This window comes from Dermacentor andersoni, chromosome 7, assembly GCF_023375885.2.
Source record: "Dermacentor andersoni chromosome 7, qqDerAnde1_hic_scaffold, whole genome shotgun sequence".
In the NCBI taxonomy this organism is placed as follows: Eukaryota; Metazoa; Arthropoda; class Arachnida; order Ixodida; family Ixodidae; genus Dermacentor; species Dermacentor andersoni.
Genome location: NC_092820.1, coordinates 61,379,766 through 61,439,209, shown reverse-complemented (window position 1 = coordinate 61,439,209; position 59,444 = coordinate 61,379,766). Strand labels below are relative to the sequence as shown.

Sequence of the window (59,444 nt, the reverse complement as noted above, 5' to 3'; positions counted from 1 at the left end):
AAATGCAAGACAACATTGATGATTTAGAAAACCGCTCTACACGGTCTAATGTTCTTTTTTATGGAATCCATGATACAGACGATGAAACTTGGACGACTTCGGAGGAGCTCGTGAACGAATTTTGTTCCAGCAAACTTGGTGTTGTCACAACTTCAATTGTGAGAGCGCATCGTTTGGGCCGTTTTTCTAGAAGTAAGGCGAGACCAATCATTGCTCAATTTTACAATGATAAAGAAGTTTAATCTGTGCTAAGCAACGGATCGAAGCTGAAGGACACTGCCTTAAGCATTGCTCGTGATTATTCTGAGGCTGTCCGACAAAAGCGCCGTCATCTCTGGCAGTATGGGAAGTCTGTAAAAAAAGGTGACCGCATTCGTCTCGCATTCAACAAGCTTCACAATAATAACGGTACTTATGTATGGGACACTGAGGCTGCTCGCGTAGTATGTGTTTCTCGGCATCCCACGCAAGAATGATGTTCGTCTGTCACTCCGTCAAATCAGACCCCAGCTTTCCATTTTCCTCAAAGATCGCCATGTAATGCTTCCAAAACCATTTCTTTCCTTTGCACTAACATCAGAAGTGTTGTATCGAAGAATGTTGATATCTCTTCCCTAATCGATTCATGCTCGGCATCACTTGTAGCGCTAACGGAAACATGGCTGACTGAACTTATTCCTGATAAGTCAATTTTTGTCAGCCAGACACGTCTTAACATCTTTCGATGCGACAGACCGTACCATAAAGGAGGTGGCGTACTCTTGGGGATAAGGGATGATTTGCTAACCGTGCCTATGATGATTAGTTCTTTTCTTGAATGTGTATGGGTTTCTTTTAAGTATTGTTCAACTGACGTAATTATTGGTGCTATTTACCGTCCTATTATTATGAATGATCGGTTTTCGTCTGAATTTCATCGAATTCTGTGTGAAATATGTACGCATTTCCCTAACTGTACTTTACTCATATTTGGAGACTTCAACTTCCCTAGTATAAACTTGTTCTCACAATCCGTCACAGCGAGTGAAACCGAAGCTAACATGTTTCTCAAGTCATGTGTTGATTTTTTACTAGCACAACTTATTACCAATCCCACGCGTCGCACATCGTGTACCGACAGCATTATAGATTTAATATTAACGAATAATCCCGATATTTGTTCAGACATTATTCATCTAGATGGCGTTTCGGATCATGAAGTAATAACAGGACGCATTACCAGTTCCTTTCACGAAAAGAAAACTACTATTAAACAAATAAGATGTTACAGCAGAGCTAACTATGAAAACATAAATTCCGAATTACATTACTTCACCACCCAGTTCATGAATCAATATTTATTGCGCACTTTTGAGCAGAATTGGCATTTATTCAAGAGTACTTTTAATAAACTTGTTGATGATTTCGTTCCACTTATGACCATCCGATGAAACAGAGTGCACCGTGGTTTAATCAGAAGTTACGACGTATGAATAACAAGAAAAGGCGATTTTACCGGCAGGCACTAAATATGGTTTTCTAAGCGCGTAGGACAAGTATAAGAAATGCGTCAAGGACTACCAGTCACTCCTAAATTCCACTCGACGCCAGTTTTTCAATCGCGACCTATCATCTCTGCTAACCAACGACCCTCGTAACTTCTGGCGCATCATAAATCCTAGCTTTCATCCTGACATTTTGCTTACCGACTATAACGGCGTCATAATTAAGGAGTCTGAATGTGCTCAGGTTTTTAATGACACCTTTTCATTAGTATTCACCAAAGAAGACATTAGCTCATCCACTGACTTAAATACAATCCATGACATTTGCATGCCTGAAATTATGATTAATGAAACAGGTGTCTTAGCTTTATGAAACAATCTTAAAATTACTAGTAGTTCGGATCACCTCCGCTTTAACAATACGATACTTAAGAGTACACCTCAAGGCATTTGCGCTGTGTTGTCCTGTTTGTTTTCGCAATCATTATCAGATGGAGCAATTCCTAATGACTGGCGGATAGCCAAAGTAATACCTATATTTAAATCAGTTGAGCGTTCCTCTCCATTGAACTATCGACCAATCTCGTTAACCAGCACCATTTTCAAACTTCTTGAGCATATCATTCACAGCCAAGTCATTAACTACCTCGAAGGTCATGACATTATTTTCAATTATCAGCACGGTTTTCGCAAGGTATTTTCATGTGACACTCAACTAGCTGGCTTCATTAACGACTTACAATTATCACTTGACGCGGGTTTTCAGGTCGACGCAGTGTTTCTACATTTCTCAAAGCCTTTTGATCAGGTTCCTCATCACAGACTTCTACTGAAACTAGCACAGCGTAACATCCACCCTATCGTGCTCGCTTGGATTAAGGACTTTCTGTCATCTAGAACACACTTCACCTCGATTAATAATTCTAACTCCTCCTCTACTAATGTGACATCTGGTGTACCACAAGGAAGTGTGCTCCGACCTTTGCTTTTTTTAATATACATTAATGATTTACCTGCCTGTGTAACATCTAGAATTCGACTTTTCGCTGATGACTGCGTAGTGTACCGTAACATTACTAGTGACAGTGACCGCCAATCCCTACAATCTGATCCCAACGCAGTAAGCTTATGGTGCTCATTTTGGTTAATATTATTAAACGTTTCTAAAACAAAACAGATATCTTTCACTCGTCGCACAGATCGCATTCCAACCACTTATATTTCTAACAACAATACTGTAGAACTAACGACAACATACAAGTACATTAATGTGCACCTTCAGTTTGACCTATCATGGCATCACCATATCAATATCAACCTAGCGTCTGCTAACCGCTCACTTGGTCTTCTCAATCGCAACCTCAGACACGCCCCTATGCACGTTAAAAAACTGGCTTATATAACTCCAATACGCCCTAAAATCGAATATGCTGCGGCCATCTGGGACCCTGAGCAAGCCTACGTTATCAATAACATCGGATCCTTGCAGAAACGCGCTGTTCGCTTCATATTTTCAGACTACTCACCCTTCACAAGTGTTACAGCATTAAAAAAACGTGCCGAACTGCAAGATTTCTCATATCACCGCAAACTTGCTCGTTTAACACTTTTCCATAAACTTCATCGCCGCCCCTCGTTTCGAAGTGATTTGTTTCAGTCACCTCATGCCATCTTTCCGCGCCGTGATCATTCTTTCAAAATTAAACGTGGGAAGTGTCATTCCTCGTCTTGCGCCAATTCATTCATTCCCCGTACTATCGCCGAATGGAATAAATTACCATCAGCCATCGCCACAGAAACGGACATCATAAAATTCCAAGAGTTTCTTCGCTGTGACGGAAATTTGAAAAATTTGTTGTTTTTGTTTGTGTTAATTTTTCCTTTTTTGTGTTACGCCTTATGTTTTATTGCTCTTATTACTGAAATGTATCGCGTTTATTAAAAGCTGTATCGCCCCCCCCCCCATATAATACCCTCTCCTGGTGGGCCCTTAGGAATAACGTGAATAAATAAATAAATAAACATACTCGAAGGAGCGCCACATGACGGCAAACGATATGCCAGGGGGTTCATTCAGCTGCAGCTAACCACTTTTATAAAATCCTTAGTTCAAGTTACATGAAACACCCTGTATATGCAAGTCTATGAGCAAAACGAGAACAAGGTGAAAGCAGGAGCCGACGTTTCGACAAGTGGACTTGTCTTCTTCAAGGCGATATATGCTTTCCTCGTCACAGTATTTATAGGTGGGGTTCTTCTAAAGGGGAGAGTGCGCCAGGCGGGTGGGTGCAGCAACGAGCGAAAGTGTGTGAGCGGCGAGCGTGTGGAATTGAGAATAATGGAGTGTTGTGCACAAGGCCAGGGACACGGCCGTCTTTCAATCACGTGTCAACGCCCGTGTGTCTGCCGGCGTGTCAACGGCGTGCGCAGCAGCCCTCTATTACCTGTTTCGCTGGCGGTCCTGGGCTATCTTGTCTCTGAAAGAGATAATAGAAGGAGCGGCAGAAACGCGTGCTCGTTAGAAAAAATAGTAAAGGAATTGAAAATACTGAAATGGAATCAATAAATAACTAAAAGCTAAACAAAACGGAAAGACGAAGTAGAAAAAGAATACGCTAAGAAACCAAACTAAGTGTTCTTGCCTATAAGTTGAAATTTATCATAGCGAATAGATTCTAAAGCTCCCTTTGAAACGTTTATGCCTATTGGTTGCATTGTCTTGAACTTATGGATAAGGTATGATCCTCTGTATTTTCTTTCTCGTTCAGAACGGAAATTTGACTGTGAGATGTAGAGTTTATGTTCATCAAAGTTAAGACCTGGTTGGTTAAAATGCTCGGTGACGGCTTTGGGAAGCTTTTTAGTTGTGTCCGCGCGATGTCCGTTGAATCTGACGTTCACTGATTGTCCCGTTTCACCGATATATATTGTTTCCTGCAGAAGGAACATTCAAGCATATAAATCACATCCGAACTTGTACAACTGAAACTAGATTTGAGTTCTTGTGTATAACTACTTCCGGTGATTTTCATTTTAATGTCACTTTGGAGGTGCCTGCAGGTTTTGCACCTGGGGCGGAAACATGCTCTTATTACGGGGGAATGATGCTGGCTGACTTTTTGCGTGCTCTAACATATCTTTAAAGTTCCTGTTGCGGCGATCGGTGACCCTTGGTACACCAGGGAATGCTTTTCTAACACGCTCGTTACTTGATAATATTGGGTGGAAATTTCGTAGGATGGTCTTTATGTTTGGGAGTGCATTAGAATACTTTGTTATAAAGGCTGGCGGTCTGTCAGCTTCTGGTGTAGGCCGTTTCTTGGCTAATTCCGACTGTCTTTCCAATCTTGCGGTTCAATCATCGTCTTGAATTTCCATCTCCCTCCTTCCCAGTGTTTTCCCTATATATGCAAGAAATAATTTGATTATGATAGCTTGAAACTGCCAGATCTCAGTAATGAATAAATGATACTTTCAATTTAACGCGATGCTGAAATGAAAGAGCAGGTTTTCTTTCTGATGGAGACGTCGAAATCAGATACAATGAAATAAGAATCCCAAAGTACAGTAGCCAGCATTGTGCTCATTTGCCTGAGTAATATTGTGTACAGCCAATGCTATGCGTACATTAAGGGTAAGGGAGATTGAGCACACCAATACTTGTCACTGTAACTTGCGTATGCAACTTGCAAAACATACTGCCTAAGCTGATGTGTTTTCTTCAGACTATCATTACCTACTTTTTGTGGTTAACCTGTAAAAATGGCAGGGCATAACAGACAAGACAATACCAGGTAATCTTACCTTGGGGTGTCTAGGCTAGAAGAAACCTTTTGCAGAAAAAGTTGAGAACTACCAACTGTAGCACTCATTTTACGGCAGTGCTATGTTATAAAAGGCAATGTGGTTAATCAAGCTAACGACTACCTAGCTATGGCAATACACAGCCGTAATCCGTGTTAGCTTTGCGGAATAATCATTGTTTGGTTAAAATAATTCATTAATTCCTCAAACGCCCCTCTCGATGTATTACAGCTGTTACATAAGGCTTGGGCTTCTGTTCGATACAGAAAAACTTTTTCTAGAGTGGCCTTGAAATGGTACGCAGTTTAATCGTTGAGATCATTCCAGTGCCTGGCCGTCTGAATAAAGAAGGACTCCAGGTACACAGAAATACGTGCGTGCGCCAGATACACGGTCTTCCTATCATGGATGCGAAATGGCTGTTGCAGGAACAATTGCAGAGTTAACGGAGGCAGATTTGGAAATACAAAAAAAAAACGTGGAAATTTCCTGTCTTATCTCTAAGTCATGAAAATTGGTCCAAGGGCACGCTACTGTAGCATAAATACTCGTTAAATATAATTATAGCTGTCGAGCTTGCAATAAATTCGAGAGCCCCAGACTGGACAGAAATATTTTATTTCCGGTCGTAGTTTTGTCGAATACGCCAGTGACGTTAAAGGAAGTGGTGCGAACACAAAGAAACGACGTGAGTATTCAAGAACGCAGTTAGCTGCCTTGATTATTGTAGTGCGAACGCACCACTAGCCTACCAGGCCTGGATTTTGCCTCTGTCTCAATTAATCCTTCTTGTGCAGGCCCACGCAGTATGGAAATGATGTGTAACCGACGGTGGAATCGAACCACGACCGTCGAGCACAGCAGCACGGTGCTCTAACCATACATACTTCCCTCGTTCCAAAGCCAGATAGACTGGATTGGACAAGCGGCTGTGAGAGTGATATCACGTACCATGCCAGATTGATGGACTCCAACGGACGATGTGTGTGTGCTGTGCTATGTGCTCTCTCTCCCTCTCCCCCTTCCCCATCTTTAATCTCCCCCATCCCTCTCCCATGTGTAGGGTAGCAAACCGGTTAAGCTAAACTGGTTAACCTCCCTACCTTTCCTTCTCCACTTTTTCCTTCCTTCCTTCCTTCCGCACATGCGACCCATGCCACTTCCTCGTTTTATATCGTTGTGACAACTAGCGCGTGACGTCATGAAACTCAACCGTGCTCTCTATAAATGGAGTAATGGAGTAGTCACTACTCCATTACGCTTCGTCTTGCGCACAACGACGCGCGCAGCCGTATGTGTGGAAATAGTATCAAGATAAACAGGAAAAAAAAAGTCGTCGGTTCCTACGCACTGAGGGAATCAATGTAAGCGAAGCTTTGCATGCTGTTTGCTTTGAGTGTTGCTAATTAGCGGTGAGGTTGGCGGCGAGTGCGCAATTTATTCAGTGTTTAGTCCAATACGAGAGTGGCGAGTTGATGTAAACGTTACCTTGCGTGCAGCACTGCCCGTTTGCGTAGTTCACAGGACAAACAGGGAGACATGTTTGCTTGAGACGTTGTCCTGAATCATTGTTCATAAAGTCTGAGAGGGTTCGAGCGATATGGTTGCCTCACATGGTACATCGCATCGTGGCAGAAGTGTTAAACTGCCATTGAATTAGGCCGCTGTACGTAATTGAAATATTATAAAATTGTATGTATACATCGTATACATACATTCGCGGTCTGCACCACGTTTCGCTGCGTAGCGAAGACGCTTCTGTTCCGCGCGACGCTTCTTTCGGGCTTGCGTGCACTCGACGCTGAGGGCACGCTTTCGAGCCATTTTTCTGGCGCGTGTTCAGCGCTCCTTCTGCATACGTGGCAAGCACGCTGCCGACACACCAGCTCTAAGCGCTCTCTATAGGCTGTGGACGATAGTAATGTTTACACCATTAGAGCCCACCTCACGACCTGCTCAGCCCAGCACCTGCATTCTTGACGCATAGGAAAGCAAGCACAGCACGTGCCATACGCACAAACTGCGCACCCCGGCCCGCTGCGGCGCCGGTCGGGTTGGATGGTTGGATGGATACTATGAGCGTCCCGTTTGGAACGGGGTGGTGGGTGGCGCCACGAAGTTCTTGTAAAATTCTCCAATGCGCCACCTATGTTAAAAAAGGAAAGCAAAAGGAAAAACAACAACTACGAAGAATTCCCATCACCAAACTTTCTGGGCCCCTTTGTTTTCGTACGCCTCCTTTCTTCGTCGTTTCCCTATTACACCAGTCTTCCAGTCGCCTCTTACTAATCTCTATTGTGGACATGTTTGCTTTCCCCATTGCCCTCTCTGAACCCAAGGGCTTGAAGGAGGCCAGAGATGCCTAAATCGAGCACTGGACACATATCTTTATATTCTAATAGAACATGCTCCATCGTTTCCCTAGCGTTACCACAGCAAGCACATGATTCTTCCTTGTTGTATCTCGCTTTATAAGTGCGTGTTCTAAGGCGCCCTGATCTCGCTTCGAAAAGTAATGTTTCACGTTGAGTAATCATAAATTGTTTCTTTCCTGATTTCATTTTTTCCTCTTAAAGTTACTCATGGCAGGTTTCTTTTGCATTGCCGCCGCCCATGAGATTATTGCAACCTCTCTGACTTTCCGCTTGACGTTCTTTGTTGCCATGTTGCTCACCACACAGGCTGCATACTTACTGGTAAACGTCCTCGTTCTTTTCCTGCACTGCGAATCAATGTTTTATGCGAAGCATATTACTAGAGCTCAACCCAGCTCCTCAGGCGCGGCGGTGTCGCCTTCAATACCACGTGACACCGTGACGTCACGACAGAGGAGAAACGGGGCTCCAACTGGCGCCGTCGCTCGCGGCGTCGCCTTCAAGGCTGACCACGTGACACCGTGACGTCACGGCAGAGGAGAAACGGGGCTCCAACTCGCGCCGTCGCTCGCGGCGTCGTGGCGGTATATAAGTAGCTGCGCTTGTTTCTAGGTGGCTTTGGCTCAACTCTTGCAAGATGGGCTGGGTGGGAATCGAACCAGGGTCTCCGGAGTGTGAGACGGAGACGCTAGCACTGAGCCACGAGTACGATGCTTCAAAGCGGTGCAAAAGCGCCTCTAGTGAATGCGGTGTTGCCTTAGAAACGAGCTGTTTCTAAGGCTCAGGCGTGCGTCGCTTGCTCAGGCGCACATTTCGTTGCCGCGCCGAACGCTGCGTTGCTCGACGCTCACCGCGTCCAATGAGGGGCGCGTAGTCGCTGCGCCGTAGCCCATTTTCTTACACCCCTTGGCGGGTCGACGGGAACGCTGTCGCGTTCCACTCTTGAAGGCGAAGCAGAGTAACGCATGAGTTGTTTCTTCGTCTAGCCGAACCAAATATAGCCAAGCAACAGCAGTTCACCAGGCTAAACAGTGGTTGAACAAGTAAAATAAAGGCTAGTATGCTTCGCATCCTGGGCTTAACCTTAGCTAAGCCACAGCCATTTTTTTCCTTTACAAATGTGCGAACACTCTCCCATCCCATTTACTTTTGCCATCTTCGTCAGCCGTTCTTCATAATGAATTTTACTGTGAGCTTCCCTCACTTCAAAACATGCCCAGCCCATATCACCTTGCACAGCTTCATTTGTAGTCTCTACGTGAGCGCCCAGTGCGAGGCGTCCCACTGACCTTTCGATGTCATCGAGTCCTGATTCTACCCCTGACTTCAAGCAAACAACCGCATTTCCAGATGTAAGCTCTGTAACCACACAGGGTGTCCCACATAACTTGAAGCGAGAATTTAACAATTAAAGCGGCGTCAGAAGCGAATTGAACCGAACGCACACTCTTCCAAATGTCCTATAGTAACTCAAAGTATTTTTTTTTGTTTTCCCCATAACTTACATGCTGATGCATCAGCAAGATCATGCAATGAAAAATAATGTAACTGAATTAGGTACTGTTATGATCGAACTGTCAAGTGTGAGAAACATTCAGGCGTACGTTACTATGACGAGATGATTTACCTCTTTCCAGAAAAGGTGTGTTAGGATAAGCCTGCACATCGGCCTGTTAAATGCGAGAAATGTTCGGGCGTGCGTTCCCATGACGGTATAATTGCCCTCTTCCCCGAAAAAGTGCCACCCCTTTGCACCCTGAGCATACACGAAGGGAAGGACGAAAAGAAGAAAACCCTGCTCGCCGACGGCAGAACCTGACGAAGGCACTGATATTTCCACAGACTCCCCAAGTTTCCCAAGACGACATCGTCGACCACAAGACCGCAAGGGGTTGTGTAAAGTCGTCCTGGCCTCCGTGTTAATCAGAACCGCTCCAGACTCAGATAGAGTCACAACCACGTACAGATAAAGAGAATACAGTCTTTTCTATTTTTTTTCATCATCACGATTCCCGCCTTTGTCGTCGTTTCCTTATACTTGCGATGAAGACCCACTTCACCCGGTCGAGATTGCATCAATAATAAATGGTTGATAGAAGTTAAAACGAGCACTAAGGCGAGCAAGTTGTGCAGTTTTACAGGGTACTTGTCGACCAGTACTGATTTTTTTCCCCATATAGCATCACGGTGTGCACTGATTCTCTACTTCGAAAGCTAAAACGTTAAAGCGTTTCGTTCTTCTTCCGTTTCCATTACGAAGGCGCACCCCGATATTTCTTGAGGGCACAAATAATTCGTAACGACCCGCCTCTCTTCAGCGGCCATGTTTCTCACTATTTTCATGCAGAACGAAATGTACAAAGGCTAACGAGATGAAAGAGATGTAATAAGACAAGAAAAACCGAGTCAAAGAAATTCCGCATTTCATGATATGATGGAAGGTAGCGAAAACGAAAATGAAGGAAAAAGAATGCGCGCAGTCACATAGTTTCTTTTCTTATTCTTCAATTTTGTGCTCTACTTTCCATCATGTTTAGACGCCAAGAAGCCCCAGAAAAGCATGTTGGTTTACATTTCAGTTCCGTTTATTCAATACCGATGCACTTTCGATGCTGGGTATGTGTTTGTGGTGGTCGCAATTTGCCACTTTTGCACGGAGGGGAACATTTGTTTCACATCCTGAGATGTGCGGTTACAAGTACGAGCAGTACCTAAAACGTAATGTCGTCAATAGCCGACGCAGCATAAGAACGCGCAAGGCGCGGCGATATACGTTTCTCGAGATCAGAACATGACGACTGTATACTTGAGGTCACCTGAGGAAATCTTTGGAAGACCTGCAGGCTCCTTCACATATTAAAACAATTTCATTGTTTACTGCAAGTTGCATGTTTGTCGCGCTCAAACGCGAGAAATTGAGATAATTTAAAGAGTTTAAAAAATAGTTAAAATTGGTTGCGGTTGCAAATTTCAGTCGCAATAGCACCATGATAATTTCGAACAAAATAAGGGCAACACTTGATTTCAGTCAACCAAGAGAAAAGGCTGGCTTCAGGAAGGGATATTTTGCAATGGATCACGTTCATGTCATTAATCAGGTAATCGAGAAATATGCAGAGTACAATCAACCCCTCTATGTGGCTTGCATAGTTTATCAAAAGACATTTGATGCAGTAGAGATTTCAGCAGTCATACAGGCATTACGTAATTAATGGGTACAGGAAGGGTACGGTAGTATCTTGAGAAATATCTACAAAGATTCCACAGCTATCTTGGTTCTCTCCAAGAAAAGTAGAAAGTTACTTGTCAAGAAAGGGGTCAGGCAAGGAGAAACAATCTCTCCGATGCCATTCACAGCAGGTTTGGAAGAAGTATTAAAGCTATTAAACTGGAAAGGCTTAGGAGTGAGAATAAATGGCAAATTTCTCAGCACACTTCGGTTTCCAGATGGCATTGTCCTGGTCAGCAACGCTGTGGATGAATTACAAGAAATGACTGGGAACCTTAACAGAGAAAGCGCACAAGTGCGGTTGAAGATTAATATGCAGAAGGCAAAGATAATAATCAAGAGCCTAGCAAGGGAACAAGAGTTCAGCATAGCCAGTCAGCCTCTAGAGTCTTTGAAGGAGTACATTTACCTAGGTCAATTAATCACAGGGAACCCTGACAATGGGAATAAATTTCACAGGAGAATAAAAATGGGTTCGAGCGCATACGCCAGACATTGTGAACTCCTGACTACAAGCTTACCATTATCAATGAAAAGGAAGGTATACAATCAGTACATCTTACCGGTGCTGACATATGGGGCACGAACTTGGAGACTTACAAAGAAGCTTGAGAACATGTTAAGGACCGCGCAAAGGGCGATGTAACGAATAATGCTAGGCATAACGTTACGAGACAGGAAGAAAGCGGTGTGGATCAGAAAGCAAACTGGCATAGCCGATATACTAATTGACAGGAAGAAAAAAAATGAGCTGTGCAGGCCCTGTAATGCGCATGGTGAATAACCGGTGGACCATTAGAGTTACAGAATGGGTGCAATAGAATGGAAGCGCAGTCGAGCACGGCAGGAAACTAGGTGGGGTTATGAAAATAGGTACATTGCAGGCGCAAGTTGTAATCGGTTGGTGCAGGACAGGGGTAATTGGAGATTGCAGGGAGAGGCCTTCGTCGTCCAGTGGACATAGACAGGATGATGGTGATGATGATACGAAGTAATGATAGTAGTTTTATCAGACGTATAAAGCTGTAAACAGGTGTGATAACGAAATTAACAAGCACGGTGCCACCCACGCGCACATGCAAACATGAACACATCTCATTCGATGACCGCCGGAACTCGCTGTCAAAACGCTGGAGTGAGGGAGTGCGGCAGCATCAGCGAGCCAACTGACCGTGCTACCTCTCGCACCAACTCGAGCTAAGCCGCGAAAAGACAGCACACAGCGGACTCTGTCCCCATCGCACATGGCTTTCAAGACGCAGCGGCCCGCAATCGAACACGCCCCCTTCCCTCCCCTTACCCCGCAGCCTCGCGCACGACGGAAGACGGCGCGCTTCTTCCCCGCTTTCCTCCCTTACGTGCGTAAGATTGAGCGGCGAGCGGCGCTCGCCCTCGCGCGCTTTCAATCGCACATACAGCATACGATGCGCGGCAACAATTTTATCGCCCTTGGGCTTGCGGAAGCCCACAGTGACCCCATCTGTGAAGGTAGAAATGCGCTTGAGGTGTCCATGTAATTGCTATCGTAATAAACGAGCGTGCTTTACAGAGACGCCTTATTCATCGACAGGCGAAGCAAATAGTTACCCGAAGGAATCTTACAAAAGATTACAGCACCACGCTGGAATTGGTTGCCGTGCGCAAAGCCTATAGGTGAGCGAGGCTGTCGGTCGTTCGGCGCCATCGGTATTGTGTAGTTCATCGGTGGTTATCATCGTTTGAAATGCCACATAGTTTATTGCTATAGTGGTTTGTTTCAGTGTACGTAATGTCGGTCTTACTTTGCTGCCTGCTGTTCTCGCCAAAAGCACAGTCCCCATCGTCCTCATAGAGAGGTAAAAAGAGAAATAAGGCGAGCAGTTTAACCGACAAATGGGTTAATGCTATACAGCAGGCTCTGCCTGCAGGGCTGTTATACGCTACGTGTACTAACCAATTCGCCGTCGCTCAAACTGTGACCCCTTTTCGAGCTTTCGAAGATTGGACTTCTTTTCGAGCTGCGTGTGTCATGCAGGAAGTAGCTAGCTAAAAAAGAAACAAAAAGCAATTGCAGAACTTTTAACTATCGGAATTTTCTTTCTTTTTTTCGGTGTCTTCTAAACTGATTTTTTTGTCATTACAGTTTGCCATGACTGAGACGGATCTTCGATAAGCACTTTTCTGAACGCTTTAAAACGCATGAAGTGGCCGCGTCGTTCAAAGAAGGAGAAAATATTGTACTTTGGTATGTTTAATGAGCTCATGGATAACTAGCGATAGCTGATAGAAGAACTGCGCATCGTCGAATGTTTTGGGGATTCATAATCAGGGGTACTCCAACAAAGCGTTACAAATTAGTACGTGCGGTACATGTTTTTATTGAGGTGAAAATAAATAGAAGAGTTATCGTTATTTGCTAGCGATGACTGCCCCTTTTCACTTATCTAACAATATAGGATCAATAATACAGAAAATATATCAATTTTTGCATTAGGTAATTTACTCTAAAAAAAGGACATGTATCGACATTATAATAGAAAGTTTCTATCGAAAAGCTTTCGTTGAAACGAAGTCCGTGAATGTCTCCGTAAAACAAGTTTGTTTTAGACGTCCGAATTATATACAATTGCGCATGGTACGGTGGAGTCAGTGTTCGCCACAAATATCAGTGTTTGCAAAGAAGCGTTGAAGTGCCTTTATTGCTTTTTGATGCATCAACTTTTGGTGGTCATCGGCCTAACACTCTGGCCAGTGAAAAGTCCGATGGGAATCGAGTAAACGGAGTTCTTCCAGGCGCGATTTCTGTTTAGTGCTCTTGGGACATTTGCGGAGTAAGTGCCATGCTCGTCATCATGGCCTCCCGAACATGTTGGAGAGGACACGTGCCTAATTCGAAATAAAAGTACTTTGTGTCAGGAGTACCAATGCGCAGACAATGAAAGACGGTGTCGAAGTATCGTGGAAACTAAAGGTCTACCTAATATTCAATATGTGGGTCAACCACATGTAGAATTTATTCCTATGGCCACTCTGTCAACCAAGTCGACAAACACACACACTCTTGAGGATTCGTAATATTCGTCGTTCTTAAGACTCGGTCACGGATATAAAGCATTTTTTATTCTGTGTGTGTGTTTCTATTATTATCCCATATTTGCAATATTCCCATGAAAATTTAAGGCACTGAAATCGCTAAATTTCGGATACGTGTACACTGCTGATATCATTTAGATACATGTGTTATTCGAAAGAAGGCCCTGCGGCATAGAAGTTTATATATATATATATATATATATATATATATATATATATATATATATATATATATATATATATATATATATATTGTCCTGTTCGATGAACTGTCACAAGGACTTATGGTGCGGACCATAGATCTACAGACGGTTGTCAGGTGGGCGGCTTAGGTGTAGCCTACCATTTGACAGCTAGTGGCGCCTTGATGAGTGCAGTCGGGGACAATTCCACAGCAGGTGCTGTAATTTAGAAACCTTTCTAAATATTTGCAAACGCATGCTACGAAGCCTTACAACACCGTTACATTGTGGAAGGCTTTTATCAAGATCGTTGGGGGCCACCATCAATATCCTCCCGAAACGTCACCATCGGTGAAGCCTGTATCCAGCTACCACTGCTTTCCTTGTCACGTGGTGTGACGAGGGTAACTACTTGTTCTCAAACAAGCTAGTCATGCTGAACACACTGTCCACTTTTGCTTGAAGTGATCGAAAAGCCGAAAACGCGCACTGGGGGGTATAGGCCGACAATCAGGCTCTGGGAAAGGGCGTATCCAAAAGATAAACGTGTCCGCTTAGCTTACAGGCGAAAATAATCAATTATGGTGAAAAACGAAAAAGCAAAACGTCCGGAGATTAAGAGAAGGGACTAGATGAACCAGACGAGCGGCGTCCCATCCACTGCACGCCTCAGTATGCTGTCTAGAAGGTTATGTAATCCGGCAGATGGTGACGGCCTGCCCTTTGTCACGATAGCACTGGCAGATCGTTATGCTAGCGTTTCCCGGTTTCTGTGGTTCCATTCACCTTTAGACAAAATAAGCTCGTTTTGTCATTATCTGAAATATGAGCAGGAGATGTCACGCGTGCGACATTTATACCCAAAGAATATCTAACTCACTAAACTCAATATGTAGCACGATACTCGTTTATAAAGTGCTAACGGCTTGCGTTTCTGAAGAACGGAAGGCTGCAGGGGTAATTGCAATTACCAAGTTGAGCAACACCCTTAAGGCGTTTAACTTTCGCCCATCATCACTAAAGAGCACTGTAGGAAAATAACCCGAAGACGTTACGCTTCCTTCGGAAGGAATGCATCCTGCCACTATTTTCGCACGGTTTTCGTAACGACCTCTCGAAAATTAGGACACTTACACTTTTTCTTTTTTCTCGTGCAGCTTGCGCTGCGGCGCATAATTGCATATTTACATCAAATAAATAATATATAATTGGCAGTCGACCATCAGTTGCGTAGATTCCTTATTATACCTGACTTTCAGTAAGTGAGTGATCTGCTGTTATGTAAAGAAGCTCATAAGAAAGCTCTAAGTGGAAGTATGCAAAGGACTACTTACCGCCGTGATAAGCGCCTACCTCAGCAACCGGAGGCCAAAAAGTGCCACAATTTAGAAACTTGTTGCACAAGACGCCCTCTCACCCTGACCAGACTCATTATGTATTTTAATGATTTATTTATAGGCCCCAGTACGAGTGATAAGGCTTCGCTTTTTAAAATCTGTATCAACAAAGAAAAAAGAAAGCCTATATCGTGATATTTTCCGGACCATCGGGCGCTTTGCGTGCTGCTGGCTTTGACTATATGCCTGTCTACCCGAAGTTGAGCGCAGGAAGCTGCCTAAGAATGCGGCTGGTGTCACCAAGCACTGAGCTCGTGGCCTCGTGCTGAGCAGCTGTACGCCGTGTCATAAATTTTGATCACATCGTCTGGGGCCTATACATATAGTCAGTTGTTTATCGGTAAAACAAAAAATAGGCTACCGTATGTTCTATAGAAGCCAGAGATTGAACCTGGAACGTTGTGGAGCTTTTGCCGAGCGGATGCTGACCAAATACAAAAAATATACAAGAAAACTTTGAGATCTGTGACTTCACAATGTCATACCGGCACCGCGAGTTCCGGCGCGAAACAATTAAAAAAAAATGAATCTCTGACATTCATTTCCGCTTCTAATATTCAACCTATTATCGCAATATTGACAAAAATAGACTCTTGAAAGAATCTTTTATCAGTTTAAACCAACTTAGAAATTATCTTTAGTGTCCCTTTAAGCACCGATCAGGCAAGACGCCGTAATGTGTGTGTTATGATTCTGACCACTCGGGGTTCCTCTACACGCAACCGATGCCCGGTAAGCGAGCGTTCGTTCATTCCGCGCCGTTGGAATGCTACTTCCTGGGCCGAGAATGCAACTCGCGCACTCGTTGCTTAGCAACGGAACGCCATAGACAGCCACTGATCCGCGTGGACGGGTTGTCCAGGGAGCGACCGTTTCTGAATGGAGTTTCAACGCCGATTTCAACGCGAAAGTCGAGGGCAGACACCTGCAGGCTATTAATGACTTCTTTCCTTGCTCTAGCGCTACTCAGAGCACAAAAAAAGGACAGCTTACAGGATGAGCGCTGTACTTTTCCTTCATACTCGAACTGAGTTGGGCTAAAGCAAGACAAGGATATGATGCGTCAACTCGCGCATTCAGCAATACTATTAATGACAGCTGACTGCGTATAAAGAGAACAGTCGGTTTAAAAAAAAAGGCTGTTGTGAAGGCGAGGTACTGAGCGAAGTGCCCCTGTAGACTCAGACAAGACACGCGTATAGCTGAGCTCACTTCTGTTGTGCGACTGGTAGGCTTATCTCGATATACGAGACATTTCCGAGAGGGTCACGTCGTTTGGCCAGGCTGTATTTCGTTACAGTTATTCCCGGAATCGGATAGTCGCGTGAATAAACAAACCGAAGGCCAGCCGCGGTGCCCTCCAGGCTGTGGCTTCTCCGGTTACTCGCAATGGTGTCCGCTGTGACGCGTAAGGGCTATGCGGGCGTGGGGGGGGATTTCTCCGCAGCCTCAGACTATCACGCGCACAACCATGGCAGCCCCTTGAGCACAGATATATCTGTACACTTTCCCATTCTTCATCGAGATCACAGCACTACTGAATCAACGAAGGTAGCGATGATCCTTCTTGGCGACAGCGTTCGCAGGGTGACGCAGCTGCAGGCTGCTGACAGACTTTACCGCGTTTAATCAGAGCCGTGGTCAGTATAACTACATTTTTAATAAAAGACTGATAGCAACAGCAACAGTTTATCTCGAATATTTAGCGCGTGAGTGAGCGACTACTGGTACTAGAGGACTCCGAGCAGTAACTTATGATGTCGAATATAAACAATACAGAGGTCCTCATAAAGCTAGGAGTTCGAAGTCATTAACAGTGGCCGCGCAAGGGATGTCTCGAAACGCTGGCTCTAGCTTGAGACATCCCCTTGTTCGAACGCTGTGGATCAGATTGGTGCGTGCATCTTTGTTGCCTTAGAAATTATATTGAACTCGGTAAGATTTTTTTTCTCTTTACCAAAAATACATTTCTGGCTTAGATTTTGCAATGTGGTTTTACTTGTACCGTATAACGCTCGGCATTCTATTTTGGTTAACGTGAGCGTGAAAATTGTGTGTTCAAAACCATGCAAATTCAATGTGCGCCGTTAGGACAGCGTGGGAACCTTGATCATTGGCCCTGCTGGCTGCAGCCACGTGTCAGTGAGCATCGTGAATTATGTGGTACCCGATTAACCTTCCTTTCAACTAAAATATCCATATTTATTCATATAGGGCTTGCGGTTGCGCAATTGAAGCTGAAACGTACTGGAATAACGTCTATTCCATTTCAAACCAGTCACTGCGGGCACTTTACACGTAGTGACCACGAAATTCTTCAACAGGGTGTTCTGCATAATGGTTTGCCGCAGCTGGCGGGTTGGTTCATCGGGTTTAACGTCAGAAAGCGACATGAGGTCTACGGCAGATGCTGCAGTGGAAGGGTGGAGGGTACCGGTTAATTTTGACTACGTACCTAGGGGTCTCTGACGTTACACGAGCGCTCTGTCTGTCGCCATCGAAGTATGGCTTCGTGGCCGGGACATAGAACCACGTGACTTGTTTTCGTCAGCACACTGCCGTTGCCGCTGAGCCACTATGGCGGATAGTCCCTCAGTGCTTAAGGAAGCCCGCTCTTGAAAACGCAATAAATAGATTGCCACCGCATTTTACCATAATGTAATGAACTAAAATCTGGAAAGTACTCCTAGCCTCCAAATACTCATTAAGTGCTCACACCTTGAGCATTGACGGGCCTCATTTTCTGAATCACAAGTCTTCTGGGGTAAATAATGTTAGCCTATCATAAAAATAATGGATCTACTTATTAACAAATTTCATCACTGATTACGGCGCAGTTTGCCATGCTCGCGGGCAAGGAACACTGTGTCGTAAAAAGTTTTTTTACCTTGTCTAATAAATACAAGAGTAAAGATAAAAAAACGGCTCATGGCAACCCTGAGTCAAGCACATAATAAATTTTTGAGGTGACACCTGAAGCACTTAAATGATCCCTGGAACTAACGTACTGCATTGTTTCTTTCAAGCTCTACTTAACGTTTCTTCCTGAAACGCCCTCTAAACGCACTCGATGAAAAGATTTGGGTTTGTCGATGTAATTCAGATTTTGATCAAAATTGTGCATATTTTAAGTGTGGGAAGATGTTTTGTGTCGGAAGATATATATTTATATATACGGATATTCTAAATGGTTTCATTTACTTAATATACTCATAGTTGCTATTGCGGGTGAACCACGAGTTAGTGCACGCAAATTAATCCTGTATGAAGTGTGTATCTATTATACTATTATACGTCCGGTAGAAGTTATTAGTGTATTGTATTGTATTTCATGGCACAATGTGGGTTATACCCAATTATTTGGAATTTAGGTTGCATTATAAGGGCCAGGAGCCTCTGACATGCTTATATATTGTAGCTTTTGCGCCTTCTTCTGTTATTTACGAAGCACTATCGGAAGTCTAACTAAGAATTATGCCAAGGCTTTTTGCTCCAAGCAAGGGCCGTATCCACGGAGGCCAGCGGTGTCGACTTCAGAGATCAGCGGGGAAAGCGAGAAGCTTATCAAGCCTGTCAGAACTGCTGAATGCCATACGACAGAAAAATGAAAAACGCAAGATGACAAGAAGGAAAGATAATGAGGAAATGTAAGAGGGATTGCACAGAAGTTGATAGCTAACAGTTGAAAAGAATATATTTGGGAGCCTTGACACGGCCTAAGGGAAAGTTTTAGTTTCAGGCTCGAATATCTTTATTGCACCCGTAATGTCCGTTGTGATGCAAGTATGGCGAGATGCCCACCATGATGAGCACCCCACGCCAGCGGTGCAAGCTCGCACCCTATCATATACCCTATATCTTTCCTGCCGGCAGAAAAGAGAAAGGGAGAGACTTGAAACAAATGGCAAGGGCTAGCCCTATTTAGGCGAGGTGTAGGGAGCGTTGAGCAGTCTTTGTTTCGGAAACGCCTTGAGACTAAGCCAACATGAAGGTAGTTCTGTTCTTCGCCATACTTTGCGTCGTCGCCTACGCCGATCACGAAGAAGGCCACAACGAAGAGCAGCACGAAGGCCACCATGGGAGCCACACTGAGGGCCAAGGGGACCCAGCGCATCATCATGCACCCCACCATGGGCACCATCATGGGCACCATGCATCTGTCTGTAGTGAGTCTCGTCGTGGTTTTGCTAGTGCACTTCAGTTGCCAAACTGAAAGGCCAAGTCTATCCCTCGAATAATGTAAAATAGCTGCGGTGTTAGTTTAGTCCGTCAGTCGTCATTGTGGAAAACAAAAGGAAAACCCAGCCTCCTGGCTTCTTTAACGAAATGCACAATGCACACAATAAGTGCACTTGCACTGCTATGCAGTAGTGCACTGCGCATACAATCTAAACAAAAAATGACACATTCTTAGAGAGTACCTCAAGAAGATTGCGCAGGTGGAAGTATCAATAATGTCAGGGAATGTTTTCATTAGGTATTCTTCTTGTTTTCTTTTAATACCTTTTCGAGCGTCGTCATTTTATGCATGTGATATTAGGATGTATTATTTGATTTGCTTCATATCACCAGCAAAGACCTCTTTGATTTCATCTCAATGCAGTTTTCATCTTAGACACACAGAAGTTCCCGAGATTATGTACACAAGCTTTGCGGATAACTCTAAATCTCGTTCACCAAAATAAAGTATCACTCTCAAGTAGTTCCCTGATCTTGATCTCCCCCATTTCAATGTTATATAATCATAAGAATAAAATCTTCTGGAGTTTTCAAATTACATTTCTCCGCTTCAAGGACTCCATCGCGGAAGATCATTCTTTTGCCCGAGAAACCAGTTACTGTATCTGTGATCACTGTGAGAAAGGTAAACGCTACAATAAAGTTATGTCTAGGAGATACAGCATTATGGAAGCTTTTAGAGCGCGAGTTAGCAAGGTAGTACTATTTATTTATTTATTTATTTATTTATTTATTTCATTAATAATTTATTATTATTCTTTATTGCCTACGTTCTTAATTACACTAACTACGAACGTAAACCTGCAACCATGATTAAACGAACAAAATTCTGCACGATAACTGTAGTGTCTCGGCCAGAACTATAGGAAGAAGGAATCCTACATCACCGACAGGAGCTAACGTCAGAGAAGAACGCTGTGCAAGCACTACTGCACTTCTTGCGATCTACCGGCCTTTGTTAACCTCTCTAACTGGAACTCCCTTCGTGTGTGTGTCTCTGTGTGTGAATTTTTTTTAACTCTTTCATCTCTGTTTTCTTTCTAACCCCATTTCCCAGCTCCTGTGTAAGGTAGCAAACCGGGTACTAACGTCTGGTTAACCTCCCTGCCTTTCCTCTTCATCTCTCTCTCTCTTCAGACCTGCCAGAGGACTCGATTGCTGCTGTGGCGGATTGCGTGCAACAAAACGTCACCCAGGAGGTACGCTTCCCAGTTTTCTCTTCTTCATATTCCTAGTCGGCCGTTGGCTAGTATGAAGTTGTTAAAGACAAGCCACACACCATCTGCACGCTATTCTAAAATACTCATTTGTACTCACTACGCTTTCAGCGGATTTTCGCTTTCGCTTTACGCCAGAAGACTATACTAGCCTGCGTGCAATTGCGTCACACAGGCGCCCAAGCTACGGTACTATCGTCAATGCGCACGTGCGACGAGCCATCGGACTCCTGTTCTTACAATGACGCCATAAGCTGCTGTGAGCGAGGTGCGCTGTTGCAGAAGATCAGGAGCGAATTCAGAACGCTTTTTCTTCTTAAATACTGCTCGTCATTCAACTTGTCTTCACTAATAGCATGTTCGCTGTCGGGATTGTCCAGTGCCTAGTTTCAAAGAGCCTTCTAGAGCACGCACCACTTTCTGAACACATGCCCATATTTTATATATTTATTTCATTGCGATAGCAGTTCTATGAACACTTCAGACGCATTTTTGCCGCCGGTGCGATATTCCCCATAAAGCCGAAGGGCGATAACACCGTCGCCGCGCATCGTATGCTGTATGTACGAGTAAAAGCATGCGAGTGAAGCCGACGATCGCAGCTCAATCTGGCACGCACGAAGAAGGCGGAGAGCAGATGCGCCGTCTTGCGTCGCGCGATAAGCCGGGGTGTGGGGGGGGGGGGGGGCGGTGACGTTTGCTCAGGCGTCAACTGCGCATTTCGCGATCGGGCGCGAAGAGAACTGACAACCGCGTCTCAATCTCGCGCGCCATATATGGATGAAAGCGGGGAGGCAGCGCGGGAGGGAGGGGCACAGCTGGACTCCGCGAACAAGTGCGTACTTTGCACAGCCGCGCACGGTCGCACGTGCCGTATCTTGAAAAGGATCTGCACACGGCTCGTACCGTTGTGCGCGCTGTGTTCTCCCCGCTCTTGCGTTGAAGTGACAGACGGAACGAACGTAACACGAAGATCACTTCGCTCGCTGCAGCTGCCACGCTTGCTCACACCAACGTTTTGACAACGAGTGTCCACGGTCATCGTGTGTATATGTATATGTTTGCGTGCGGAAGCTGACACCATGCTTGTTATGCAGTTAGTAAGCGAATGTTTCCAAGTTCATACGGCCGATAAACTACTATCCTTACTTCGTATAGTTGTCTACTAATTTGCAATCGCAATCGATGCTTCGCCTTTCGGGCGAAACTGGGACTTTATTTATTTATTTGTTTAGTTGAAAAAAATACTGCAGGCCGCTTCTGCGTGCCCAAGCCGCAGGGGGAATAATGTATCCAGACAAACAATATTTATTGCATGTCGCCAGTAAATATACAACACTTCCCTAGTAATACAACATGTAATAATAATGTAGGGAAAAGAATAATAGTAGATATGTATGCTGGTGAACTGAGAAAGGCGCGGGAATAACCAGTGGCCGCTTGGACTGAACATAGTACGCGTCAAGAACGGGTCGAAGAGAGAACGTCAGTGGACACAACATTCCCTGTTTGACCTCTCTAATCATTTCAAACCTCCACTTACCTCTGTACTTCTGTTTTGTCTACAAAAAAAAAAATTCCTGTTATGGTGATACATTCTGTTATGAAAATACGCCATTTGGTAAATTATTCCCATCGATTTTCGTTGAGAAAAATAAAGGGGTACTTGCAATTATTTGTGCGTGGGAATACAAGAGTTAAACTGAGCGAAAGATAATAGCGGGTGTTTCTAGTTGACAACGCTTGCACAGAAGATGCGGGAGTGAGCGGATGACGCCATGGTTGGTAAAGTGATTTCAGCTTCTTCGTAGAGTTACATTATTATTACAATATTATTACAATATTATTAGTATTCGTGAGGTTGCTACGGTATGAGTTCACTGCTGAATATAAAGCGATCTGATAGTCTTTCAATATATTGAAGGTTCTTGACGTCCTCCTTTGTGTAGGGGTCCAATGTATTGCATGCATATTCCAGTCGTGACTTGATAAGGTGCTTTAAGGCAGTAACTTAACATTAGCAAATGAATACAGTTTGTATTCTGAAGCACAATTCGCGCTTCAGGAGACAAAGCTTGCGACACGCGGACAACAAGCACGAGCAATATGCACGGGCCAGGTTAGTCGACTTCTGATTATGAAATAAACTGTATACTAAGTACCGTCAGAGACTGCAGCGTCGCGAATGTGGAATTTGGCACGCAGAGCGACATTTCTTGTTAGTAATACACTGAAATTTATTTTTAACTTTTTATTCTCAAAGTTTCATTCCACAAGGGTTACAACAGTTAGATATAGCGCGCAGAATGGTCGATACATGTGATAGCGGAGGCGCGGCATTGTGTATGTCGATTTCAAGGGTAAAAAGAACAGAAAATCAAAAGAATTGGTATAAAATACGAGCCCTAAGTTTCGAGTGGAGAAGACAGTACTACCGCTACCAAGCAAGCACAAAGAAGCCAAACTCCTGCATCACCCTCCTGGTGCCTAGAGCACCTGTACCCATCCCTTCCCATCCGCTTCCAGTGGCGAATGAATAGTAGAGAGCGGAAGTATCCCTCTAAAAATAAACACGCTTTCAAACAAACAGTACGGCCCCTGGGCTTGAGTCAACTAGTGCGGAATGAAACATAATGCAGCTGCTTCTTCAACACACTTAGTACAGTACGCAAATTGAAATTATTGAGGTGATTAGTATGTGTGTGCAATACTATGCAGGTCCTGCAAAAGCTGAACCAAGTGAGCGCGAGTGTTGAGTGCGACACCATCCTCTGTGGAATCAAGAAGATTTGTGAGAGAGACGGTACCCTGGTACGTTTTTTTATTTGCTCTCTATTATCGTTCTGTACATGTTGTTCTTTGTAGATACAAAACATGGTCTGGCGAGAAAATTGTTAGACTGTCGGAAGAAGCATACCTGTAAGGAACTACCTACAGCACAGGTAGTGATATATATTTTTGGGCTTATGGTTATTTTAACACCTAACGTAAAGGACAGGAAAATATGTCCGCCTTTAAGTGAGCTGTGGCAATCACAAAAATCGTACCCTATATAAAAATGTGGCGGTAAACGCGAGCCTTTTGCGTCAAAAGGCACAACGTACCCTTGAAGTACGATGTCCCAGTGGACGTCTATACTATCACGTGAGGCTGACGTATTACCATTTACGGAACACGGATTACCAAGGACGTAGACATGAGCAGCAGCGGTGCCGGCGTCATCTGACGACATGGAGTTCAACCAGAGCACATTGAATATTGACTGCTGTATCTTAAATGCACTGGCCACGGCGTCAGGCGTGTCTAAATTAGTCGAAAATAATACAAAAAGTTTTTTTTATTTCAAGATACAGTCGAAAGCGGCTATTTTTCATAGATATAACAAAAGAAAGGTGATGGTGGCCTACAAGTACGACCACGGTTACTCCTTTCTTCATGAACAAATAGTGTCGTATCCACAGTTACCCATAGTCTTATACACTTACGCACATAGCTTGAGTAGCAGAATGAGGTTGAAGCACTTATTATACACAAATGGACGTTACAACAATAACAAAAAAGCATACGTATTTTCAGGGAAGCTTTCAAAGCAACAGTGCGAAATAGGGGGGGGGGACACCGATCATGTTCGCCCCCCCCGCCCCGAAGAACAAATTTCTGCCTACGCCAATCGACACTTCTTTACCACAAAAGCAGATAGTATACCAATATGAACGAAACCATTTTTTTACTTAGTAGGCATTCTTAGAAGAGGGTCATATGGCAATACTAACAGCTGCCTACAATGCCACTGGCCTCAAGAATTTTTTCATAGCTGTTTAATGCAACATGTAGATTAATTGAAGCATGTGCGTAAGTCTTCAAACAAACCCGTGGCATTGAAAAAAAAAGAACGTTGCATAATTTTTATCATTCAACCTGAGAGGGGGGAAAATAGATTAAAGGAGGACAGGTCAATTCAAATTAGCCTACTCATGCATGTTCCAGAAACAGCTAAAGGTCTACCAGAATAAAAAAAAAATCTGGTTTGGTACCCTGCACAGATGATCGGGGAAGAGAGACAGAAAGATCAGCGTAAATAAAGTCGAACGTGCTCAAAAACACGCGCACGGCCTCGTTGGTACCAAAAGAAAATAAAATGAAATGGCAACCAGCGGGGCCAAAAGAGGTCATCTTGCACTAAGCGTCCCGAAGACGTCCAGTCCTGAGCAATTACAAGATGGCACTAATGGTATTTTAACTGCCATCTAGTTCGACCCCCGTATAGTTTACTTTATTTTCACCCTCATGCCTAACTGGTGTAACAGTATGAGTTTTAAAAGATCATGAAATTCATTGCGCCCACTAAACTATCCGATCACGCCTGTGCGATTGAACGATGGAGTCAGGATGAATCGTGCTTCGATTAAGCGAGCTAGCTAAGGTCCTTCCAGAGAAAGTGAAATCTCCTTCGATATCACTTGAAGTCGTCGGCAGTGCCAGCCGTAGCTCCATCCGTGTGACAATTTCACCTTTTGTATATCTTGACATTGTATTTTTTGGTGCTTGCTTGTTACATGAAACTGCTACAAAATTTACGGAAATTGATTGTTTACTTCATTGTTCAGTATAAAAGACCCACAAACCGACTGCGTGCCCAACCAACATGTGGTGTACGCATCTCACTATCATCAACCTCGCTCCATTTTCTCCCAATCGGGAGCTAAGGCTCCCTGGGAGCCGTAGAGTTAGGGGGGAAAGAGCTATGCTTTCAGCAATGTTCACCAAAAGTACGTAGCACCGAAAGTCGGTAGAAATAAATGTAGGGTCGGCTTTGTTTTGTCTCCACAGATTGCTTAGACAGGTAAGTGATATGCAAGCGGTACATTTTTTATTAAGGGCTGTGCAGCTTCACAACACTGCGACAAAGATCTGTATATTCGTATTACCCCTGTATTGCTTTCGGAACTCTGGCGTTCCTCTGTTCCGCCAGTACATCGAAGCCCACGCTTTCGATGCGCTGAAATGTTGCCGCTCGACTGAGTACGAGCTGCGCGGCGCGCGAAGTGGAACAACCAATAAAAGCGGAGTTCGTTTATTTGAAACAAATTCAGGTCGTCAGAGGCGTGGACACTTAACAGCTAAATCCCATGCACTCGTTGCTACCAGGGTATCGCGCCAGTGCGAGACAGTGAGAGCCGGTACCAGTAACAACGAAATGTCACGTGTCTTTTGGACACCACCTATCACAGCTCGCAGCGTACATCTCATACATATCTGTTGCAAAAAAAAAAAAAAATCAGCGTCGCATGATGCCGCGGTTTGCGAGGAACAAACATTTTTGGAGCCAACCAGAATACTATAGCTACTACGTTGTCGCTGTCTTGGAAGCTGAGTCATCACCAGGACACATACTAAGCTAGCAGGAAATAACAACGGCGTACTCACTCTGCGTTGAAGAATTCCTTGAATAAGATCTCACTTCGTAACCACGGCCTAACAGCCTAGTGTAGATCCTTGATTGCATGCGAGCTTAAGCTTGGAAGTGTGTCTCATTGCTGCATAATCCGGAAGTTTTCTTAGGGTTTTGGTTGCCACCAATAATTACTAAAGTACCTCTTTTCAATGAAAATCAAAAGGAGCTGAACCTTTTTTCTTCACATTTTGCAGGAAAACAACCGAACCGACGTTTTCACGGTGAGTTTCTTTAACCTCAATAAACAATAACGTATTTTTTGCGTGAATGATACCTCGCACGTTTACATGTTCACTTTCACCTTTAAACAAGTGGCTGTGTATTAGGGGTTGTAAAAGTAATATTCGAATAAGATTATGTTTCGCTTCAAATGACATAAGCCAACCCGATGTGATATTAAAGGGTCCCTGGAAAACTTTTTTAGCATACTAAAAGACGCTGCAGATCGGTTAATGAGGCTCCTGTGAACATGTGAGCCAAGTATTGTGGCACTGCACGCAGCAGGTAATTTAAAATCTCGTGTCAAAAGCAGCCAGCAATCGCTTGCTCTCGCATTCCGCAATTCCGTCAGGCCGCGTTATCGAAAGAAACAGGTGCACCAACGCTATTGGCTGATCTTGTGATCGCGAGAGCATTCTTATTAGTATGTAACTGCTAATTTTGAGCTAAGTAACTAAAAAAAATATGTGTGTCTGGGATCTCAAGAAAAAAAAGAAAAAAAGAACAGACGATCATTTCATCTTTGCACTGCACGTAGCTGCGTCAGCTGGATGTGGCCTCCTAGATGGCAGGAACGTGTTGCGTTGCGCAATCTACTGCGGCTGCCTTTCGCCGCCGCGACACTCAACTTTTGGCCAGGGCTTCGCCCTCTTGGCTAATCCGCTGTGTAGCTTCAAGCGCGCTAGCGGAGACCAAAATAGAGAGAAAGCCACGTATGTGTGCGATAGCTCCACTTTAGTTGAAGGATTCGAAAAATTTTTGTGGCGTGAGATTCATGAGACAACGTTTTTCTAACAGTGAGGTCATCTTATGATTAGCTAAAGTGTTGCGGGGCGCCCTTCGAAGAAATTTAGGTGATGCGGCCTGCCGTGATGAAATACGCGGCTGCTTCATTAAATTTTGCTAAACGCTGGACTGTCGTTATCAGAACACCTGCTTTAAGATTTCCGATTTGCTATAAAAGCATATCTTTTCTTTCTTCTGAAACATTGAAAGGGCTGCAAGACGTGCAGGGTGGTTTATGTCGCGAGTGACAAATTTAATCGTGATTAAATTCCAGTTCAAAGTAGTAAAAGCTGCATGAAGGTCGTAATTCGGCATTGATTCCCAAATGTTGTAACAAATAATTTTCTGCTTTTTGCTGCTTTCAGCCTGAGCAGAACCAGGAGCTCCGTGTAGCCTTCTATGGCTGTCGGCCCCAGCCAGTGGTCACCAGTGAAGCACCCCAGCAGGTCAGCGAAGTCACACCTGAAGCCTAAATTCTGTAAATAACGTTGAACGAGCACGCGTTTATTTAAAGCTCAAATAAATACGAGAACGCGCATCCCATGCGTTTCGTAAGATGCTTGTGTTCTTCTGTTCCGGACGCACCATCATGGACATAAGGAACCGGAAGGTTTCACGTTGAAGTTCGGCCTCCTGCTTATAAAATTTGTCAAGGGATCAAATACATAAATAATAACTGTACTGTCATTGCCAAAGATGCTGCAAACGAATTCTTAAACGCTATCCACTGCCAAGGCAAGTCAAATATGTATTTTTTTTATAGAAGAATATACTCGTATGTCCGAAACATTGTACCCGAAATAACTGATATCAATGCTTCCATGTTTTTGTCTATTTAATAAGTAAAGAAAATAACACACGAACTTTAGAACCATATCAGTTAGAAAACAGCAAAGCAGTGCATGCAGCTGATATGAGAAACGTAAAGGCCCTGAAATGAACAAGTAGAGGAGAAATATTTTAATGAACCTCTGTCATTCGAGAACTTTGTTTACATTTTTGTACATATGCGACCGCCAGGGAAAAATCTCAATGACGCTGGCCTTTGTTCCAGCGAATTACGCAGGAGCAGCTGTCACCGGTCGTGTAATTGCACCGAAATTATGGCCGCAACAGAGAGCACGTATAAAAAAATGGAGGACGCTTAAGCTTCGCCTTCAAGAGTGGAACGCGATAGCGTTATCGCACCCCGTTCGCACCGCCCACTCATTCGCTCGGCATGCTCTTCAGTCACACAAAGACGAAACGTGCGCCTGAGCAAGCGGAACGAGCCAAAGAACTCGGTGTCTCGGAGTAAGAAACGATCTACGCGAGCCAAATGTCGTGATCGGCACGGGCAGCCGGGTCGCGACGCGCCATGAAGGCGGACGCGATCATGGGGCTGACGCCTCTATGGGATCGTCCTCTGTCTCGCTTGGGAGCACCACGCAGACGCATGACTCCTCGCCAGCAGCACGGCACACATCGCAGGGGACGCTTTCCCACTAGACGCGCTATGGCGCAGCGATCACGTCAGAGGCGTCTTGCATCGGACGCTGAACCTAGGAATCGCGCTGTGAGTGGAAAGGGGAGCCGCGTCGCCTAAGCACGAGGGTTCGAGTGACGCACGCTGGAAGTTGAAAGGAGAGAGAGCGAGAAAACTTATTAAACGCAAGGGTATTGGGGCATCCTCGCACCGGTCCCCGCACGGCCCCAATGTGCTCAAACAAGACGAAGGGGAGAAGCGGGCGAGTGGCGCGCCAGCTGGCGGGGCATCGCCGTACATTGCGAGGAGAGGGTCTTCTGAGTTTGCCGCAAGATGGCTCTGCGTGCGCGCCAAGCACCGAAGAAATTTACGCGGTCAAAAGCCTTACTGAAATCCAAATATGGTCCGAGTGTCAGTATTTTCTCTGTTCTCTAAAATAATTTCTTTTTGCAGCAAAAGGGCACTCTGTATAGAACGATCATTCTTAAACCCAAATTGATGACTTGTTATAAGGTTAGGTTTGCTCCAGAAACTATCAATTCGTGCATTAATCACATTTTCAAGCCCCTTCGAGAAAGCAAGTAATATTTAGACTGGACGATAGTTAGAAAGTGTTTTTATCCCCACATTTATGGATTACGATTACCTTAGCTACCTGCATGTTATTTGGAAAAATGCCAGTAGAAATTGCGATGTTAAAGATATGTGAAATGACAGGTACAATCACATTTAACACATATTTAATGGGCTTAATTTTTAAGTCATCAGCATCTCGACTATGGCTATTTTTAAGGCCTTCGAAAACCCTTATAACTTCTGCGATCGACGCACGCTGTAGGAAGAGAGAATGCGAAGTTCTAGGGATACACGCAGCAGATACAAAAGTCTTCGCTGTGTTATCTATATGTGCAAAAAATTCATTAAAGCGGTTCGCAAGTTCCTCTCCTTTAAATATGGTATTATCAGCGACAAGGTGACCAATACAGTTAGACATAGGATTTTGGTTTAAGATTGTATTTAATTTCCTCCAATGAACATCACTGTTATGCAGGCAATCATTATCAAAAATACGTCTGTAGTATACTTCCTTCGACTTCCTAATTTCCTTGCTAAGCTGATTTCTAAATGACTTAAATTCTATAAACTTACTACGGTCACGAGACTGAAGAAACGCCTGAAACATATTATTTTTGATTTTAATCATTTTCAGAAGGTGTCGAGTAACCCAAGGTTTCCTTGAGTTTTTACTCTTACGAAAAACTTTCATTGGAAAAGAGGCATAATAGCACTGTTTGAAAAGATCTAGGAATTTATCGTAGGACGCATTTGCATCTGTAATCACCAGTACTTTGCTCCAGTCAACATGCCTGACGTTCTCTAGGACATTTTCGAACGTGAATGTTGAAATATCACGATACTCTATTTCTGCAGCTTCTCCTTTCTCGATTGGCTGCAGTCTCTCCATCATTAATACAATGGGTAAATGATCACTCAAATCAGAGCTTAGGACTTTCGAGATAGATTTTTCGGCTCCTGAGTTGGTGATAAATATGTCTAGTAGAGATGTTCATGAAGTCGTAATTCGTGTTGGAGATGCTATTTCATTCCGAAAACCATTATATTGTAAAATGAGTAGTAAATCTATAGCAGGTCCGGAGTGACTTAAGATATCAATATTGAAATCCCCACCCAGTGTTAGGGTGTACCCATTTTCATTTGCATGTGAGAACAAATTGCTAAGGAAAATAAGAAATGCTGGAATACTGCCATTTGGTGGTTTATACATAACGCCAAACATGTTTTTACCGTTTCTAATGCACAAAATTTCATAGTCTAAAGTAGTAGTAGTAAAATCATTCAATAGTTGTGAACCTGGAAGATTTATCTGCAATGACTCGCCACCACCACGTCTGTCCCGCCGATTCAAATAGAAATGGCTATAACCCGGGAGAACCAAATGCTCAGAATCCTCGCTGTACCATGTCTCGGTAAACATCAGCACATCAAAATGAGTACCACAGGAATCCAAGAGAAAAAGCAGGTCATCACGTTTTGGCAAGACAGACCTTGCATTTAAATGGAAAATTGTCAACCATGTTCTTGCCTTCTTGATTCTTATGCTATGCACAAGTTCTTCTGGGGAAATGCTGTTTTCAGCCATGACCCGCTAGAGTGCTGACGTCTGCATATCTGGGCCTAAAAGCCTCACTCAAGTGTCGGTGCTAATAATCTTCTCATTGTCGCTCTCACGCTGAATCGGCAGTACGGGAGATGTGTCGGTGCGACGCGCGAAAATGGACCCATTTTTTGTCCACACGTACTCCCATACGCACGCTCGCTTTCGCGCGATGCTCGCTCCGAGCAGCTTTTTCATAAATGTACAAAGATGCTCATTTATGAAGATGGGCGAGTCCTCTCGCGCACCCTGCGCTTCTTGGGAAGTCAAGCCCAGAGTCGCATTGGTTAGTCTTTTCTTTCGTGCTTTTTCTAGCACCTGGTCACGCTTATCGCGTCTTTGAAACTGCACGATTAGGTTTGTTTGTTTGTCGTATTTTGTGGGTACTCTGTGGCACACATCGATGTTAGTATGAGATGTGGGCACACCTACAGCATCGCTTATGTTTTTCAGCATGTCAGGAAGGCTTTCGTGTGGTTCATGCAGAACCCCTTTGATTTCCAGGTTTTTGTTTCGCGAGTATTGTTCCGCTTTTGCAAGATTCGTCCGACATTCAAGCAGGCCCTGTCCAAGAAAGTTGAGTTTTTGCCGAAGCGTTTCATTTTCTTTTTTCAAGGAGCTGTTTTCAGCAACTGTAGCTGCTACCTGACGGTTGGCGTCTTCAAAGCTGATAAATTCCATGCTTTGTTTCATTTATGCCAACTCAGCACATACACTGCGTTCCTCCGTACGCATGCTCCTATCGATTGTTTCCTTAAATGACTTCAATTCGGATTTAAGCTCATCCTTGAGATTCTGAAAAAGCTTCACGAGCTCTTTCGTCATACTAAATCAGAGGGGCAAATCCAGAAGCAAAACAACAACGATCAAGCAGTCTTATTTCTTTTTTTTTTTTTTGGCAGCAGTGACAGTGGAATAGCACGAAAGAGAATAGCACAACTGAATATGAAGACAACAAAGTTCTAACCTGCAATGTGCGGAAGATGTGGTTAGGTACAGCAGGTATCGCCGTCACCACTACCAATGCCGCTTCCAGGAAATGCGTTGAATTTATATGTGCAGGAGTGAACACGTGGTTGAGCCAACACGTGATCGGTCTTGATGACTAGGATAGTGTATAATCGGCGGCAGCGCTGGAGGCGGCATTCGAATTTTACCATATATCTTCTCACAGGCTTTTTCCGAAGTTTTTTGTCTCGCAACGTCTTCCTGAATTCTGTGTCAAAAGGGGCTCTGCAATATTTTTTTTTGAAACCTATATCCAGTTGGTGCACTGAGTAGAATGCAGTGGAACGAACTCTCGGCTCTGGTGCAGATTGTGGGGCCATTAAGACACAGCTGGGGTCGCCGACATTTGACTGCTGATCATTGCACAATTGCTTTTTCACTTCGGCTCACTTTGCACGCGTTGAGAAGAATGCTTTCAGCTCTTGAAACGGGGATGTTTTCATAAGGTTCATGATTCTTGAGCTACCATAAGGACACAGTGAGAGGACACGAACGCAAAGCAAGAAAATTGTCTTGGTTTTGTTTCTTTGTGTTTGTGTCTCTCATTGTGTACTATTTGTTTTACTTCTAGGTGTCGATGCGAATGTTCCTGAGTGCTTGCGTTAACCCAAGTATCATAGAATGCCTTCTCGTCAACGCTTATCACGCTGGGATATATCCTACGCCGTTTTCTTGAACATGAGGGAAGTAAAGCAGGTTTCAACGTAGCACGGTCGCCGGGCTACCGAGCTACAGAGATTCACTATAGAAGTTGACTCACCATCCACGCAGAGCCCAAGCCGGCCGCATCCGGCGCGCCGCGAATGGCTGTTAGGCCGAGACAACACTTGCAATGAGGTTCTCTGTGTGACAAGAAACTATTGCGCCCATATGGGCCACTGCATAGTATGGCGTGGTGCGTTGGAGTGGGACGTGCCGTTGCGAACACGCCCTACAGCCTGTTTAAGATTGCGGCTAGTATCATCTCCAATCAATCGCTTTGCCGTAAGCCATTTTATGCTTATATCTGCTCTCGATTACGGAAGAGCCAGCATTTTTTTCGAAGATCTTTGATCGTCTCTGTCCTTAGGCGTTAATTGAAAAACTAGAAAGAGACGGCATTCACGGCATCCCACTTTCACTGTGCGTAAAATGTGTAAAAATTAACGATTCCTTCTCTTCTCTCTAGGGAATAATCAATGGGGATCCACAAGCCGTTGATCATTAACTTACCTCTAAATGACATTGTGAAAATAAGTGATAAACTTAAATACATAATGTACGCAGATAACCCTAGTATTATCTTTAGCAGTGACGATAAGGATGCCTCAACTACATTAGTAATCACTACATTAGAGAGCCTAAATGCATGGAGTGACTGAAATCCTGTAGTCATTAATGTAACAGTAAGAAAGCGTATACTTGGTCATTTGCGGAAACAGATTATTTCTCCGGAGGACAGGGGCCCTATAGCGTAAAACTATTCCAATCTGTTTTTGTTGCAATTTCCTAACGTCAAGTTTACGTTGCCACCGACGCAACCATCGGGCGGTAACCCGCAGCGTTGTTTGAAAAGCCCAATCAAACGAGCTCCTTGTTTATAGGAGGTCGTTTTTTTTTCTTTAAAAGCGAATAGCATCGTCTATATTCAGCGGATTTTCTTATACAATTGGCTGAAAAGAGGCGAGGAGCACGCTGAAGTGGGCAGGATTTCGATAGGGACGAGCCAGCCTAGTGAAAGTCAATAACCGGATAAGGAGGGTGGTTCCGGCGTCTGTGATTTACCCGCTTCCCCTTACTTAGCTTGCGGTGGCTGATGGAAAATCGCGGCGGCGAGGAACGGAGCGTTAAAACTACCGCTTGAACGGATCCTCAGCAAAGAAGAGTTGGCAAAGTGACGTCGTATACGTGCCGAAAGGGCTCGATAACGTTATACGGCCACGAAACAAATGTTTATTATACGAAAATATATACATGCTGCCCGGCCACTCCAAGTAGCTAGTGCCAGAGCAATCGGTGGGCAGCCATTTTCTATTCCTTTCGGAACGGGCCAGCCTCTGGCTATTCAGAAAAATATTCCGTTTTTTTCGGCATATTAATGCGTATTCAATGCGTACACGTCACTTTGACGAGGTGACTTTTCGCGGTTTTGTTACGTGGCGTTACCAACAGGTGAAGTGGGCACAGCCCGAAAACATTTGATCAATGGCATAGTACTATGACCAAAAAGGCGCCTCATAGAAATAATTACTTTTAAAGCGAAAGCTTTACTGGCCACGAACTTGCGATTTCGCCGTGGCCGTGCTCCAAAGAGGCACATGACGTCACACCGCGTTCCTCGTCGTTGCGTTCGGCTCCGCTGGCTTCGCCAGCTGCGTCGCATGCCTGATAACATGCCGAAGGATTGAAAAGGAGAGCTCGCGTGCGCCGCAACCACAGTTGAGACGGCAGTATGGACGGCGACAATTCTGATAAGCAGGAGAGGCCTGGAATCGGCATCGGAACCACATGAAGAGGAAACGAATTGCCCAGGACACAGATGAACAGCGTGCCGAACGACTGGCTAAACGCCGTAACATAGCTAGACAACCAGACTAACCTGGACTTGCAATCAAGATTAACCAAGGCTAATCATGTTATTCCTTAGCGTTCGCTACTTATATCCTAGCATAGCCGAGCTAAGCCACTGCCAATTTTTCTTTCTTTCGGTCTTATTATGCATGATCAGTGTGCACACATCATATCAGATAGGGCGTTTTCAGTTTTCTTGACGTAGCGTGAGAGACAGGCGAAGTGGGGGTGGCCCGGAATTTTTTCACAAATTATGGTAGACTGATTGCAGAATTGGAATAAAAAGATGTGGAATAGCTTTATGTTATAGCGCCCAGATTACGTATAGAGAGCGGGTCAATTGAAATTGTAGAGATCTTTAAAACTCTAGGAGAATTTCTCATTGTACCATGTCATGGGAACCTCGAATTAATCATGCAAATGCTAATCTTTCAAAACGTGTGAGTATGCTTGCGTAAATGTGTTGGTTTCTTCCAGTTTCAGTGAATATAACAGTTTATAACAGCTTGTTCTTGTCGCATGTAAAATATTATTCTTCGATATGGGGAAGTACCACAACCGATAATAAGGTATAGAAACGCCAAAAGAAAGTGATTAGATATATAGCTAACCTCTGCTACTATGCACGCACCGGTGAATTCGTTAAACGGTTTAGCACTGTCCCAACTCATAACGTTTACGAGTATTACCTACAAATAAGATATACGCAATCACTGTTTACTAAGAATCATTGCTTCATGGATATCTTTGGCCTAAAAACACGTTATTAAGCACGGCCATTGTCACCAACATTGGATCATTCTATTCTCCAGAACGCACTTTGAGTCATAACACTGTTCCTATGTTATCAAGCAGTTCACTCCAAAGAAAGATAACAATTGAACAAGGTAGTCCGGGTGATAATAGGGAAGCAGTTTGATTGTGTTAAGACTTGAAATGCTATTTTAGGTATTAAGGAAACTGCGAACATATATTGTAGTTTGTGCATAAAGCATTAGTGTTCATGCATATTATGGCTTGTATTGCGTAAAACGTTTTCATGCTTTGTTACGTTCAATAAACTCGCCCTTACGTCCTCATTGTTTTCCATGTACCAGAGAAGCTCGGGTTCTCCTAAAGCGATAAAAATCACATCAAGGGTGAGCTGTACCCTCACTCTTGATATGAAAATAAGTTAAAATTTAAATTTCGATAGACTCAAATTATCTTCCGAATTGTTTTTGCGTGCTTGGCCGGCGAGTCACACAATTCGCGAAAACTAACTTCTACATTTCATTGTAGCAATTCCTGCGCGTCCATAAAATTGTAGAACGTGGGCTAACTGCATAACCTATTGCACAAAAATGTGCCAAATTCCACTGCGATGTTTTCGAATGAATTGGCTGTACACAATGTCGCGCACTACTTACTGCTTATTGTAAAATAAAGAAATAACAAAATATATATATTTATTAAATTCACTAAATTATCAAAATATTACTGCACATTCACGTGAAACTAATCCAAGGCCTGTGGTATTCAAAATAAATGAAGGAACGTAATTTACACATGTACACCATTGTTCAGAGGTTTGCTGCAAACTTTTCACACAAGATTTGCATTATTCAGCTCTCTCTGTGTCCTAATAGCGTTACTGTGCTCCAAACACTTAGCTCGTGCTAAGACGTGCATGCGAGTTACTAAAGAAATGAATTTATGGAGCTGTAAACTTATCACCACGTTCTCGGTAACCAACACTGCTTGTGTCCTTTTTACGAGAGGATCCAACACGTCCCAAAGCACGTGATCAGAGAAATCGCCCTTGTTAGTGTGCCCGATAGTATGTTGTACCGGGCTTACACACAGGCCGAGAGATACAAAACAAACATGAGAAGAACTTGATGGTGATGATGATCTATTTGTATCCTCTTTGAAGCGGGGCGGTGACAAATAGTCACCTAGCGTGCTTAAGTTACTCGGTTATGCTATGCATGCGCTTCATTCTAGCAGTTTTGTATAGGTCTCTATAATATATATTCTCCCCCTGAAAACCTTTATGTCTACCTGGTCCCGCTACCTATGCCCGTAACGTATCCGGTCGCATCAATGTCGTACGTTTGATTTCCCCTTTCGCAGACGATGCTGCCCGCTGAGCGACTCATTTAGGAGATTGATTGTAAAATGGCTTAAGGCGCGCGACATCTGTCAGCTGTGTCTTTCTAGAGCGGCGACCATCCCTTGTGACGCGGGAGATTAGATGCATAACGTCACTGAGGTGGTCGACAATGACGAATGGACCGCAGTAGTGGGCCAAAAACTCCCGGCGCAGACCACGTTTGCAAACCGGCGTCCACAACCACACAAGATCACTTTATTACACGACACGGACCGATGGCGGGAGTCGTAACACATCTTTGAGAACGCTGTTGAGATGCCAGAGCTGGGAGGTGCGCGATGCGAATGGGCTTCTTCTGCTGGGTCAATGTCTCCGCAGCCGAAATTTCCACGTCTCGTGTCGCGAGAGCTGCGAGGAGAGCGAGCGTAGACAGATAAAATGGAGCGTACCCTGTGGTCTCGTACTTCGCGGAGTTGTAAACGTAAGTGATATAAGGTAGCACTTCGTCTCAGTTATTGCGCCTGGAATTGACAAAAATGGATAACATGTTCGCAACAGTCTTGTTTGTGCGCTCTACGAGTCCATTGGTCTACGGGTGACACGCAGTGGCATGGCAGAACTGGCAGGCAGACAGACGCAAGATCGTCTCGACGACGTCTGCGATGAACTGACGCCCGCAGTCACTGATTATCACTCGTGGAGGAGCGTGACGTAGAATTACAAAGCGAAGCTTAAACTGATACGTGGAAGGCCTTTGCTGCAGGTACTGCCGCAGTTTCTCCATAGCACGTCAGTAGGTCGACACCGACTACCCATCGATTGGCATTGTTTGATCGCGGAAATGGGCCCAGGAGGTTGACACCAACAGTTTCGAAGGGAGAGTCAGGAGGTGATACAGAATGATGAAGTACAGGCGGCGTAGTCATCGGACACTAGTGACGTTGGCATTGTTAGCAAGCCGACACGTATCTTTCCGCGTCATGTCGTATCACGGCCCGGCAGAACCTTAGCTGGATGGGGTGAAACGTTTATGCAAAGTCCATGTAGCAGTAGGTAGCGTCCGTGCGCATGAAGCGAAAAACGTCCGAACATAAAGCGCCTGGACCGACGGGAAGCAGGCGGGCTCCTTGGTTTGAATATTATTTCTTGTAGAGGATGTCGTCGAGGACCACAAAATATCTTGGGTTTGCATACTCATTCTCACAGGCGAACAGAGGATCCAAACCACGGTCGTCATATTGGGGTTTTCGGAATGTCGCGAGACATTCGTCCATAGCGTCGACATACTGATAGAAGTTGTCGGCTTCGCATTCGGTCAGGTAGGCGTGATAGGCAGTCATCGTCTGCGTGGCGTTTACCGCTTTTGTAGCGTACAACAATGTCACTCTTGTAAGCACGGGGCCCATCGCACAAGTATGTGAGATGGGTGGTCGGCGATGACTGAGAAACGACGGCGGTAGAAGTGCGGGCGAAACTTATTAACAAAGAAAACGACTGCTACGCACTCCTGTCATTGCGTTCTTGTGATGTGCCTTACTCAATGAATGACTTGCATAGGTAGGCATGTGTTCTGTGTTGTCATCATCTTGGACGAGAACTATGCCGAGGTCGATTCCGTTGGCATCGGTACGAATTTCTGTAGCAGCAGAAGAATCAAAGTAGCACAGCCCGTGCCCCGATGTCAGCATGAACTTTAGCTGCATAAATTCAGAGTAATAATCCGGTGTCCAGTGGAAAGTCACATCTTTTTTCAGCAAGTCAGCCAGTGATTGCGCCTTATCAGCAAAATATGGAACAAAGCGGCGGAAGTATGAGCATAAACACAGAAAACTTCGTAGACCACGGAGAGCTTGAGGCTTCTTGAAGTTTCTTACAGCGACGACCTTCTTGCAGGTCCGATCTAACGCCATTTTCGTCCCCAAGGTGTCCTAGAACCAGTTCTTCGCGTTCTCCAAAACGAGATTTCTTGGAGTTCAATGTTAGTGCAGCTTTCTCCAGGCAAGTTAGAACAAGAGCAAGGCGATGGTAATGTTCCTGCAATGTTGGGCCAAAAATCACCACATTGTCCGGGTAGCATAACCTCATTTTCTATTTGAGGCCCCAGTAAATTGTGTCCATATATCCGTCGAACGATGCGGGGGCGTTACAAAACCAGAAGGACATAAAATTAAATTAAAACAAACCGTCTGGTGTTACAAAAGCTGTATTTTCCTTGTCAACTGGATCTATAGGAATTTGCCAATACCCGGATCGCAAGTCTACCGAAGAAAATAAGACACCCAATGCAAGAAATCGATTACGTCATCGATGCGAGGAAATGTGTAGACGTCCTTCTTGGTTATGGAGTTGAGACGTCTGTCGTCAACACACAACCTCCATGACTCGTCTTTTTCTTACGAAGATAACAGGCGTAGCCCAGGGACTCAACGACTCTTCAATAACGCCGGTGGTTAACATCTCGCTCACCTGCTCTGAAATTACTTTGCGCTCCGGCGCGGAAACTTGGTGAGCCTTCTGTCAGAGAGGATGCGCAGATCCGGTGTCAACCTTGTGACGAGTACGTTAGCTCCATACCTGAGCTAAGTGCGCCTTCCGTGCAAAATGAAACAGTTACGCGTGTCTAGCCAACTATGTATCTAACGCTCTCCTTTTCTGCGAGGGAAGAGACTTGCTAATTATTTTTAAATACTCCGATTCTGTAACATAGACATCAGCAGGGTCAGACTTAGCGCAGTCGCTTAGGGCTCGAGTGCAGATGGCATACCCCTTTTAAGCAGGCCAAGGCGCATAACCTCCGGGAGCATAAGTAACTCAACTGTACAGTTCGCCACTCATAACTTCTTTTTCCGCCCGTAAGCGATACGAGGCGGGACAACCCCGCAGGCGCTGTCGTGCTGGACCGCCATGTCGTCTTCCTTCGTCCGTTGTTTTATTTGGCGCCTTCGTCGTAATCATGTATAACGAACTCGCCCACCAGCACGCGCTCAGTGATACAAGGCTGCCAGGCACAAACATATTTTTCTTGGCACTAGGCAAGAGGAATGGCTCAATCACAATGTCAAATAAACGTGTACTCGGGTCGGTTGTCCAAGCATTCGCTAGCACGCTGGACGTGGACCTGGACGAAAGAACACAATCTTTTACTACACGAAGGTGATCGCTTCAATAGGGAGGCTGCTGGCGAGAGTGGGCAACAGAACTTCACCGGCTCCGCAGTCCACATTCGCACGACACCCTTGCAACAAGTCGATGCCAAGGATAACGTCGGGTATGGAGTGAGCAAGTACTGAAATTCTGCCTTAAAGGCCTTGCCAGCGACGGAAACAGGCACGGTGCATATACTGATTGGACGCAAAGGCGTGCCAGCTCACCGCCGGACCCGTAGTAGGTTTGTCACAATAAAGCCTTGCGGCCAAGTCCTTCCTTGAAAACTAAACACATCACAGAAACAGTTCCTCGGGTGTCTATCAAGTGGGACCATCGTCAACAGGCACATGAGCCTTGTTCTGAAGCATCGAAACTGGTTGAGGCATACTTGTGTGCAATGGGGCACGTCACCTCCATCGGCCGCCAAGGCTAGTTTCCTGGTAGCTGAGATGAAAGCCGCGGCCGGGGCCTTGGAGATGTTGACCGTCGCTGGCGAGATGTAGGCGGCGTCAGGCTTCTCAGAAAGGCGGGAAAATCACTAAGGACGTTCTACCTGTACTGGGGCTGCTGGGCAGTTGTATCCGAAGGCCAGTAGCTGTAATGGGGCCATTGGCCTCGCCGTGGGAATGCCGCAGATCGCACGGAAAATGTACGTGGGTGACCTGGTGGAGGGCAGAGCCGAGCGATGTGTCTACGAACACCGCGCTGGTAGCACACGGGGCGTTCACGCGGCATACCAAAAGTGGCAGTATTGTGAGTGTACTCGGTACACTGTTCACACACTGAAATGAAAAGAAACGGTCGGCTGTTGTAGGTGTAACTGTCACGGCACGTACAAGGCGGCTCGACGTTACACGCCATTTGGAGTGGAGCCCTCAGCCGGGACCCGCAGTTCAAGTAGGTGCGCTCGTCGAAACTTGCAGCATTCATAGTTACGGATGGCATATCCCACTTCGTGTCACTAGCTTGAACACAAGGTGAAGCATATCGACGTATCTCAAGCGTATGATGAGGAGAATGGTGGATGCAAGCTCGGCAGTTAGGGAATCCTGGCACACACCGACGGCGGCGACCGTCGTGACGTTGGTGAGACGTCCGAAATTCAACGTGAAGCTACGTGTTTTAAGGGCCTCGAAAGTTCGGCGGGAGTAATCACGTCAGCCACTGATTACAGACGCTCCTTGCCGATGAGGAAATGATAAACATCCTCAGCAATACCTTTGAGAATATGGCCCACCTTATCTTCCACGATGTCGGCGTCCACCGACTTGCACAACTTCGGTATCTCTTCAATGCAGGTTCAAGTCTCCCGATGACTTGATCCCTCTGCGACAACGTCTACTCCACACGTTTCTTTTTCGTTGCTGGGTCTCCAAAGCATTCCTAATTGCCTCCACAAATAGTTCACGGATTGTCACAGTGTCTTCATGGTTCTCAAACCATATCGATGCAGTGAAATGAAGCAACAACCTAATGTTAGACAACTGGCTAGCGTCATTCCAACCGTTGGATCGGCTCACCCGCTGATAGTGGCTGAGCCACTCATCCACGTCGTCGCCGGGTTTTCCTGTGAGGGGCCACGGCTCCCTGTAGGGGTAAGGAGATGACCTCACGGACGGTGGCTGGGTGTCTCCGTTCAAGCTCATTTCTTGAGGTAGCAGTGCCAAGCCCGCCAGTCGACAGCTGCGGCGAAGCTCGTACTCTTGGGCTCCTGTCGTGAAGCTACTACCTAGGTAGCCCTAGGTAGCTGCTGGCTTACGGAGCACCTCCACAACAATGTGACGATGGATCGCGTGTGTTTAAAAGATGAAGAATCAGAAGGCATCGCTCGGCGAAAGCAAACTCCTCCAAACTCTGCTCGCACGTTTCAAAACGTATATGCTGTTTATCATGACATCGACACTTACGAAAGAGCCTGTGCCTAGAAAATATTTGCACGTCGCCTAGGGATAAAAATTATTGGGTTTTACGCTGCAAAGCCACGAGTTGATTATGGGACATACCGCAGTGGGGGACTGCGGAATAATTTGAACTACCTGGCGTTCTTTAGCGTGCACCTATATCTAAGTAGACGAGTGTCGTATCATTTCGCCCCTGTCGAAATGCCGCCACCGTGGCCGGGACTCGATCCCGTCATTTAATGCTTAGCGGCCAGCGCCGCCTAAGGAAAGTTATTCTGTATTCTCGTAGTGAATCAGTGCATATAACCAACACTATAGGGAAAGCTCCCGTAGCGCCCATCTAATTAAATAAGCAACCACAAAGGAGCCAACATGTTGCCACTCTGCGCAGGCGCACACAACGAGATACGATTTAGGCAGGACACGTAATCAATGCAATCCCGAGCCTACCTCGTTATTGTGGCGCCATCTACAGTTCGACCGCCTCCATACGCAACCTTTCACGCACAGTAAATATTGCACAAAATTTTATACATAGTCGTTATATATTTCTAGAACTCGACACGGAATTAATGTTACACTTTGTCCATGCGTACCTACCAGCGCAAATGTTTGATTTTGCATCATATAATGATTATTTTTAAGCTTACAAATTTAAGAGGTAGCAACATGGGGGCGTCCTTGCGGTTGCCCCTATTTTCTCACAGCATTTCCTCTAGAGTCTTCATAGTAACTCCACTGCTAACGACGAGACATCGAGGCGTGAGAGACTTATGTAAAATATTAAAAAGCTAGCTACGAGACTGAATAATAGATTTATGAGAAACAGCGCCTTAAAAACAAGTGACTTTATTCCAGGTTTATGCGGCCGTTTCAGCACCCTGAAACCAATCAGAAGTACATCATGATGAGGTACTCCGCTGTCTTTGACAAGATGCACAAAGGATTCACCTTAGAGGAGGAAGAGGACCACAAGTACATGTTCTGACAGAACGGCACGCATATGTTATTTTATCGGCTTTATAAGCTAGCGTAATTTGGCCTAACTGAATCTTGCACTAAAGAGCGTGCGATCGCTAGCACTTCTTTTGCTTGTCCTGTTTCATAGGATGCCTCGAAAAAGGCGTTGGGTTACGTGCCATTAAATTTTTATTTTCATTGGCAAGTTTCTAGTTTTCGGGTTTCTTTTTAGACTGCATCCACGACAACCACCTATGATAGCTTCGGATGTGAGTGAAGGCATAAAAGAAACTTTGGACCGTTTTAAATGATAGTCGACAATGACTAAAGCAAAACGTGCATACTGTGGAGCACGATCAAGGAGACCTATTGTGTTTATGGATAATATGGCTTAACGGCCATTCGACAGGTCGCAGTGGAGCAAGAGAAGGTTGGGCAGATTTATCTGCTTATTAACACACAAAGCAGTTTCGCACAAGCTTCTCAACTTGTCTACCGATGTGAGGCCACCAGTAGATGCCTCTAAGTCTGAGCTTTGTTTTAGTGATACCTAAATGACCCTCATCAACAATGGACAGGAGTTTCTGACGCAAGGACGCAGGAGAAACGATACGTTTGCCTCGGAGGAGCAGATTATCCACATTGCATAATTGAGTGTGCACGGAAGAATATGGCTGTATATCTGACGGGAGATCTGCCCCGTTTCTCCATCCTTTGACTATGTTTTTAACGGTTGCCAAATTGGATTAGCCTGTGTAGTGGCTTGGCCCTCTTCGTTTGTGGGGCATGCAGAAACAAGACACTATTTCATCATCTAGTCCTGGTTCAGATTCGGGAGGAACAAGTAGGCGCGACGATGCGTCCGCTATGACATTTTTATCAGCTTTGCAGTATTCAATGGTGAAATTTTAATACAGTAATCTTACACTCCACCTTGAAATCCTAATGGACGCTGTCGAGAACCCTGTGAAGACAGCGATGTAACAAGAGCTTAGTGATCATTTCGTAGTGTGAACTGTTTACCCCACAAGTAAACATGTCAATGTTCACAAGCAAAAATACATTCGAATGCTTCCCGTTTGCCCACGGAGCACCACCCATCTGCGGAAGATAATGTTTGAGATGCATAAGCCACTGTAATGAGCTCATTTCCGCATTTTTTCTGTAGGACGGCTCCTAGGCCAATGTCAGAAGCATCAACACTTACAACAACAAGAAGATGCGGTTGAAACATGTGTACCACCTGACGTGATGCAAGTGCGTCTTTAATGGCTTGAAAGCTGTAGTCAGTATCCCGATCCCAGACAAAGGCTTGTCCTTGCCTCAGAAGTTTCCTTAGCGGTTCCGCTAAGTCGGCCTACTGCGGGATAAATTTTGCATAATATCTTGTGAGGCCCAGAAATGAATGTAGAGCCTTTTTTGACATTAGGCTGTGGTGCCTCCACAATTGCCTACATTTTGCTATCGATCGGCAAACTGCCGTTTCCAGAAATTTTATGTCCTAGGAAAGTTTATTCGGGGACACTGAATACGCACTTGTGGTTAAGCTGCATGTCTGCATTACTTATTCTGGATAGGATAGCTGGGAAGTTTCTATCGTGCACGTTGAGTGTGACCCCAATCAAGAACATCATCAAGGTAGCACAAAGTACTTCAACAGTCTTTTAAAACCGACGATATTCTCTGCTGAATAGCGGAAGGCACAGATGCCAATCCAAAACTCACACGCTTAAATCGACAGAGACCGTCGTGAGTAATGAGTGTAGTGAGCTCACAGCATTTCTTAGGCAATAAAACTTGATAATAACCGGACTGTAAGTCCAACTTACTGAAGACAGTAGAATCAGCAACTCGATGTAATATTACGTCAGCCCACGGTAGTGGAAAGGCGTTGATCACGATAGCCTTGTTGGGTTCCCGAGATCGACGCAAAGTCGAATGGAATTGTGCTTCTTCCGACCACGACGAGCGCATAAATCCACTGGGACGCTGACACCGGTTCCATGATAGTAGCTGATTCCAACCGATGCAGTTCGGCGGAGACTTGCTCAAGGAGAACCGAAGGTAGAGGACGCAGTTTCGCTGAAGCTGGTTGCACTGAAGCTCGAAGACGAACATCGTGGATGAAGCCCTTTACAAGTCCCATTTGCCATGAGAACAGATGGGCGAACTCTGTTGGAGCGTTGTGCCATAGCAACGAAAGCTGAACGCTTGTGTCAGCTAGAATTCCTGATACTTGTTGACATTTGAGCGAAGACCATTGAACGTCAATGCCCAAAGCTTGAATGGCGTCTAAGCCCACAAGAGATGTGCCTTGGTTCGTGACGTGAAATGTCACTACTGCGGCCTTGTTGCGGTACTTTACGAGTACAGCGAAATGTCCTGAATGCAGTATTTTTTGCTGCGAATAATACTTGAGTCGAATACTCGAAGGAGACAAGGGAAAACCCTTGAAATGTTCTTTGTACGTGGACCTGTTCATCAGCGACACTGAAGCTGCTGTATCACGAGCAATTTGAACATAGTATTCGCAATCAGGACTTCGGCGTAAATTATTGCTGGACGGGACTTCAGTGCTGGAATTGTAAGCACAGACGAGACCGAAGTGGTGGTTTTTGTCTCAGCCGTAGAGGAAGCACGCTGAGCTCGAACAGGGGACTGTCGATGCATTCGGTTCCTTGAACGGCGAACAGTAGCGTAATGTCCCACCTTTCTGCAAGCACGACAGGTAACGTGCTTGGCCGGACCGCCTGGATCTGATGCGATGTGGCGAGGTGAACCACATTGGTAGCAATCGACTGCGATGTCTCTACTGGCTTCGCGGAGTTCGGGCCGGGCGCCATGTTGGTTTGCGTCGAGACGCGATGGACAGGCGAGCGATTGAAAACTTCAAGTTCCTTGTGAACTTGCTCCACGCTTCGTCCGATTTCCTCAGCTTTCTTGACCGTGGGGGACGGTCCTTCGTAGAGTAACCATCCTCGTGTTCTTCCTTATAAAACGCCTTGCAAGATTTGGTCACGGACCGACTCGTACTGCGAAGCGCGGAACGCACAAGCAGGCGCTAGCCTTTGTAATGCGGTGACGAAGTCCTCGAAGGTTTCCCCAGGTCTTTGTTTTCTGTCCGTGAAGCTAATACAATGTACGAGGGGATTTGTGGCCTCTTCATAATGTCGGTCGAAGATGCGAGGAATATATTCGAATGTTGCAGCTGTCAGGTCCGTTTGCGACACCAGGCCGTAGTAGAGACGCTGCCCCTCAAAGCCTAAATTACTGGGTAAAATGGGCTTCTTCCTCCCCTCTTGTAGTGCCTCGCACCCGGTCACCTGAGAAAACGTGCAAAGAGAACGTTTCCATGTCAACCACGGTACCCAAGGAGTACCGGGTAATGCAAAGAAAGGCGGCATGGGCGGTGCGAACACCATGCTCGGCACCGGGAAGAAAAACGGTGAGTTGAAGTTGACGGAGCAGAAGTAGAAGTAGTTGTAGCGTCTTGCATGCCGGAAGCCGTATATGAGGAGTAATGGAACGGCAGAGGCAAGGAGCAAGCAGAAATAATGGTTTACCTTGTCGCCAGTTTGTGGTAGCTTCGACGGGGCGGCCGGGCGTGGGACCTACAGCGTGAGTCCTAACGGCCGGGCGCGAAGCGTCCCAGGTAGGACAGAAAGTATTCAAAACGTCGTATTAATGGATTCAACGTCCCAAACAGATTTTTGACCGAACTCGACGGATTAAAAACGTCGCAAGCAGGATGGCTTAAAAACGAGGGGTGAATACGTTTCGAAAACGTTTTCATAAGTCTGGCCGTATCTTTTCAGTTAGCGTGCTGGGTGTTCGACGGCGCCGTTCTTGGTGGGAAAATTCCCCCTTTATTAAGCGGCACTCAATCCGAAATTGCTGCTGTATTCGCCCTGAGTTCGCATAGGAAAAAGAAGTCTTTTGTGGTGTTTACCTCACGTCAGAAGAGACGAACAATTCCAACCTAAGTTGACACCGCAACAGGCCTCGAAGGAATGGTGTGCGAGTGCAGTAACATTGAATCCGCTCTTTGTGACGCGGACTACGGCTCCACATCGACATCGGAGGAGCGCTGCCAGTCAGTAGACCATGCGGGTTGTAGTGCTGATTCTGACAGCGCATCCTCTACTTCAATAGCTTTGGCTTTTTCATCAACTTTATCATCATTCAATTCTTTCTGACGATTTCTTTCAATGCCCTGCAGTAATTTTTTGTCATGGCCACTAGCACAAATGTGAAACAATCGATACGTCACTCTCATCGTTTTGCAAATGTATTCATACCGCGCACTATCGTAGAATGGAACAACTTGCCATCGCACGCAGGCACTGAAGGATACGCAGCGAAATTCAAAGAGCTGCTACACACTGAGCGCAGTGCCCGACCTAATTGATTTGTTTACTCTTTACGCGTTTTTTTTCACAGTTTCTTACACAATGAAGCGTATTTTACCGATGACATGTTCATCTTTCCCTCCCGTAAGGTTTCATACCCCCGTAAGGCAGAGGCTTCGGCAACGTAAGGCGCACAGTGCAAGCACATTCTTTGCAAGCCCAGATGCAACATATAGAAAGGCGTACCTTTCAATAAATAACAAGCGCAAAACAAGCATCCCAGCGACATAATTGATAAATTGCGCCTGGTAATAGCGAAGCACCTAGCGCTATCGCATACGTTTCCCGATAGCGATTACTGCTGCGCAAGCTGCCGCGGCGATGGCAGCTTGCGACGTGGAAAGCGACGTCCCTAGTCTAGCGTATATGGAATAACCAGCCTAGAACCTAATTTCAGTGTTGTTGCTGCTCCGCTGCGGGTGGCGGCGTGCTGTAAAAATTACCATCACTCTAAAGCAGTTATACGCCCACAGTTATTGTAGTGGTAGCATTAAACAGCTTCGCTGGACATCCACTTTCGCAGGGCCTGGATGGCGAGCCAATTTCTCTTATTTACTTTTGGAGACTGGAGATGTGTGCAAGTGTACTAATGTACTCATGTGTTTGCAAATGATTCATTGCGACCTTATGCCTGTTTTTGCGAGAGTGGTACATATGTGTCTTTTGTACAATGCTGTTTATATAAACGGATTCGTATTTATTATGACCATTGCTCGCTTGGTTACTGCAGCGCAGCTTCCTGTGCGTTCCAGTTAATTTCCAGGTTCAAAACATTGAACTATGGGGTCTTACGTGCCAAATACACTATCTGATTATGAGGCACGCCGTAGTGGGGACCCCATAAATTTGGACCACCTGGGGTTCTTTAACGTGCACCTAATTCTAAGTACATGGATGTTTTCGCATTTAGGCACCATCGAAATGCGGCCGCCGCGGCCGGGAAATTTCCAGGTTTACGCAACTTTCAATAATAAGGATTGCACATTCATTTCTCGTGTACTAGAGTACTATGACTATTTTAGTTATGTATAGCGTTTCTCAGTCGCATCGTACTCTGCATAACTGCGCTGCTCACTTGTTACACAGATTTCCTTATTTGAGTAGTCTTTACGATCATTCACGAGATTGTTTTTTAGTTTTAAGTTCTTTTAATTCTCTCACCATTACTATATTTGATGTACCGTGCAGGCAATATTTTCAAGCTGAACATGTTCCCGTTGTTTGGTTTTTATTGCAGGATTAATTTTTGATCGTATGTGTCGTTATTCCTTTTTGTGTTCCTTTCAAGCTCCTAGATTATTGGTAAAATAGCTTGTAGGCAGATACCATGCGATTAAATCTCGTATTTTCATTCTGCTTCTTGCAGTTGCTGTGATACCGATTTCTAAATAACTCTAGTCTGTTCATCTGATTGCATGTGCTCTTACTGTGTAAAATAAGAAACTTTTGCACACTTCGCGTTCTTGCTGTTCGTCATTGTATGCGTACTTAGGAATTTCGTTTCTGCCCGTTCTCGCCATTGTTGGTCAATTTCTAGTTCATTAAGAATTGTTTCTGGTAGCATTGGTGATTCTTTATGGGCTTTTAATTTGATTTACCTCGCATTTGTCATATACTTTGCACGAACCTTGCATAGGTACTGTTTTTGCAATAAAGTGTTCGTTTGTGATATGCTTGTTTCATGTGCTCTTGGCACAAAAATCCTGGCCCGACTGATTGTCAAGACGCGTCCATTTCTTAGGGGGACAATACCATTTTGTTTATAAGCATCGCTGCTGCATACCAAAAGCGGCCTTGCTAATTCATTTTCATGGACATGTGTCTTTTCAGGTGAATTGGTCGAGGATGCGTCGGCCTCTGTAAGCTAAACAGTACCTGGCACTGCGCCAGGAGCTGAGTAGCACTAGATGCCCATGCTTTGACTCATTTAGAAACCGTGAAAACGAACTTCAGGTTATCGTAAACCTTTCAAGACTACTTCTAAATCAGCTTTTAGATAATTTCTTAAAAGCGTTTAGAAAGCATATATGAAGAGCCCCGGCAAAGGGATTATTTGTGTATTTCCCAACCCTATTTCAAGAACAGCTTTTCGAATACGTTTTGAAGAGCTGTTCTAGATCGTCTGAAAAAACGTAATTAAGCCGGACATTAGCAGGCATATACGACGTTTTACCAACGAAGTTCTCTTACTCGTCTCTTCTTAAACCATTTCTTTCGTCTCGCATAAACGATATACAAATGTTATGTATCCCTTTTGCCCTACCTGGGGCGCCGCAAAAGAAGAGTCGGACTGCTCAACTCGGAGACCAGACAAATAATGTGGTTATTCCAGTGAAGGGAAAGGAAACACGGCAGGGTACACTTACAGCGTTAGGCGCGCAGTGGCGCTAGCGGTAATAACCATTCGAAACCGAAACTGTACGTCGAAACAAGATATCACTATCTTACTTGTGACAGCGTTCGGGTCTCATACCAGTGAGCGTACTACCAGTTAATAGAAATAGCTCATGCCACCTTCAGTCACGGGGTCCACATTTGTTGGCGTGACCTTTTTTGCCATTTGTGTGCAGTGGTAGCAAGGACTAGAGCACAAACATTAAGCTTATGGTAAATTGAACATTCTGATATCCTAAATTACTCCCATTTTACTTCTGAATAATATGCATCATTGCAGAGTACCGCTTCTTTTTAAGGTACCGTGGTGAAGGGAATGTACCGCTTTGATGACACTACCATATTTTACGTGACGTTGGACGTGGGGCATGTCAGTAGCAACCTCGATGTATGTATATATTTTTTTGCCTTTTCTGAAATGCTTGAGGTCTATTAAATACCGTGTGCATGTAATTCGAAAGGAGACTTTATTCATTTTTATAAAGAAACGTAGGATGACTGAATTTACAATATTCAGATATTTAGTTACTCTGTAATTAAGATGGGTCATCCTGAAATTCTCAAAGAGTCATTCTACCGCTTTGATTTGCTTTCAATGGAGTCTCCAGCACTTATCTATATTTTACACATGCTTCGACAGTGGATCGTAATGTGTGACTGAAGGGGACATTCAAAAATATTTCTGTGTGCAGCTCCTTATTATTCGTATTAGAGAAACGTTCCATCCGATTTTCAATGAGTGTTACCATTTTTATTTTCAAATATATTATATTCGCTGTGCATTTTGCTAGCCCCTACTTCGAATTTCTTTTTGAATAAAATACACGCTACTCCTTACTATTCAAACTGAATTAAGCAGTCTGTTTTATTCTTTGGCATGCGTACAAAAGAGTGATAGCATCCGGAGGCATGATGTCAGCCCGCCTTGACATAAAGCAATTTTGCAAAGGCACACAGCGAAAACCTGGAAAACTCAAGGAATTGGGAAATGTTCACTTGGTAGACACCTTGCAGTGATAACAGAACGGTCAGTGGTCGGGGGTCTCGCAATTGTCCGTCTTGCTCGATGTTTTGAGTGGGCCGACGAGCGGGCCGTGTGACCGTGGTAGCACTGGTGAAATCTGGCAATGGAACAGCGGTGACATGGGGGTTTCACACGAGTGCGGTGTGGGATGCTGGCGTCGAGCAATGGTATTTCCGGCTGAGACTGCGACGGTTCAGAAACTCTCAGTGATGGTGGACTATGTAAGCAATCGAATTCACTTGGGGTTGCGACGTTGCGAACATCTTTCGCTGTTCGTCTCCCACCACTGCTCTTATCATCTCCCGCAGGTAACTGGAGTAGACTGCTTGAAGGTCTGCGCTCTCTGTCTTCGAAGGGCAATTGTGCTGTCTAGTATGCATTTCTAGCGTCTTCGTAATCATCGTACCCTCCGTCAGCAATTTTGCTGAGGTGCTTGATGGGTGGCGCATAAGTCCGGCGTAGAGTTTTTGCTTTACTCCACGGGTGAGCAACGCAATTTTCGTCTCTTTAGGTACATCCGGATCGGCGTTGCTGAACAGTCGGGTCATTTCTTCCGTAAAAGCGGTGATGTTCCCATTGGGCAGGTTCCCATTGGGCAGGTATTCGGTCATTGCGCTCCAGACTACGCTCGTGGATGTCTTTAGAAACTCGCTGCAGAACATGTCTCACGTCGTTAACGAGTGTTCTCGGCTTTCGAACAAAGTTCTCGCGGCTTGTTCCAGGGAAAAGTAGACGTGGCGCAGCTTGTCCTCAGTGTTCCACTTGTTGTAGGTCGACACTTGTTCTAATATCTCAAGCCATGTCTCCGGTTGATCCGAATCAGCTCCATGAAAAGCAAGGGGCGCCTTGGTTTTTTAAAGCACGATCGGTTCAGGCGCCACTGTGGCTGTCATCGCGGCTGTTCCCTTCACCTTGATCTTTTTGGTATTCTCCGGCAAAAATCCGCATTCCGGGACCAAGTTTTGTAACCATATGCTTGTTCCATGATCTGGGGCTGCATTGGTGTTGGCTTCGCGGTTCTTGCTAACATCACGACATTGCGGGGCGTGTAGTATATGAACGATTAAGCACCAGATGTCACGTTGTAGTGACGTTCAAGAACGCAGTAGCAAAACTAGGAATCAAGAAACTACTTATTGCGCAAACTTGTTCCTACAAAAGCAAGTGACACTCAAAGCACAAGGATAGCGGCGAGCACAGTCGGCGCTATCACTGTTGCCCACGTGTCTTTCAGAAAGTACTAAACAATTTGTGTAGCTCATGCAATCAGATTACACAAGGTTCGGTGACAATTGACAACGGATTGAACCATCGATAACATTCGAGAAACTTCCAATACATGCAAGCGCCTCCTGCATCGAGCGATATGGCTTAACATTTGTTAGCCGGTGAAAGGCGGTCACCGGAGAATGATGAAGTACACGTGCTGCGTGTACTTATTTACTCTATGCCATTTTAAGAGGTTGACGTGCCTTAGAAATACTTTTAAGCTGAGAATTTCACGGTAAAGCTTCGTTTGGAGTTTACACTTATTATGCAGAATAGAAGTGCGCTTACCGGAACTAATATATTGGTCGGAATACAGCGGTTATATAAGCCCGCTTGCTGGTGATGGAGAGGCGCACAGTAGTATGCGCTTGAGAAAATGCCATGATAGGTGTTCAAATGGTTAGCAGTTCTATTCTTGTTTATAAGGAGCACGCTAATATGCTTCTCTGTTACGGGTCACTTAAGGCAACCGGGTGGCAAGACCCGAGCACTGGAGTTGTCACACAGGGTTTTCTGACCGAGTGGCCGTGTGATTAGTAATATGAAACATTAGCATGCTTTTTATATCATGCATATAGCAAATTTGCTAAACCTGCCTATAAACCTGCCTATGTCACATGTCTATTCGTTTCGTTCCACTGCATAAGTTCGCTGACTGGTGCCCTAAACTGCTATCGAGCCTTCAACAAAGACCAAGACCAAATCAGGAAGGTACCGTGCAACAAGATCAACGTTACCACAGTTATTCTATGGGCAGAGAAAGACCAGTTTCTCACCACACCCATTGCGACGTACAACCAAAGTGGTTGAGAAATTCCAAGGTCGTTTACTACACGCGGGCAAGTCACTGGGTGCTCCGTGAATGCTCCACGGAGGTAATTTTGACAATTCGCGGAATTGTGAAAACTGATCAAGAAGGCAAAAATAAGGGATATTGGAAATTATAACGTAATAAAGACTGAGGAAACCCTAACAAATAGAAGCAGCATGAAATCAGTGCGAAGAGAAGTTGGCATAGGACAAGCCAAGATGTATGCACTGAAAAATAAGCAAGATAATATCATCACCAATTTCGTAGATATAGTAAAAGCAGCGCAAGAATGCTATAGTGGCCTGTACAGTATACACAGCAGCCAGGATACCTACATTGAAAATAGTAAAGAACAGGTTACAGAGGCTCCCTCTATAACTTACGATGAAGTTACAAGGGCCTTAAAAGACATGCAACTAGGAATGGCGGCGGGATAAATTGGAATAGCAGTCGATTTAATCAAAGGTGAAGACATTATGCTTGAAAAACTGGCGGCACTCTATGCGAAGTGTCTATTGACTTCAAGGGTCACACAAAACTGGAAGAATGCAAACATTATACTAATCCACAAAACGGGAGACGTTAAAGAATTGAAAAATTATAGGCCCATTAGATTACACCCAGTAATACATACAATATTCACCAAGATAATTTGCAATAGAATAAGGGCAACACTACATTTTACGTAACCAAGAGAACAGCCGGGTTTCTAGAAGGGATAATCTACAATGTATCACATCCACGTCGTCAATCAAGTATTCGAGAAAGCCGCAGAGTACAATCAGCCTCTGTATATGGCTTTCATTGATTACGAAAAGGCATTTGATTCAGTAGAGATTCCAGCAGTCATGAGGCATTACGTAATTAAGGAGTACAGGCCGCTTACGTAAATATATTGGAACATATGTACAGAAAGTCCAGAGCTACATTAATTCTACACAGGAAAAGTAGGAAGATACCTATAAAGAAAGGAGTCAGACAAGGAGACACAATCTTTATACAGCTATGCACTGCGCACTTGGAAGAGGTATTCAAGCTATTTAATTGGGACGCGTTAGGAGAAAGGATCAATGGCGTATATCTCAGCAACCTTCGGTTTGCAAATGACATTTTCTATTCAGCGACACTGGCGACGAGTTAAAACAAATGATTAAGGACCGACCTTAACAGCGAGACTGCAAGAGTGGGGTTGAAGATTAACATGAAGAAAACAAAGATAATGATCAATAGCCTGGCAAGGAAACAAGATTTGATCACCAGCCAGCCTCTAGAGTCTGCCAAGGAATACGTTTACGTACGTCAATTACTCACAGGAGACCCTGATCATGAGATGGAAACTTACAGAAGAATAAAATTGGGTTGAGGTACATACGGCAGACATACTCAGATCCTTACTGAAAGCTTACCATTATCACTAAAAAGGTGTACCATCAGTGCATTCTACCGGTGCTAATATATGGGGCAGAAACTCGGAGAAGCTCATAAAGGAGCTAAGGACCGCTCAAAGAGCGATGGGACGACGAATGATGGGCGTAGCGTTAGGAGACAGGAAGAGAGCGGTGTGGATCGGAGAGCAAGCGGGCCTAGCCGATATTCTAATTGACATTAAGAGAAAGAATTGGAGCTGGGCAGGTCATGTATTGCGTAGGTTAGATAACCGGTGGACCATTAGGGTTACAGAATGGGTGCCATGAGAAGGGAGACGCAGTCGAGGACGGCAAAAGACTAGGTGAGGTGATGAAATTAAGAAACTCGCAGGCGCAAGTTGGAATCGGTTGGCGCAGCACAGGGTTAATTGAAGAATGGAGGGAGAGGCCTTCGCTCGTGCAGTGGACTTAAAATATGATGATGATCATAATGATGCTGATGATGATGATGGTTATGATGGTCCTCATCATCATGTCTACAGGTAGTATTTTGAGCAGTACCTCGCTCAGCATTGCAGCGTATGATATTGCGCTCAACTATGCATTGCGAGTCCTCTCTGGTTGATTAGTACTTCGTCCAAGAGCTCCCACAAGGCAGTAACGTCGCTCGACAACTTCACAGGTTTCAGTGTCCGGAGCCTGTCGAGATACTTCTGCTCGATTCGCTTTTCCAAATCGTTGTTTTGTGATGTCAAGTGCGTCGTGGTACGACAGCGGCTTGAATTCCGGTTACCACTTGAGTAGCGGTTCCGTCCAGAAGGGAAATAGGTAGTGGAACCGATCCACGTTAGGTGAAGTGGGGTTCTCGTGCACGGAGTGTCGGAGCGTGTCCAAAAACGGCTGCTATTGAGTAAAAGTTCTATCAAATCGCGAAGTGTCTGGCTTGGGCAATCGTGCACCAAACTCACCCTATCAGAAGTGGCTGGTCGGTTCTCATCAGCTGCTGCAGGCGGTTGCGTCATTTAAGACTGAGCGCTAACGTTCAGCCTGTCCATACGATGCGCGTTGCAGCCTCTTATTATTTCGTGACAGAATCTTAGCCTTCTGCCGCCTGCTCGTATGTCATTAAGGCTTCCAGCTGGACGTTCAGCGCAGATAATTCCGTTGTCTCCACCTGTAACCGGCTATGGAGAACATGAAGCGTCGAAACGCAAACTGTTCGAATTTGATAAGTTCGTTCACCCAATTCACAATACTTGAGATTTGGGACCGTCAAGACGTCCGCTTGTCCTTGACACGCTCCTTGACCGCCTAGGTGCAGAAAGCGGTCTCAAATAAGAGCAGCTCGTGGGAAAGAAGGTTGGCTTCCCGGATTTCGGAAGCGGCATAAGATGTGGGAAAGGCCCTTCAAGTACGCTGTGGGAAAGGTCCTTCTGCAGTCTTTATTGGCGCTTACAGCGATACATTTTGAAGATAATGTACGCCAAAAATTGCCGCGGTTTAACACGGTGAAACCAAGTTTGTCGAGTGATAGCACGGTTTTGCTTACTTTTGGTAGAGGACACAGACGCTGCTCGGCGGCGTCCGCAGCTAGGCCATCTACAATTGCACCTCAAGACAGCACACCGACGCTGCTCGGCGCGGTAGCAGTAGCGCGCGAATTGACCTTCATGCTGCGTCGCGCCTAAACGCGAACTAAGAGTCGAAAGCAAAGTGCATACGAAGCTACTAGCGCTCGGCGCGCCCTGAACACATCGCAGATCGCTTTAAAGATGTGGCCCACGTGATCGCGAACTTTGTCCACATCGAAGAACGCTTTCAATATATGGGAACCCACGCGGCGTACGCAGCAGCCGCCGGTAGTGGCAGGCTAAGTCCTAGGTTGGCCTTGGATGAGCTTGAAGGTCAGATTTAGGGAACCAGATGTTTTCTGTGTTTGTACAGGTAGTAGTAGAGCTATCGATATAAAGACAATCCTTGCCTAACAGACCACACCCCACTTCACTTCATCGTATTTGCGCCGCACGCGTTTTCCAGTGGGGCCACAATGGTCCAAACACTCGGCAATGGCTCAACACCCAGGATCCTACTTTCTACGCTAAGCCGAGCACAGCTACACGCGGGAATATCCAAGCCTCGTGTGCTCGTGTACTTGGTGTCGCAACACACCAAATGCCTGCTGAGGCAATCACCCCTGCGGGGATAATAATGCCTGAAATGTTCCAATTTCGGAAAGTGAAGATTTGAATAGATGTTTAGCGCGTCGCTCGAAAGCTAAACATTGAAAGCGATACCAAGGTTTAGCGTTGCGCTGCAGGCATCTCAAAAGGATGTCGTGATCAGGAGCACCGCCAGTGCCGTTGCAGGCATCGCACCTCAGTGATGCACGAGAAGAGACCGAAGGAAAACTGTCGTTGTTTGTCCCAGCCGAAAGATTTAAATACCCAGCTTCAGCTGGACATTTACTGTTCGTTCCTCTCCGACCAGTGTGTGCACCACGGTGCGGTATACACACAGGTACTCAGCAGAAACGCTAATGTGAACGCGCACTACGCTCATGCCAGCAGGGGAAGCCAGAACGCTGCCCTACCCCTGGCCGTGCCGGTTGCGCGGTAATTGAGGTAGCGTCCACGTGTTCCTTATTTCACCGTCAAACGCGCTACTCATCTCCTGAAGCCTTCTAATCCTCCGCGCGCAGAAGCCATTGATAGAAAGACAGCGTGACAGCGTCAACGGCGTTAATTATCATCCGGCCGTGTAATTGCTATTGCAATAAAAGCTTGTAGAACTGTGAAGAAACCATGCTAAAGAAGTTAGAAACATCGGTAACAATTATTCTGTAGTCCCAAGCAAGGAATCTTATAGCCAACTTTTAGTGGGTTGTGTGCCGAGTGGCACGAAGGTTTGAAAACTTCTCCAGAAAACTGTCTTGGCTGCCCCTTTTAAGATAGTTTTGTTGCCTCCTTTTAGGAACGTGAAAATTCTTGTAGCATTTCACGTAAGATGGAAACGACAATAGTGCTAAAGGCTTCACAACAACTGGTTGGTTCGCAAGGCCAAAAAATAAACTTCAAGACGACTGAGAGCGTAATTGAGCTGGCCGTGTGAACAGAATACAGGGCAACATGATTTGGGAACGAGCGTGGCGCGCGAAAGCCACACACGCACTTTGCACTGTGCCAACTTCGTACACCATTTCTTGGTAACATTTTGCCTTATAAAAACTGCTGCAAATTTTGTTCTGACCGATGAGCACTCATCGCTGTATTAGTGTACGCTGTAAAGCCTAGAATGATCAATCAGTTCGGATTGAATAACTCAGTTGCCTAAGCAGAGGAGCCTTAATATCCTAACACTCTGCTTGCGCACAACCACTAGGATCTACTTTTCGGCGGCACGGCTGTGCCGCGTTCGGCTAAGCGCGCATAGGCCCAATCACCATGTGTTCGGGCGCGGAGTGTAACAGAACAAGTGCCTGCACATTGCAGACGTTCCTGCGGGGCACGCTGCTTCATGGTTATTCACATATAGAGCATTTCGCCATTGTAACAATGCCACAGAAGGATGTTATGAGGCGTTCAAGGTACAAAAAGCGAGCACTCGAATGGCAGCCGAGCATTTGTAGCAGTGACAATAGGGCCTAATTCTGCTGCTTATTCTTTGCTTAGTATTCCACGCCGCTGACGCCTGTTCTGTATGGACGCGTAATGTGAGCCTGTATATTTGTGTAGTTTCAATAACCACTTCCTCCATTAAGTATGCTTTAGTTGACATTGCAACCATGCCACGCACTGTTTAATTAGGAGGAATTTTTCGCCATTATTTCCCACAACCATAACGCCATAGCAACAAGCAAATGATTTTTTTCGTGCTTAACAGTTGCCTATAAGGAACTGGCATTTACGTTCTAACTTGTGTGCGCTGACGGCCGTCATTGGAAAAAAAAAAGGATCGTGGCCTCCAAGCCTGATGGCGGCCTATAAGCTCGCATACTACAACCCAAAGCGCATGGGTCACAAGCAAACTTTTTTCTGGCCTCTAACACTGCTATTCTCTTTTTTTGTGCGTTATTAGTCTGATCAAACTTCCAGTGACGTTCTGTCAAAGCGGAAAGGGTAACACGAGGTTACTCATGAGGTATCTTCTGAAAAGCGTCAAGGCAGTTCGGCGTACTGCAATAGCATAGGACAAACGACACGGCACCAATTTCCATGAATGTCAAACGATACGACTGTGACAAGAGAATGGTACACGAGACTCGTCAATCACTTAGAATGTGCGTCATGCTTACGTAGCGTGTTTATGCCAAAGCTGTCCAGATGTGAAATTTCAATCGTGTCGCATTTGCTGTTCGAAGAAAATTTTCAAGTCAGACTTTTTGTCGTGAGAACGCGTTTTGCAGTTGTTACAGTCAAGATTTGGCAGGAAGAACTCGTCCAGCTAAGTTAACTAGCATACGGCGATGATTATATGTACGACTCAAGTTATATAAAGAATTTCGCTCGTACAGCACGAAAAAACTAATACTCTCTACCAACGCTGAAGGAGCTACCATAAGTGAGTGCACAATACTAATTCTTCTCTACTTTTCTGCACTGAGTGCACCTTAAAGTACTCTAGGTTGTCAAAATTAATCCGGAGCTCCCCACTATGGCGTGCTTTATAATCATATTGTGGTTCTGGCATGTTAAACTCCAGACCTTTCGTTCGTTCATTCTATCGTTTGTTTGTTTGTTCGTTTGTTTGTTCGTTTGTTTGTCCGCTAGTTTGTTCGTTTGTTTGTTCGTTTGTTTGTTCGTTCGTTTGTTCGTTAGTTTGTTTGTTTGTTTGGTCGTTTGTTCGTTCGTTCGTTCGTTCGTTCGTTCGTTCGTTCGTTCGTTCGTTCGTTCGTTCGTTCGTTCGTTCGTTCCTGTGTTTGTTTGTTTGTTTGTTTGTTTGCTTGTTTGTTGGTTTGTTTGGTAGGGGATGTGTTCTACAGCAGTATACTGCGACTGGATAACCCGACAAACATAAAGCTATGGCTCCTGCGGACTCAAAAAAAGAAGGTTCTAGCGACGGAGTGACTGAGGCCTCTGGCCCGTTTCACAAATAGCACCTCGATGCTTCTGGTTTCCTGTCTGTATCAATCGGTTACGGTACATACAATTCCAGCAGAGCAGGCAACGCTGCAGAAAGACACGATGCGCGACCTGAAGAAAATGCAAATTTATGTGCTAATAACAGCACCCGACAGGCAATTTTTATTGCGCTGGACACTCTTTCGCCTGCGGATGTAATCATTTCCAGTCGCTTATTTTGTTGTACATTTGGCTTAAGAGGATAGTACTACTAGCTTGCAGAAGGCGCTTTGGTGCAACATTGATTGACGCAGATAGAGAGTTATGCAGACAAAAATCCCTATTGTGACGG

At 45.1% G+C, this 59,444-nt stretch overlaps 1 protein-coding gene across 1 annotated transcript; it reads left to right on the top strand.

The window, feature by feature from the left end:
- Positions 1–19,476: 19,476 nt before the first annotated feature.
- LOC126534405 (uncharacterized) lies at positions 19,477–28,014 on the top strand. The gene is made up of 5 exons (XM_050181690.3): positions 19,477–19,709; positions 20,920–20,981; positions 23,718–23,810; positions 26,649–26,675; positions 27,825–28,014. Exons 1-5 carry the CDS (start codon positions 19,529–19,531, stop codon positions 27,930–27,932), a joined length of 471 nt encoding a protein of 156 aa, XP_050037647.3. The 5' UTR covers positions 19,477–19,528; the 3' UTR covers positions 27,933–28,014.
- Positions 28,015–59,444: the final 31,430 nt, after the last annotated feature.

What these genes read in the sequence shown, in the direction of transcription:
- LOC126534405 (XM_050181690.3), top strand. Translation starts at nt 19,529, where the DNA reads ATGAAGGTAGTTCTGTTCTTCGCCATACTTTGCGTCGTCGCCTACGCC. An exon ending in AACAAAACGTCACCCAGGAG is followed by an intron (nt 20,982 to 23,717) that starts GTACGCTTCCCA and finishes AATACTATGCAG; the next exon opens with GTCCTGCAAAAGCTGAACCA. An exon ending in GTGAGAGAGACGGTACCCTG is followed by an intron (nt 23,811 to 26,648) that starts GTACGTTTTTTT and finishes CACATTTTGCAG; the next exon opens with GAAAACAACCGAACCGACGT.